General features: G+C 46.1%; 3 protein-coding genes and 1 long non-coding RNA gene across 4 annotated transcripts; 2 read left to right on the top strand and 2 right to left on the bottom strand.

The window, feature by feature from the left end:
* The first annotated feature begins 2,030 nt into the window (after positions 1-2,030).
* RTF2 (replication termination factor 2) lies at positions 2,031-45,165 on the top strand. The gene is made up of 9 exons (XM_058562435.1): positions 2,031-2,157; positions 5,721-5,815; positions 6,516-6,609; positions 8,384-8,523; positions 12,372-12,450; positions 39,010-39,123; positions 42,869-42,923; positions 43,032-43,127; positions 44,435-45,165. The coding sequence occupies exons 1-9, from the start codon at positions 2,089-2,091 to the stop codon at positions 44,611-44,613; spliced, it is 921 nt and encodes a 306-aa protein (XP_058418418.1). The 5' UTR covers positions 2,031-2,088; the 3' UTR covers positions 44,614-45,165.
* On the bottom strand, positions 21,105-27,081 carry LOC131418760 (beta-1,3-galactosyl-O-glycosyl-glycoprotein beta-1,6-N-acetylglucosaminyltransferase 7-like). Its single transcript, XM_058563395.1, has 3 exons — positions 26,118-27,081; positions 25,005-25,100; positions 21,105-21,331 (listed from the first exon to the last, which is right to left on the bottom strand). Exons 1-3 carry the CDS (start codon positions 27,079-27,081, stop codon positions 21,105-21,107), a joined length of 1,287 nt encoding a protein of 428 aa, XP_058419378.1.
* Positions 45,166-47,093: 1,928 nt separating the features above from the next.
* On the bottom strand, positions 47,094-51,914 carry LOC131418316 (uncharacterized). Its single transcript, XR_009222877.1, has 2 exons — positions 51,559-51,914; positions 47,094-47,415 (listed from the first exon to the last, which is right to left on the bottom strand). It is a non-coding gene; the product is annotated as an uncharacterized LOC131418316 (long non-coding RNA).
* On the top strand, positions 47,515-51,178 carry LOC131418315 (protein FAM209-like). The gene is made up of 2 exons (XM_058562432.1): positions 47,515-49,839; positions 50,760-51,178. Exons 1-2 carry the CDS (start codon positions 49,519-49,521, stop codon positions 51,021-51,023), a joined length of 585 nt encoding a protein of 194 aa, XP_058418415.1. The 5' UTR covers positions 47,515-49,518; the 3' UTR covers positions 51,024-51,178.
* Positions 51,915-61,686: the final 9,772 nt, after the last annotated feature.

The raw sequence follows: 61,686 nt of genomic DNA, 5'->3' as shown, positions 1-61,686 counted from the left end.
ACAGTGGAAAGAAGCAGCAGAGAATGACATCTGCTTCCCAGTGTGGGTGGGAGAACAAAATGGCTGAAATTAAGTAAAGCTCTGAGCACAGGGCCTGACACACAGCTAGCTCTCAACACAAATGAGCTGCTATTGATGATAATAATAAACCATACAAACGTTTTAGTGTGTATAGTCTGCAGCACAGAGTAGCCTAGAGACCAATATTCTAAAAGAGGAAACCAAGCAGGAAGAGAAAAAATAAATCCAGCTGCCAGAGCTTCAACGGCCACACAGCCAGCACCGCTGGGGGTCATCAGCAGCTTTTGGGGAGAGGTTCAAGAGCATGGCGTTTGTGGTTAGTTGGGCCTCACTTGAGAAAGACTCGCATCTTCTACTCCTTCTGCTCACCTACTGTGTGCCCCCGACCCCAAACACCTCGTATGAGTCTCAGGTTTGTCATGCCTCCAAATCTCCCAGTGTATAGTCATGGTTTAATAAAGAGCAGCTATTTTCATTTTTTCTTCCCCAGATGAACTTGGTGAGGAACAGGTTTACTTGTCAGAAAAGCGCACAGGTTTGAGAGGCTATCTAAAGATCTTTAGGTGTTTGCTATTCTGGATCTGATTTTTTGTAGAGAAAACTAATCTTGGAAACACTCCCAGCTCTCTCACTTACTAGCTGTGCGACCTCAGACGAGTCATTTGATCTTTCTGGCTTCTGTTTCCTCACCTGTAAATGGGATTCTTACCAGTTTTAGGGTCTGCCAAATGGGGCTCGTCACCCCTCTCCGAATGAGTCTGCACTTTTCTCTTGGTTTATTGAGGAAATAATTACTGAGTGTGCCAAAGACTCCTCTAGGCACTGAGGATGCCACGGGGAATAAAACGAAGTCCCCACCCCACGGACTTTACAATTCTTGTGACTGGCATAAAAATAGACCATAGGTCAATGAGAGACCAACTGATTAAAGGGTTTATTTTTCTTTTTAATTCCCATTAATTGCAGTAACAGATAACCCAATCTTACAGGCCATGAAGTTTTCATATCCATGTATTTTCTGTTCCCAAGTGGGTAATATTTTCAGCTTTTTATGTCTCCCTTTGGTCAACATGATAACATCCAATCATAAAGGGCCGCCTTACAGTAGATAGGCTTTCCCCTAATTTTTATAATAATTAAAGGAACAAACGGAGAGACGGTCAACAGCATGAAGGCAGACAGTCAAGGAATTTAGCAGGGCTTTTCTAAGAGATCTGCGTTCTCATTATAGATATAATACAGCCTGTCTGTCGGAAAAGGCATGGAAACGTCAGCGTATCTTTCATAATTATATCTGTCTGTTAATTACACCTGCTTTTTAATAAACAAAAAAAAATTTTTAGCCTGGGCTTCAGGAGGTTGTGAATGAAATACATACATGTACAAATTGTATGCACTATTTCAAATATATAAAATGTACATGGCAGTATCAGAACGTTTCAGGCCTTAGAGAATCTTACTCCTCCAGAATCTCCTATAACATCCTTCACAGGATTTGTTGTTGAGTGCTTAGGTCACAGACGGCGCTCAATAAAAAGATACGTTCTACTTTTAAACACATAAACATTAACTGAAATAACAGATCTCATTCATATGCATCATTAATTGCATTATAAAATGCAGCCCTTTCCCTCGAGGCGCTCCCAGGCTAGGGATGTGCCAGATCCACAGTCAGACAGGCTGGGGTGGGACGGGGCCCAGCGAGCTGGGCGCTCCTGAGTCACCCCCGCCCGCGTCGCCCCGGCCCCCCGCCCCCGAGCGAGCGATTAAGATCGCGCAGCAGAAATCCAGGGCCACCGGAAAGAGGAAGAGACCGGCCGCGGCCGGGGAGACGGCAGCAAGCCCCGCACCCTGCTTCGCACGCGAGGCCGAGCCCGCGCTGCGGGGCCACGCCCAGCCCCTAGCGACGCTTTCCATGGCAACGAGGCATGGCAACGGCCCCGCCCCGCTGCGTCGCGGCGGGCGTGCTGCGTCACCGCCGCGCGCCGGAAGTGACTGCAGCGGTCGCCAGGGACCCCGGAAGTGGCCGCTGCGGCAGGCTGTTGCTGACTGACTCTTGGCTTAGCGATGGGTTGCGACGGGGGAACAATCCCGAAGAGGCATGAACTGGTGAAGGGGCCGAAGAAGGTTGAGAAGGTCAGCCACGTGGGCCGGGTGGGGACCGGGGGTAGTGAGGCCCCGGGGAGCGAGGGGAGGTGGGGTGGGGGAGCCAGCGGGGCCCCAGACGCACTGCGCTCATTCCTCCCATTCTGAGGACTCAAAATTAACAGCAGTGTCAATAACGGACCCTTATTGGGTGCTTGCTGTTGCCATTCACCGGGCAGTACGCTTGATGTGAGGTATCCCGTGTAGTTCCCACAGCAGCCCTATGTGCACGCGCTGTCATTATCCTCACTTTTCAGACATGGGAACTGAGGGTCAAGAGGAGAGAGTTGCAGAGTTACTAAGTGGCAGAACCAGAATTTGAAGCCTGTCTGCTGTTAGTAACAGTGATCCAAAGGGCTGCTGTTTGTTGAGCTTTGCGTACACTAACTTCATTTTCTCAGGGAAGTCTTCCCCAACCGTTCCCTTACCCCGTGAGGTCAGGTCCTCCTCTTAAAAACTCTCTCACCGCCCTGTACACCGCGGTCGTGGTTGGTTAATGTCGGTCTCAGGGAACGGAAGCTCCTGATGGTAGAGGCTCCGCCTTTTCGCCCTCTACAACTGGCACAGTAAATATAGTGAATAAATGAGTGAGTGAATAATCCCTAATTCTCACAGGTGGTTGAGCAAATTATATGTAATAATTTCCAGGCTAATGACAAGGAAATAGAGTCAGTAACATGACCAAGATCACACAACTGGTAGGTAATGAAGCCAGGATTCCCATCCATTTATTCAGGATTTTAAATTTGGCACTGAATTGCTTTTTAATAATAGAAGGCACGCGAAGCACCTAATACAGTGCCTGGCACACGTGAGTGCTCCATGTATTCTCCATTCAGCAACCAGAGAGATCTTTTCAAAAGGTGCTCCCATATATCACTACTGTGTTTAAAACACTCCAGACGGGCCGGCCCCGTGGCTTAGCGGTTAAGTGCGCGCGGTCTGCTGCTGGCAGCCCGGATTCAGATCCCAGGCGCACACTGACGCACCGCTTCTCGGCCATGCCGAGGCCGCGTCCCACATACAGCAACTAGAAGGATGTGCAACTATGACATACAACTATCTACTGGGGCTTTGGGGTAAAAAAAATAAATAAATAAAATTAAAAAATAAATAAATAAAACACTCCAGAGGCTTTCCATCATATTCAGAATAAAATCCCATAAGGCCCTGTGTGATCCCATCCCCTGCCTCTCTTTCCACCTCATCTTCTGCCCCTCTCCAGCTCTTTCATTCTGTTCCAGTTACACAGGCCTTGTTCCTCCACCTGAAGTATAATTTCCTCGACCTGTTGTGTTCTTCACTGAAATATTCGCATTATTTGTTTCTTTACTCCTCCAGTTCTTAAATGTCATCTCAGTCCAGTGCAGCTGAAATACACCTCACTTCCAATCACTCTCCATCCTCTTCTGCTGCTTTACTTTTCTTTATAGTGCTTATCACTATATTATTTATTGTCTGTCTCTCTGCTATGTGGACAGGGACCTTGTATGTCTTACCTCTGTAATCCCTACAATGTGTCTGCCATACAATAGGTACCCAGTACATGTGTGTTGAATGCCGGAATGAATGAACACCCGCGTGGATGGAGTGTGCCCTCTAATCATACCTCCATCTGCGTAGACTAATGCTGGATAGTTAGCACTTATAAGAGCCTTTGTCAAAAAAATATTCAGCTCAGTTTTGTTAACTTGTGGCCAGGGCTGAAGAGAAGTAGCTTAATGAAAGGCTTGGCAAGAAACAGGTGTCAGAAGGGGCTAGAAAAGAAGAAAGGGTGATCCAAAACAACCAGAGTGCTCAGGCAGGATGGATTTTTGTTATCCTCATTTATTCAACAAATACTTATGAAGAGCTTAGCGTATGCACCATTCTAGGCCCTGGGGATACAGCAGTGAACAGAGTCCAGCCCCTGTAGAGCTTATGTTTCAAATAGATATATAATAATTTAATGTTTGTTGATCAGTCATATGTGTTTGGTCTGGCCCAGAATTGCTGTAATTTAAGACCTTGCCCTGAAAAGAAGTGAGACCTGGAAGAAAATGTTTTCAGAAGTTTTTTAGGGGGACCAATCTTTAAATCCATGGGTAAGAAGTAATTTATTGCTTTTCTCCTTGTCCCCAACTCTCCCAAGTGTTTTTTGAATCAGTAAAGGACTGTGGGGGAAGCACGTGGGGGATCCAGAAAGTAATCCCAGACTTGCTGAATGTGGCTTTTTGAATCTGCAAAAGATGTAGGAGGTCAGCTTCACTGGTGGCAGGTCTCTCTCAGGGCTCTACTACAGGGCCGGTTTTTTTTTTTTTTTTTAATTTTTATTTGTTTATTTTTTTCCCCCAAAGCCCCAGTAGATAGTTGTATGTCATAGCTGCACGTCCTTCTAGTTGCTGTATGTGGGACGTGGCCTCAGCATGGCTGGAGAAGCAGTACGGCGGCGTGTGCCCGGGATCCGAACCCGGGCTGCCAGCAGTGGAGCTCGTGCACTTAACCGCCAAGCCACGGGGCCGGCCCCTACAGGGTCAGTTTTGATAAAAGCTGTTTAAGCTGCCAAAGTGTTGCTCTTGGATGTGGGGAGTGCATAAAACAACAGTTGCGTAGTGTGGGTTCGGTTTTAGTTTTGTTTGACAAAATAGAGATTCGTGATTAAAAGCCTGGTCTCTAGAGCCAGCCTGCTGGGTTCTTATCCCACCTCCTTCATCTACTTGCTGTGTGACCTTGTACTTGTAACCTAACCTCTTGGTACCTCAATTTCCTCGACAACAAAGGTAAAAATACTAAGTCATGGAGTTTTTCCGAGGGCTAAAAGATTGTCACAGAAACTGCTTAGCACAGTACCTGGCACACAGTAAATAGTTAAGCAGTTGTTGCTACAAAAATTAAATTTAAGGGAATTTTTCCTGATTGTTTCTTTTTCTCTTCTTATTTTCTCCCAAATGTGCCATCCTGTGACATTATTCAGGTTTGGCATTTTAGGAGGGGAAAGCTTGGGACGTGGAATATTATAGAGGTGAAAATATCATTTGAGGGCTCTGGAAGCTCTTACGTCTGGATTTTCACAGTGTGGACAAGGGTTTGATATGCCCCCTAATGAACAGTTTGCAGAAAACACTTCTGTTAAATTGGTGATTTTTGTGAAGAATTATATAGTCTTTGTACTGAACTTTGAACAAAAAATGGCTGTCTCCTCAGTTCTTAGTCCTTAAATTCTACTAAATCTGTGGAGCTTTTGCCATGGTTAGAAGTTAACCTGTGCTGCTTGTTTTTTCTGTATGGCTTCCTAACTTACTGTTAAGACGTAAATATCAATACTTAAATGTAGCTTGCATAAGCAATTTAATGACTTGATGTAAACTGTTCCGTTGTAAGTTTAGAGGGGACTTGATTTGACAACGTGTTGATTACTTTGACTTTGGAAATCCCAGCTCCATGTGTCACTATCTTTGATTTAAAAAACAAAAATCATCACAGTGTGGTATTACTGAATAAGCCTTTATATGTAAGAACTGTGGACCATATGTTTTTCAGAGGTGAAAATTAATCAAAAGGATTTCTTTTCTTAGGTTGACAAAGATGCTGAATTAGTGGCCCAATGGAACTATTGTACTCTAAGTCAGGAAATATTAAGGCGACCAATAGTTGCTTGTGAACTTGGCAGGTATGGTTCCTTTGCTTAATCAAGATGACTTTTTATTAAATGATTTTAAGAAGGATTTTAATGTGCAAATGCATTTCTTGATTCATCGAATGTGAATTACCTCATACAAATTTGTGACGCCTAGGTTATCATTCCCTGTCTCTGAACATACTTGTACACTTTCCTATTCAGTTTGGTTTATTTAATCCATGGGTCAAAACCTCAGAGGCCAGTAGGAGCTAAGTTATAAACATAAATGCATGAAGGGGCCACGTGGGGCAGTAGGGAGGGGTGGGGACTGGGGGAAACGAGAGTTCATGTCCTGTCTAAAGGGGTAGCTGCTACTGAGTTCCATCCAGTTGTTGCAGTTCAGGAATGTGGGTTTAGTGATTCCAGAACTTCCGTGTGTGCGTAGGTTTTTTTCTCCCCCCAAGAAAAGTTGAAAATGTGTACTTTTATATTACATTTCCCAATTTTTAAAATCCTTGTTCAGGTCACATTCAGCCCTCAGACTACCAGTTTGCAACCCTTGATTTAAACTAGTTTCTTTCTTTGTGTGCTCTGGAAATACTTGAGACAGGATTAAATTTACTTTTTTAGTAATGCAGGGCATTTCTGTTATCAAAAGTAAATGACTTTGGGTTGTACTCAATTTAGTCTTCCTCCTTTGTGTGAAGGTTGATTGTTGCCAGAATGTTTTGACTAATCCTTATTGTTGCAGACTTTATAACAAGGATGCCGTCATTGAGTTTCTGTTGGACAAATCTTCCGAAAAGGCTCTTGGGAAGGCAGCATCTCACATTAAAAGCATTAAGGTAAGACAGGTGATTCTGAAGTGCTCCAAGGGTCTCAGTGGTTCAGGTTCATTTTATAGAATTTATGTACATTGTAGACTGAACTCAGAAATTTGGAATTCCACTCCCACCCGGCCGCCTGATGAAGGTGTGATTTTGGGCAGGTACTTAAAGCTCAAGCCAGAAGTTCCCACACCTGTACTTCCTGCATTATAAATCCATTTATTTAATATGTGTGAAAGAGCTTTGAAAACTCTGAGCGTGCTGTGTAAGTATCGGGAGGGATTATTTTTGTAGTTAAAACTCAGCTACTTGGATTTTTATTTGGAAAACACTTTTATAGGAGAATTTTGTAGGTAGATCATTATTAAATCATTGTGGTTATCTCCTGCTGATTAGAAGTTCTGCTTGGCAGCTACAGTTCTTTCATAAAAGTGTAAAAAGTTTTTTAGTGAAGGAAGTTAGCTGAGAGGACAAAATCTTTCAAATCTGGTCAATGGGAGAAAAATCAGAAAAGTAATGAAGAATTTGAGAACCATGAAGCTTATCAAACACTCCATTTCACAGGTGAGAACGCATTGCACTCATTGAGGCCACATGGCTAGTTCGTGAGGCACTTGAACCAGAGCCCCTGACTCAGTCGAAGGCTTTGGGTTTTTTCTTTCTTTTTTTTATTTTTTATTATTTGTATTACTTTATTTTTTATTTTTTATTGTTATATTAGGCTTTTTGTTTGAATTCTTGGGGTAATTACCGGAGACAGGATATGTTCATTTCAGGCAAATTAGTAATTCTGAAACATAGCTAATCGTAGTCCTGTAGAAATAACCATGCTGATTTTTGTCATCTTACCTTTGGAAGAGAATTGGTTCCTAAAAAACGCATGGTAGCATAATCATCTTACCTCAAAAATGTGATTATCATTGAAATTAATTTATATAATTCTATACTCAAAACACAATATTCAATGTATGTGGCTGAACTTTTAATTTTAATGCAAAAAAAAAAAAACTTCCAAGGAGTTGGAACTGTAAAGACAAAAGGATTCAAATAAAGTAATGAAAATATATGATTATCATTACTGTCGATTGATAGTCCACAAATACTAGAGCAGAGAACTGGATGAGACACATGCCAGCTGTCAGCCAGGAAGCTGGTTGCGTGCCTGCTGGCTTTCCTTTTGAGGCACTCAGCTGCTCTCCAGAGTGTTGAAATCAAAATGATGTGGTTAAATATGAAGAAATGCCTCAAATGCTCAGGTAGGGCTAAGTCAAACTCCTTGTGAAGTTGACTTTTTAAAAACCTGAGTGGCTGGATCTTGGAATATGATAGTATTCTCTGGCTAATAGTGTGCCTTGGACTTATTAAACTGTGGCCTCACAGATTTTACTGTCTGTTCAACTATTAGGTAAACGCAGATGGTCAGTAATACAGAGGATTCATCAGCAGGAAAAGAAAGCGTTCCCTTCTGGATGCAGCTAATACAAAGCTTTCTCTTAGTGGAGTCATTTTTCATGTCAGAAGTTACTTTTCCTTAAATAGTAAAATATTTGTAAAATAGAAATTAACTAATTTATTTACTCGTCAGTGTATTTTTAAAATCTTGTTTTCTATCACAACTTATGTTTAATTTTATATTCACGTTAATTGACGGCCAAAGGATAGTAGCTAGGAAGTAGAAGTTTGGATGGGAAGGTACTAGAATGACAATTTCTCTGTTGATTTTGGTGGTGGTTAAGGCTAAGGATTATCCATTTATCAGATGAATTCTTAAAATATTGATGATTTTTCACAGAATGTGACAGAACTAAGGCTTTCTGATAATCCCGCCTGGGAAGGGGATAAAGGAAACACAAAAGGTGACAAACACGATGACCTCCAGCGGGCACGATTCATCTGCCCCGTCGTGGGCTTGGAGATGAATGGCCGACACAGGTCAGTAGTGGATATGGGGCAGGTACTGTGGAATCTAGGTAAGTGATACTGGTGTTGTTGGGATTCATGCCGTAGCTTATCTCACATGGACGCCTGTAAGGTGTCCTTCAGTGTGGGTAGTGTCTTAGAGGCTGCTTCTCAGAAGACCACATTCATTCCCTATCGGCCATTTGTACCATGGCGTCCCAGTCCACTCAACTTTGTTATCTGTGGCCTTCTGCTCTTGAGAGTTCTTTAGGTTCTTGAGAACCTCAAGTAAAGAAGGATTTAAAAATTTTCTCATGTGACACTTCTGAGACTTGAGTTGGGTTATTTGATCTTTTCCTATGGGAAAGAAAGCAAAGGACAAATGTTTCCCTTCAAACAAATCCCATTTCCTTGTAATTGCCAGAAACTATGCAATGAAAACAGTGTTGCACAGTGTGTGGTTGATCAGTCAGCAAAAGGCCCAGCTGATAATGATAACTTGCTTTTGATTTGTACCTAACAAATTCTCTGGCTAGAGCACCAGAAATCTTAAGGTTGAAATTTATATAGCAAATGTAGGTGACCTGTATATTTCCCCTCTGAAAAAAATAGGAATGTTGAGTGGGTTAGTACTTACCTTTTTATAGGACATCTTACTATGCAAAAGCTTTAAACCCTTTTCCCACCATTTAGAAGTATCTTTAATAGACTGTAATTATCTGGAATCTTCCATCTAACACACCACATGTTGAAAGCTAGCATTGTTTTACTGTTTTCATTCAGGAAATGTGGGGGGAAGCATCTCAAGTAAGTAAAAAGTTTTATTGAGCTATAAACAACTACATTTAATCTGCGGCATTCTGGCACATTTGTGTACACTCATTTAATAGACGTGTGTGGCACACTATACCAGAGAGACTAACCACCAGGCTCTCCAGTGGAATAACCTGTGGCTTTATGGATTGGGAGAGAAGTAAAATTTAAGGCTCAAGGACTGTGTGCTTTTAAAGATTATGCTCTTCAAATAGTGTGAATTTAAATCATTGAGGCCTCTCTCTCAGATTTCACTGCACTATGTGCAGTGATGGGTGCGTTAATTGGCTTGATTGTGATGATCATTGCACGGTGTATATGTCAAATCATCAAGTTATACACCTTAAGTACATACCATTCCGATTTGTCAGTTATGCCTCAATAAAGCTGAGAAAAGAAAAATAAAAAACCAAAGTTCACCATTTGGGTCAAGCAGGAAAGATTCTGGGGAACCAGACTCATGTTCCTGACCTTGTCCTGTGTGTGTGTGTGTGTGTGTGTGTGTACATACATGTTATTTTGAGGTGAACGTCATAACAGAGTTAAGCATTTTAAAGTGTACATTTCAGTGGTGTTTAGTACTCACAGTGTTGTGCAGTCACCACCTCCATCTAGTTCCAAAACATTTTCATCACCCGGCAGGAAAACCCCCTGTCCCTCAAGCAGTCACTCCCCGTTCTCCTCTCCTCCCAGCCCATGGCGACCACCAGTCTGCTTTCTATCTCGATGGATTTACCTATTCTAGATATTTCCTATGAATAGACTCACACAGTGTGTGAGCTTTTGTGTCTGGCTTCCCACTTGTTTGTAAGAAAACCATGGTTTATCCCAAAAGAGGAACTTAGGAGAAACAGACTGAACTCTGGGGTCTTGAGCAGGGGTTACCTGTAGCCTGTTGCTCTAATGTGGCTTCCCCTGGTTTTTCCCTTTCATTTGCTGGTTAATCTCTTCCCAGTTAATTGAGTTTTGCCTGTTTTGGCTTTGCCTTCCTGCTATTAACAGGGCCTCTGCACAGAAAATTGATTTGGGGGTTAGTTTGTATATTTAGTAAAGTTTGTATGATACAGATTTAAATACATAGAAAAGTAGAAATAAATTACTAGTATAATAGAAACACTGGGCCTTTGTTTAAAGGAAAACATAATTTCCTAAATTACTAATAATTAGTAAACATCAGTAAAATACAAAACTGTTTTGGTCCTAAACTAATGAATTTAGGACAATGTTGTTAATTGGATTTTTGTTAGGACAATTTGTATCCATTATAATCCCTGGGAAACTGGAGAATATTTCTCTTGTGGCATTTTTACAAGAATATATCAAGTAAAGTGTTAAAGTGCTTTTTGCCTCTTTCCCCAATTGTGGCCTCCAGTGGCAGCATTATTAGTTGTTTGGTGTTTAATGCCCCCCCGACACCCCCACACATACACCACACACTCACCACGCTCCCCTCCACCTCTGCAAATAGAAATATAAATAAACGTGTGTCTTTCCACAGTCATGGGATCATATTATACATTTTTTTTTTAAGAGAAGTAACCCGTTATTTCCTTGTTTCACAAATAAAGCTGGCTGAGTTCGTTGCTGAAAACTTTTGATTACCCCTGTTAATGTTCCCTTCCATTAAAGTGGTAAACTGAAAATTGATTATAGATATATAGATTTATTTGCCCCTTCATTCAGAGGCGCTGGATTTATTTTTTTCCAATTATTGATGTAGACATAACCAAGATACTGAAATCTTTTGGAGTTTGTCTGCCTAAGGATCCATTTCTTACTGAAATAGCAAGATGTACTGTGTACTACCGAAAATACCAAATATTCAGGAAGTATATGAATCATGTTGATAACACAAATTTTAAAAAGGAATGCTACTTTCAAATTTTTTTATATTACATGTATTTTGAAACTCCTTTTTTTCCTACTTCTCTTTCTGATTTGAACATGTTTTCGTGACCTTACATACAGATTTACCTTATTCCTTTTACTAGCTGTACATGATTTATTTACCTGTCCCCTGTTGGTGAACATTTAGGTGGTTTCCTCTTTTTCCTTGTTATAGGCAGTGCTGTACTACACAACTTCATAAATATTTGTGCATTTGCACACTTGGGGGCATGTTTCTGTAGAGAAATTCTGAAAAATGATGCTGTACTTGATAACTGCCAAATTGTCCTCCCGTGTTGTACTCACCCACCAACAAACGTGCCTGTTTCCTTTGACAGTTTCCAACTGGACTCCTTTAATCTCTTTCATTATTGCCTGATAGGGAAAACATTATATGTCATTGTTTTGAAATGCATTTTTTCAATTATTAACAGTTGAGGTTACACATCTTTTATATGTTTTGGCCATTTATATTTCTTTTGTGAACTTTAATGTCCTTTGCCCATTTTTCTATTTATTGTTTATTTTTGGTTTTTAAGACTTCTTTGAATATTTGTAGACTCTGAATCTCATCTGTATTTAAAAAATATTTTCTCCCTGAGTTCCTAGTTTGTCTTTGGCTTTTTATGTTTGTGGTGTTTTTTTTTAAATGTATTTTTTTTTTTTTTCATAGGACAGACCTTATTCAAAAGGATTATTGCAAGGGGGCGGGAATGGGACTATGGCCTATGTTGGTGGTTTTAATTTCTATAAATATATATATATATATATTTATTTTGGATATACTGATTTTTTGTGTGTGTGTGTGTGAGGAAGATCAGCCTTGAGCTAACATCTGGCAATCCTCCTCTTTTTTTGCTGAGGAAGACTGGCCCTGGGCTAACATCCGTGCCCATCTTCCTCCACTTTATATGGGACGCCGCCACAGCATGGTTTGACAAGTGGTGCGTCGTTGCACACCCAGGATCTGACCTGGCAAACCCGGGGCCGCCGCAGTGGAGCGCACACACTTAACCGCCTGCACCACCGGGCTGGCCCCTGATTCTTTTTACTTAATAGCCTTTTCTCTTTGTGATTCTTGGCCTTTGTGTAAACTGAGCAAATTTCATTTGTTATTGATAATCTGGGTAACAATTTAAAAATTATTATTTGTCATGCCCCGTAATCAATTATTTCTCCAGGTTTTGCTTCCTGCGGTGCTGTGGTTGCGTGTTTTCTGAACGAGCCTTGAAAGAGGTAAAAGCAGAAGTTTGTCACACGGTGAGTTGTTTACACGTATACCATGCATTCCTTCTCAGTGACTGAGGAAGTCAGATGGTTTGGGGTCCTTCCTTCCATGTGTCGTTTCAACATTTTTCAATTCTTTCTGAAACACGGGTCTAATCAGTTGTTTCTCTGCTTAAAACCCTTCCACAGCTCATCATTGCTGGAAGTACGGTCTCAAACTGCCTCTTGTGACATGTCCCTGCCTGTCCACTCACACCTGGCTGGGGCTGCTCCCTGAAGGAGCCGAGTTCTCTCGTGTGCCTTTGTTCCCTGTACCCTGACCTGCCAGCCTAGAGGGGTCCTGCTCCCCATGAACCTTAGTTCCAGAGCGATTGCTTCCCTGTGAGCCTTTGCTGCCAACCCTCTTTTCCTGCTCCCTGGGCGCCTTGTGATCCCACGTATCTCAGCAGAATGTAATTGGTATTTGTATGTTGGTTTCCCCACTGCGGTGTGAGGGTTTTTTTTTCTTTTTTTTATAAGACTTTATTTTTTTAGAGCAGTTTTAGGTTCACAGCAAAGTTAAGAGGAAAGTACAGAGATTTCCCCTATACTCTCTGCCGCCACACATGCACAGCCTCCCCCATTATCAACATTCCTGCCAGAGTGGTACATTTGTTACATCTGATGAACCTACAGTGAGACCTCATCATCGTCCAAATCCCTGGTTTACTTTAGAGTTCATTCTTGGTGGTGTACATTCTTTGGGTTTGGACAGATGTATAATGACATGTATCCATCATTATAGTATCTTACAGAGTATTTTCACTGCCCTCAAAATCCTCTGTGCTCTGCCTGTAAGTTTGGTGGGTTTTTTTTTGTGAGGAAGATTAGCCCTGAGCTAACAACTGTTGCAAATCCTCCTGTTTTTGCTGAGGAAGACTGGCCCTGGGCTAACATCTATGCCCATCTTCCTCTACTTTATATGGGACGCTGCCACAGCATGGCTTGACAAGTGGTACGTAGGTCCGCACCCGGGATCCGAGCCTGCGACCGCTGGGCCGCCGAAGTGGAGCACATGAACTTAACTGCTATGCCACTGGGTTGGCCCCCTGCCTGTGAGTTTTTGAGCACGGGGAGCAAGGCTTGTCCATCTCATTACCTCCAGGACTTATTCTCTCCAGAGCATGTCACCTCTCCTCAGTAAATACTTGTACGAGTGAGCAGATACCTTGATGTAAGAGCTCACCTGCTCAGCTCAATGGAGGAAATACTGAGGACTTTGCTTTCACAGTGTTGTTGCTGCAGCCCAGAACATTTGTGCCTTTGGTGTACTGTTGCCCTGTGGAAAGCCTGGCATTTAGTTAAATGTCATGGATGCCAACAGCTCCTGTCCGTATTTTCACCCATATTAACTCTGCTTGGATTTCATTAGGCTTCCCTGTACTGTTCCTCCCTGTTGTGAATTATTCTTTCATTCACCAGCTTTCACTGAACACCTGTTATGAGCCAGCCCCTGTCCTAGGCATGTAGATGGGGTATCATGGTGGGTATGATTGACACCGCCCCTGCCTTCCTGGAACTCCCATTCCAGTGGGAGAGATAGACACTCAATAACTAGGCACTATCGATTGTGATAAATGCTAGGAAGGAAATGAGAGGGTGATGTCCCGGAGGGAGAGAGGCTGCCTTACTGGTAGTGAGTTAGGGCGCCTCTGGAGATTTGAGCCAAGACCTGAAGGGTGCAAAGGAGCCAGCTAAGCAAAGCTTGAGCAAAACCTCAGAAGTGGCAGAGGACTTTGCTAGTTTGAGGAACAGAAAGTGTGGTGGAGGATGGGGACAGGAGAGGAGAAGTAGATGAAATTGAAGAGTTAGGCAGAGGTCACTTCATGTAGGACCTGGGTGGCCACACTGGGGCTTGTAGATTTTATTCTAAGAGCAGTAGGAAGCTAGACGGCAGCTTTAAGCAGGACAGGATGTACTTTAGTTTCAAAATGATCCCTCTGGAAAAGAAACCAGGCATGCAGGAGGACGTGGGTTATTCCATTTATTTGAGACTCAAAGATTGGCAGAAGATCATTGGTGGTGGTGAAGTCAGTGAGGGTCATGGAGTTGTTTCCAGCTTGGGATTATGAATAAAGCCATCATAGAATTTGCCATCTGTCTCATTAAGCTTTTACAAAATTCAAAGAATGCGATCAGGAATTGGTTTATGTCCTTTATTCACCAGTATTTATTACATATCCTGTATTAAAGATGAGGTTATAAGTGTTCCAAGGGAAAATAGGGTGTAGATGACACAGTCCCTGCACTCGAGGAGACTGCAGTCCTGCCAGAATCCTAAATTATATGAAAAATCGTATTCCACTTTGCTTTTTGAGGCCTGGTCCTAGGTGGATAGTAAAGATGTTGTTGGAGTTCAGGGGCCAGAGAACTTGCTTTTGACTGTGCTGGTGAGCAGTGGCTTCATGAGGGGGCTTCGAAGGCAGAGCATGGTTCTCATCAGTGAGACTTTCCCAGAGATTGGGACACGACTGCTGGTGGTAGGGATGCTGGTGTGGGGTGGTCCACGGACAGGATGCCAGACGTCTCTGCGAGACACCATGTAGCAGGATACTCACTCCCATTTTGGCTCTCCTTCAGACCGGCGGCCTGCCTGGAGGAGAGAGTCTCCATTTGGCCCCAGTATGTTTTTAACACCTCTCTGACACTCGCTGAGCTCCTGAGAGAGTGGACCTTACGCTCAGAGCGTTGGCAGGCAGGATCTAGCGAGACTTTGTTTTGTGTTGTCTGCATTTTTATGGTTACTTTATAGCAAGGAGTACTTTATATTTATAGCAAGGGGTACTGTTTTTATATTTATGGTAGGAATATAAAGTTAATTTTTGGAGTAAATTTAAGTAGAAGCAATGTATAGATTTAAGGAAAAATATTAAGATACTGACAGTCCGGTTGGCAGGAGAATGCCTGAAGTTTGTGAGACAGTTGTACTAAGTGGTGGCAGGTATGTTGTGGGGGAGGGCATGCGTAGACGAGGTGGCGGGTGTTGAGGGAGGAGGAGGAGGAGCAGCGGCAGCATTGAGGGGGAGGAAGCGCCCAGGCAGTCTCTGGAGATGGGAGTGCAAGGTGAGTCAGACTGCATGGTGGAAACTTCAAGTACCAGGCCATGGAGCAGGTCCCGGTGGGAATGCAGTGGGAGCCATTGATGCCTTTGCAACCGCAAAGTGCTTTGGGAGCATCAATGTGTAGACCTGTGCGAGATGGACAGAGAGAGAGAAGACTGAACAAGAGCAGGAATTTGACAGCAGGTGTGGAAAAGGAGCCTATGCGACAAGCATTGGGAGGGAGAGGGAACTCAGCTGGCATGGGATTCCTGCGAGCAAGAAAGGAGCTTTGCCAAGTGCTCTGTGTTCAGATGTGTGCATGTTTTAACATATAGTATGTAAGATCTTGTTTAAGTGTCAGACACATTTGCAAGTACACTCAGAAAGTCTACTTGAAAGAATATAAATATGAGATGGAGGGAAATAAAGCTGAAATTTATTACAGAAGCCAGATGACTTAAATCAGTGGTTCCCAGGCCGGGCTACACTTCAGAGCCACCACAGTAGCTTAATTTGCCACTCCCCATCTCGGACCCTCTAAATCAAATCTTCAGGGTTGGTGTAGAGCCCTGCGGATTTCTATTAAGAGTTCCCGGAATAATTCTGATGGGCAGCCAGATTTGGGGGACCCACTGATCTGAAGCAATGAAGGGTTTTCTCTTCTGCCCGTAATGGTGACCATCTCGTAGATTGGTGTGCAGTTATCCTTTGCATTGGCTGACCTCAGACATCCATGTTAGTGACCATGTTGACACACTTGCAGCAAAACAGGACTGTCTGCACAGAGCTTTACAGAGAAGTTGATTTTATTTCATGGAAATGCAACATTGCAAGGGAACTCTGAAATGATTTTGTTGGTGCTTGGGAAATGTTACTGAGCGCTAGTAAACTTTGGAAAGTCTGTACCTTGAGCACTTCAAGGGAAGGGGAACTGTCTGCATCGGGTTGCGCAAGGAGAAGCAGAGACCAGGCGGGGACCAGAAGCGCTGGCTCGTCCTGTCTCCTGATGGGGGGTGCCGTGGCTCTCGAGACCTGCAGTCAAGACAGGACACTGGCTGTAATTCAGGAATACCTCAGGGAGAAAATTTTTTTAAGATAAATCTGTTGCGAGAAGAGCAGGATACTGAGCACTTTTCACGACTATGATTTACTTAAAAATTGCCTTTGCATAGCTAGGTTGAATACTCTGCATATTAGTTTAGTTTGCTAGGGCTGCCCTAACAAGGTACCACAAACTGGGTGACATAACAGAAATTTATTGTCTCACAATTCTGGAGGCAAGAAGTTTGAAATCACAGTATCGGCAGGGTTGGTTCCTTCTAAGGGCTGTGAGAGAAGGATCTGTTCCAGACCTCTTCCCTGACTTGGAGATGGCCTTCTTTTCCGTGTGTCTTTTCACACCATCCTCCCTGTATGGAGTCTGTCTCTGTATCCAAATTTCTCCTTTTCGTGAGGACACCTGTCATACTGGATTAGGGCTCACCCTAGGGACCACATCTTAACTAATTATATCTGCAGAGACCTGATTTCCAAAGGTCACAATCTGACATACTGGGAACTAGGATTTCAGCATATGAATTGAAGGAAGGAGGGGACATAATTCACCTGATAACACTATACAGCTTAGAAAATCGTGGAATGTGGGGCAGTCAGTGGCACACTTGAGTGGGAGTCATTTATTCATTCATTCATGCAACCAATATTGAGAGCCTGATGTCTATCAGTTTTGGTTCTCATACCAGCACTGGTTTGGTAATATAACTTCGCCTCTCTGGGCGTCAGATTCTAATGTGTAAGAGAAAGGAATTATAGTAAATTCTCAGACGCTTTCCTTTTAGATCCAAGATTCCAGAAAGTAACATTTTTAAATGAGGAAGTAAACGACAAATTTGTATACTGTTATCAGGAATCAAACTCATACTACTAGTTTAAAGTCTCTAAAGTCTAGTAACACTAAGTATACTAACTGCTGTAACAAACAGCCCCCAAATTCCAGAGGCTAATACAGTGCAAGTTCCTGGTTGGGCAGCTTTCTTCCAAGGGAACCTCAAGGACTCAGGCTCCTGTTCTCTCATAGCTCTGACCTCTGGTTTTTGGAGTATTCTCCGTTCAGTTGACTGATGGGGGCAGAAGAGGGAGCGTCTAGCCTAGGAGGTGTTTATGGGCAGGTCTGGACATGCTGCTCAGCACTCTGCTCACGTTCCATTGGCCAGAACTCAGAATCTGGCCACACCTAACTGCAAGGGAGCCTGGGAAATGTAGTCAAGCTTGATGCCCAGGAAGAAGAGGTAAACACCAGCCATTTCTGCCAAACTACCAAAAGGAAGAATGATGGTGCAGTTTCAGGAACAGTAGTGCATCATGAAATGTGAATGAAGTGAGATGAAGACACAGTGTCAAAGTCTAAAACAAACATTTTCATTTTTCAGATAATGTCTGAAATTTAGAGAAACCAATATCATGAGAACGATGTCAGGAAACTCAGCGATGCTTAGGGTGTGCGTTTTCTCTCCTTTGCACTCTCTAGTTCCATCTGCATTTGCCTTTTCAGGTCGGTAGAAGAGACTCAAGGGTTTGAAATACCTCTGGTTCTGTGCTCTGACACGTGGTGGGCACCCTGGATTTCAGTAAACAGGGTCCAAAGAGATGTAGTTGCTAGGTTTTTTTGTTTTCATTATAAACAAATCACTAGCCACAAACTAATTGTATTCCCTACTGTGTTCCTTCCTTCTTGTAATAAGAAGAAGCACATTGGAGTAATTACAGGTTGCAGAATAAACAGTGTGCTTGTTACTCAAAGTGTGACCCAGGGTCCTGCAATATTGGCGTCACCTGGCAGGTTTTTCTTTTTTCTCTCTTTTTAAGAAATGCAGACTCCCAGGCCCCTCCCCAGACCCAGGAATCAGAATCTGTATTTTAACAAGATCCCCAGGGGATTTGTACCGCACAATAGAGTTTGAGAGGCGCTGATCTAGATGTTAGAGGTGTGATGGGTGGCATGTGACTTGCTGGCTTTCTGGCTTCATTTATTTAGGCTTCGTGATCGGTGAGTGGGTGTGTGGATGTTTTAAAGTCAGAAGTAAAACAAAAATTTACACTCATGGTCGGTTTTGGTTTTTTGATTTTGTTTTTTTTTTTAAGTCTTTTCGTGGAGGGGGTGGAGTGGAGAGAAGAAAACAAGTTAGGGAAGGGAAGAGGGTATCTTGAGAAGTGGTCGGCGAATTCTGATTTTCAGGCTCTGGCCTCCTTCAGGTTGTTTTAGCTTTCTGCCATCTTTATGGTCTTTGTGAATATTAAGCCTTGGGAAATCATGTAACATACAGCACAGGCAGCCTTAAATTTTTACATGTAAGAAAATCTAATAGAAAAATTGAATGATAGACTCTACATGTTAGCAAGAAGGTTCTCTTGCCAGAAGATTAGAGAAATTATCTGAAGGTCCCTATTAATATGTGGCCTTTAAGATGCAGTCTGCAGCAATATATTTTAGACATTTTTTACATGTGATTTAATTTTGTTCTTTGACTTTACAAATGAGCACAGTGAGAGTGACTCAGAGGAGAGTGAGCAGCGGCTGCTTGCTGGTTCTGATGCCACCTGAGGCTGCTGCTCTATCTTGGCCTCCCTGGTCTGTCTCGTTCATGGCGGCTGCCTGCCTCTCAGCCTCCCCCCACCGCCTCCCCCGACACTCCACCCGCCCGGTCTGTGCTTCCCCCAGTCTCATGCTGCTTCACTCCGCCGTGCCTTTCAGTTCCATCTGTTATTTTTATTTTATCTCTGTTACTGAAATGGTTTGTTGAGGTAGCTTCTTCCATTATGATGTTTGAGGCTTTTGAGGGCAGGTGTGCGTTTGAGTTCGTACTTCTTTGTACGAGGTAAGGTGGTGTAGTAAAGGCTTGGACTCGGGGGCCACACTGCCTGCCTGGGTCCAAGTCCCAGCCCTACCTTCTTAGCCATGTGGTCCTAGGAGAGTCCCATTCTCGCCCTGTGCCTCAATTTTCTCATTTGTGAAAAGTGTCAGACATTATTCTAAGTGTTCATCCTCACAGCAAATCTGTTAAGCAGACGCTCTTATTAGGCCCCTTTTCATAGTATATGACTACTATGAATTGACATTGAAATGAAATGAAGGAAGCCTTGTGTTTCAAGTAACTTGAAAAGATTTAAGCTTCTTCCTTTTTTTTTTAAACTGGGTTTGCACTTACTGGCTAGTGAGTTGTTATAAAATACAGGGGACAGAGTTACAGTGAATTTGAGCTTTCTGAAGAGCCAGTCAGAATGTAGCCAGTTAGCCCCACCCATGAGCACTGTTTGCGTATAAAAATGTGTGCTGTGCTGTCATGGGGCTCGTGCCTCCTTCTCTTTAGCGTCTTAACATTTTCAGTGTGTGCTTTCTTCGGAATTAAACGTCTATGAGGAAGAAATGTTTAAACAAAGATTTTAATATTCTGTGGTTAGCTTAAGTTTGATTTGTGCTTTCAAAGCCTCTCTTCCTTCTGTTTAGCTTCGTGCTTCTCAAGGGCTATTTTCATTGACGCAAAGTGGATTTGATTCCATTTCTGTGCTTGGAAAGCTTCGAGGTGTTATATTTTCCCTTTGAATTACACACTTATTTCTTTAGTGTCCTCTCCTGTGGTTCCTGCTTTTCTTTTATTGTAGTTATTTTATGTTGTGCTGTTTAATAGTTGTACATTTTCAGTCTTGTGTGATGCCATGAGCTCTTTTAGAGAAAGAGAGTATATTGAAACAACAAAAAAGTCAGACTTTTTACAGACCTGAGTCTGTGAGTAGAGAGAAGTAAGACCATTCATGCCTTTGACCTATGCTGTTCAGTATGGTAACTACCAGCCACATGTGACTATTTAAATTTCAATTAATTAAAAATTTTTTAATTAACTAAAAATTAAGATTCACTTAATCAGTTGCACTAGCCACATTTCAGATGCCCCAGAGTCACCTGTGGTTGTGGTTGGTATTGGATAGCTCAGATGTGGAACATTTCCTTCATCTCTGAAAGTGCTATTAGACAGCGCTGCAAGACTACAGAAACTTATGGCTGCCTTTTAAGAAGTTATGTTTCACCTACAGATTAATTTCCCATTACCCAAGGAAATAGACTCTTTCGTATTTTTCTAGGATTACCAGAACAAAGTTACCTTGTTCCCAGGCAAAGAGGACTGTTTGAGATGAGCATATTTTCATTTTCAGTGGGAGTTTGTTCTTTACTAGAAATTTCATACACAATAGTATCTTCAAAACAAGACATGTTCTTATTCGAACTTGAGGCTGCATCTACGTGTTTGGACAACTTTGATGTTCAGCAACTTCTTACTAAAGCGGGCAGCCTACTGGGTGGCTTCTCTATATGTCGCCAGCGGCACCTTGAGTTATTTTTTCTCGCATAATTTCTTTCTCAAAGCTATAAAAGCAACCTATGATGAATAGCAAAATCTTGTCAATAGCGTGTTTCTAAATTCAGTTTAGGACTAATTTGTATCAAGGAATCATTTTCCCATTCTTTCTTCTTTGGTCAAATGTTCTCTCATTTCAAGTCAAGGAAGCAGAACGATACCAATAGGAAAGCAAGCACTCTTCATAACTTCCAGCTCAGTAGTTCGGCTCCGCATTGAAGTGGCTTTCCTGTTGAAAGTGCCAGTGCGGCTCCACAGGAACCTCTGCCTGCCGTAGGACTTTACGTCTGTGCCTCCTCTCCAAGCGCATAACCACAAGAGGGCCTGTCTCAGAGTCAAATGTGTTGGCAAACAAAGAAGGCGATTGAATGATCCATGGCAAGTCTCCTGGGCCATATACACAGCTGTCCTGGACATAGCGGCCTGCACAGAGAAATGCAGAGACTTAGCTGCCTCTGCTTCCTTGTCAATTTACATTCACACACAGACTCGGTGCCCATCTTCTAAGCGTGTCTGTGAGGCCTCTTTGCTTCCCAGGAGTTCACAGTAAACATGCCTCCCATGATTGCTTTGACAGGGACTTTTATGTTGAATTTTGAATTTATGATGGAAGGGAAGTTTTCTTTCTTTTTGTTAGTGATCTTTAAAATGTTTAATGGCTACTTTAGGCGAATACTGTGGAATTTTAGCTAGTCTAAAAGTGGAATTTTAGCTCCCTCGTGAGCACGAGGGAGATGCAGCAGCACTCATTTGCCTGGTAAAGTCTAAATTCTGATAGCTTCTGTTTTAAGTTCTTTGAACTTCTAAGTGTTTCCCTTGGTTGTGGGTAGTTCATAAGAATTGTGTTGGTTTTAATAAGTCATTGCTTCTATCTTTCTTTGGTTTTGCAGATGAGTGTTTTTATTTATTTATTTATTTACTTATTTATTGAGAGGAAGATTGGCCCTGAGCTAACATCCAATGCCAATCCTCCTCTTTTTTTTTGCTGAGGAAGACTGGCCCTGGACTAACATCTGTGCCCATCTTCCTCTACTTTATATGGCACGCTGCCGCAGCATGGCTTGACAAGTGGTGCGTCAGTGTGTGCCCAGGATCCAATCCTGCGAACCCCGGGCTACCGCAGTGGAGTGCACGCACTTAACCACTACACCACCGGGCTGGCCCCTGCAGATGAGTGTTTGATATAAAGAGAATTAAAATTGGACGGGCCGGCCCCGTGGTTTAGCGGTTAAGTGCGCGCGCTCCGCTGCTGGCAGCCCAGGTTCGGATCCCGGGTGCGGACTGATGCACCGCTTCTCCGGCTATGCTGAGGCCACGTCCCACGTACAGCAACTAGAAGGATGTGCAGCTATGACAGACAACTATCTACTGGGGTTTTGGGGAAAAAAATAAATAAAATCTTTAAAAAAAAAAATTGGAATTATGGTTAGAACCCAGTGCTGATTGGATTCCCTCGAGATGACCTCAGCGCCTTCTGTGTGCCGGCTCTGTGCTCGGCTCTTCCAGCTCTCTCCGTTAATCCTCCCACCAACGCTGTGAGTGGTTTCTGTCGTCTCCTTCAGTTTGCAGAGAACCAGCTCTCGGCATGTGTGAGACCTTGCTCTTTCTTCTGCTCAGCCCTGCCCTGCCCTCTCCCCAGGCCAACCCAGTACTCCTACTTCTAAAAGCCTGTCCTAAGGAAATATTATGGCAAAGGGGTGGAACTGTGTGCACGGGAACGTCCAGTGTTGTTGGTAAGGCTGAAAGAAGTCAGAAGGACCTTCCCCCTACCGAGCGGGCACTCTCGAGTGAGGGGCTGTTACCATGACTGAAATCTGTCAACTGACACATTCTTGGTACCGTGTCATAGAATCTCAATAGAATTATGTTTAACCGGTTGAAAAGCATAAATATGAAGAGAAGCAGTGTGGAAAGCTTAGGACATAGTGGAAAAGCATCCGCTGCGCCGTGATGATAGCTGGGTAGCTCTATCATTTATGTGCTTGTGGATTTGAACTGGAAGGGAACACAAACAAGGGAACATTTTCAGAGTTGTGTTAAGGGTGTTTTGGTGATTAAAAATAAACGAACCCTGTGTTGCTGATAGTAACAGGATGACTGTCACTGCGTGCAGAGCTGTGCCGTAAGCTCGCCCGGTGGAGTGGCACCAGGCAGCTGCACCTGCTTTGAGGCCCAGCTCTGCCACTTCCTGTGCGACTTCCTATGACTTTGGGAGTGACCTCACTTCTCTGAGGCTGGGGTTCCCCATCTGTAAAGTGTGAATAATAATAGTTTCCACCTGAGAACCGCTGTGGTGAGTGACTGCAGGCCCAGAGCCAGCCTCTGGTGTGCCAGTGCTTGGCCTAGGTCGGGGGCCGGTTCTAAATGCTGGCCATCAATGGCTGTGTTACTGCTTTGCTAGTAGAACAGTTTGCGCACTGAAGCTAGTGATGGCAAGAACTTTCTGAAGTTTTTACTTTTAGGGAAAGATGATTTTTAAGATTGACAGTAACTAATTTGCAAGCATTATTGAAATATTCAGGTTGCCACTATAATAATTCCGAATCATTATTATTGATCGCAACAAACCTTTGTGACTTCCTATACTGTTTGTGCACCTAACAGAATCATGTTTTCGGGAAGAATCTGAGTCCCCTCCTATTAGCATTTATTTCCTAGTCCTGTCAACCCTGGTGTGTAAGGACGATGCATGCTTGCTTTCCAAAGAAAAGCCAAAGTTGTTTATTAGCCTGTTGTTTAACTGTCACCTTCTTACTATGTGAGTATGTCCCTAATTGAATCATATCTACTTTTTTTAAAATACTAGAAAATTATTCTAGCCCTTCTGACCCAGTACCTGTCAGGAGGATGGCTGAGCACATGAACTATTTTGAACTGTTCTGGTATTAGATTTTACATTCTTTATTTGTCTACAACCTGTTTCTTTTAGGTCAGTCTTTTAAACAGCTCAAAAACTGGATGAACCTAGTTTATTTTGCATTTCTGATCTACTGTGTTCCAACACGAGGACCATACCTAAATGCACTGTCAAGATAGGTTATTGTATCTCCGTGCAGTAGCTCCTGCGGTGGTTGGGAAGCTGCTTGTAGACAGAAAGGGCAGGGCCTGGATATCCTTGGAGAGAGAATGTTCTGCCGGAGCCACTTTCACACAGCATTTGCTCTAGTCTTCCCTCATTCTTTGTCCACCACAATTTGTGGCCGCATAAAGGACAGGTACCCTCTGTTTCCCTGTCCGTGAATCCTAGAGCATTTGCACATCTCTCTACTGAACTCGTGTGCTGTGAATTGTTTGTCATGCATCTTTTTCTTCCCAATACTGTCTGATCCTCTCAAGCAGCCGTCTTCAAACTAGGGGTTCGGGTGGATGGGGAGAACCAGCCCCGGGAAAGAAGGCATGAATAGCTCCACAGGAGCCAAATTCTAGCTCTTCGACCCCGTAAGTGTTTTCCCCAAAACTGATGTGCCTGAGCAACTCCTCTGCAGTCAGCCAGTTCTCTTCCAGACTTTTCACAAAAGTGGGACACTGCTTGCGCCCCACCTGAAATCTTGCTTTTGTATATTGTCCTGGTAACTAAAACCTCTGGGACATCAGACAAAGGGGCAAAAGAATTCACAGTTCTTCAGGGAGAATCTCTTGAGGGCAAAGCAAAAAGCCCTTCCTTCAGCAAGAACTCCTTAGGAACTGGGGGGCAGTTGGCTGGCCCAGCTCAGGAGCATCTGTCTGTGTTATTCAGTTGTCTCTTCTGATAGAGAGACCCAAGGAGACACAGCTCATTAGTGACAAATGTTTGAGTTCTAGGAGCGGGTGGAAAAAGCCAGATAGCTCTTGAATGTTTACCTTAAAACTGTAAAAGTTACAGCCCTGTTTTTGCGTTCACTTTGTGAAAATTTATCAACTCAAATACTTAAGATTTGTGCTCTTTTCTGTCTGGATATTATAATTAAATTAAAACTTTTTAAAAATCGGCGCCATGCTAATTGGATCACTAATTCCAGCTTGCTTTAAACATGATCATCAGTCTTCCTGCTGTTACCCAGGCAGCAGTTGTATAGTTTTTCTAAAATTTAAGGGCTTTTTTTGGTTTTGTTTTTACCTTTACATCCATCGTGAACATTTCCCTCCCCGTTTCTCCATTTAATGGCTCGAACATGTCCTTTCCAGCCGGTGTTTGGTGTGGCACCCGGGGCGTCTGAGGGGGAAAACAAAACAAGCATACAGTGTGGAATCGAGCTTCTCAGTTGGTTTAGTGCGAGTTCTGCACCGTCAGTTCCTCTTCGTCTAGACACGGTGATCACTGAGAAAGATGGAGGGCAAGCGTGACCTTGTTTAAAGTGTTTAGGTATCATCTGATGAAGGCCTCACCCTTCTGGGGATGGGGCGCTGTGCTACACTGGCAATAGCATTGGGGTTGAGTGAGGTCTTACGTTCCATCTTTGTGCTTAGAGTTCATTTTCCACCCCTCTCCAGCTGTAGTAACTCATTGTTTACCAGGTGCTCTTCAAGATTGTGCTGGGTTTCTCTGGATTGTGTTTTCTCCATTAACAACCCTCTGAGGTGACTTGAAAATAGGATTTTCAATGGATATGAGCTATTATTAAAAGGTCTTAATTGATTTCTGCTAGATTCATCGTTTGTACTGTCTTCTGGACTGACTAGCTTGGGTATTCAAGCTTGAAGCCACCTTCCCTGTAGGAGCCAGTCAGCTTTATACAAAGAGAAAGTAAGTCCACTTAAAGGAGGGCATCAGATTTCCCTCTACCTCTCAGGGAACCTATATGAAGTATCATATTTGCCACACAAAAAGTGACTGGGTTTAATACTTTCCGTTCTTAAAGAGCCCCTAGCACAATGCCTGGCACTAGTGGATCCAATAGTATTTAATAAGTGAATGAAGAAATGAAGAACTGTCCAAAGATTGGTGCTCAGAATTTTCAGAAGGCTCTGGTTGAGGAGATTCGAGATGCTGGTACTTCTTTCTGGAAAGGGAACAAAAGCAGCCAGGCTGGTTTTGGAACATAGCCCTCTCAGCAAACTTCAGACCCCTAGAATCAAAGACCCTCCTGTACCCCTCAAGTGGAAGGTCTTGCAAAATGTACAGCTAATTACCAAGCCGCAGTAAAATAGCTGAAAGAGAGTTTTCAGTTAAGAATAAACTTCTCTTGTTGCTCTGATCTGAACAGACACCATATTGCCTGATCCTTCTTACCTTTCAGTCGGTTCAGAGTCACCCAGTAGTGTCTCTCTGGGCTGTGGATGTCTTTGGACCACCGAAGCATGTCTTTTGCACGGCTGTCAGTCAGTACAAACTCTACAAATTTCCTCGTTAGTACATAGTAAGCACTTCCAAAATAAATTGTTAAGTTACAGGGTGGTTCGTCTTTGAATCTTTTATTTGGAGATACATAGACACTTCCTCCAGGGGTGAGTTCAGGCTGACTTGTCTTGGATTTAGTGTTTGGTGGTTGGAGTACTCCAGGAGTGATATTTTTATCCTTCCATTTGCTCCTGATGTAGTGTATGATTTCTTTGTTGGTTTTGATTGGAAAATCTTGTCCACCGAGATTAATGACGTAGTTCCACTGAAATTTGGAACGGACTAGATCTTTCATACAATTAATATCTGCCTGTAGTCTGGGAAAGCCAGTGTAAGCCCCTTTCTCTCTCTTTGATGAAATAAAAATATTTTCAAAACAATTAACCAGGGTTTGCACAGCAGTCTTATACTTCCTCGGGGCCTTTTTATCAATGTGAATACAATAAACATTTTGAGGTACATAAATAGCTCTGAGAAGCTGCACAAACGTAGCCAGCTCCTTATGAAGAGTTATAATGTACGCCAAAGAGAAATTGCCCTCTTCTGCAGACAAGGGTCTGGTTATGAAATGCAACTCCTGGGAAATCCTGGAGCAATTTCCTGGTGAGTGTAAATGAGCAAGTATTTCAACTCTATAAGGGTTTTTACAAAATTTTGCAACTTGGGGGGCTGCCCTTTTCCCTTCAAATAAAGCTGAACACAATTCATCTGGATAAAAACCACACTCTACTACTGCTGGATAGGTGGGCTCCTCCTCTGGTTCCTTAGGAGTTAGATTCCTTAAATAGAGAAAAATGAAGATGCAGAGGCCTGTACACACAAGAAGTCCAGGCTTTGTTGCTCGCAGCTGGCTCATGTTTTGAGCTCCAGGTGTCTTCTTATTACCATGGTTTGAAATGTTTTCTTTTAAGCTTCCTAAAAGAACAACAGACAGACGTTAGGGTATTGTAGCTCTTCCCCCCACCCGCCCCAACTTTATTGAAGGACACATATTTAAAGTGTATAATTTGGTCAGTTTTTATATACGTACACACCCGTGAAACCATCACCACAGTCACGATAACGAGCATTTCCCTACCCCTAGAAGTCTTCCTGTGCCCCTTTTACTCCCTCCTCCTTCCACCCTTCTCTCTGGGCAATCACTGATATGCTCTCTGTCACTGAAGATTAGATGGCATGTTCTATAATTTTATATAAATGGAGTCATACACTATGTACTTTTTTACCTGGCTTTTTTCACTTAGGATGATTTTGAGATTTCATCCACATCATTACATTTATCATCATTTTTTCCTTTTTATTGCTGAGCAGTATTCCATCATATTGTTACCAATTTACCTTCCCTCTGGACTTGAACCCACAATCCGAAGGGCTCCGAGGAAGAGCCCAGGGGCAAGTGGGCCTCAAACCCACAGTTAGTCCTTTTCTTCCTCGGAGGGTCCCCTGATTGTGGGTTCAAGTCCCGCCGGAGGGAAGCTAAATTGGTAACAGAATTTGGCAACCACAAAGAGGACGGGTGGGTAACAATGTGGACATGCCACAATTTGTTCATCTGTTCACTGTTGATGGACAGTGGAGTTGTTTCCAATTTGGGGATATCCCAAGATGCTGTAAGCGTTCATGCACAAATCTTTGTACGGACCTGTGTTTTTGTTTCTCTGGGAGTAAATACCCAGGAGTGAACTGGCTGGCTCACATGTAGGTGTATGTTTAACTTCTTAAGAAACTGCCAAACTGTTTTTCCAAAGTGGATGTACCATTTACATTCCCACCAGCAACGTATGAGAGTTCCATTTACTCTGTATCCTCACCACTTGGTGTGGTCAAATTTTTAAATTTTAACCATTCTTTTATTTATTTATTCATTTATTTTTTGGTGAGGAAGATTGGCCCTGAGCTAACATCTGTTGCCAATCTGTCTCTTTTGCTTGAGGAAGATTGTCCCTGAGCTAACATCTGTGGCAGTCTTTCCTTTATTTTGTACGTGGGACGCCGCCACAGCATGGCTTGGTGAGCAGTGCATAGGTTGGAGCCTGAGATCCGAACCCGAGAACACTGGGCCCCCGAAGTGGAGTGCATGAGCTTAACCACCACGCAACCAGGCCAGCCCCAGAATTTTAACCATTCTAATAGGTGTGTAGTCGTAATTCATTGTGGTTTTACTTTGCAGTTCCCTGCTGACTAATGATGTTGAGCGTATTTTCATGTGTAATTGCCCCTATCTTATCAGATAAAAAAATCTCAAATATTTATGTTGGACATAGATACTGTCCTATTCTGCATTATTCAGAGTTCATTTTATGCCATTGTAACTGTATCATGTTATGAGAATAAATCTTTCCAATAAAGGAAGCAACATATCAAGAGAAATTTTGTGATCACATAAGTGAACTTGTTGAAATGAGCATATGAATTGTTTTTGGAGAAGGCTCCAGTGATTAAAAACAAGTTATCTTTTTTTTTTTTTTAAGATTTTATTTATTTATTTTTCCCCCCAAAGCCCCAGTAGATAGTGTCATAGCTGCACATCCATCTGGTAGCTGTATGTGGGACACGGCCTCAGCATGGCCAGAGAAGCGGTGCATCGGTGTGCTCCCGGGATCTGAACCCGGGCCGCCAGCGGCAGAGCGCAGGCAGTTAACCACTAAGCCACGGGGCCGGCCCAAGTTATCTTTATCTAATAAAATTATTTGATAATAATTTAGTTGCCTCTCGAGCTCTACAGAGAGGCATGAACAGGTGTAGCAGAAGCAAAAGGTGACCAAAGGTGTTTTAATTAATTATCATTGCATGCAAGGATGACCCTTTGAAATTTAGGGAAGAAAATTGATCAGGTAAAAGATCTATATTGTTAGTAATTATTTTTTTCCTGCTTATGAATCCTGACTCTTGGTTTTCATAAAAGGTCATATCATTGCCTGTTCCTAACTCCTGTTTTTAAAAAGCCCATTTTCTTCTGACCAGGGTTCTGTCTCAGATTTGACATTAGTCCCTTGCCTTTCCATGTCATTATCACAAATGCTGTGTGGATAAAGCTTTGAGTTTGGACCATAAAGGCAGTTTTGACCAAAAGGCAGCATTTTGAGTTATCCCCATGTTCTTAAACTTTGAGCCAATAACAACTATAAGTGGTGATTGTGGAGTGTGGATTTTTACAGTGTATTAATTTTCATTGTATAGTTTTTTCTTTTTTGTGTGTGTGTGAGGAGATCAGCCCTGAGCTAACATCTGCCAATCCTCCCCCTTTTTTGCTGAGGAAGACTGGCCCTGGGCTAACATCCGTGCCCATCTTCCTCTACCTTATATGGGACGCTGCCACAGCATGGCTTGCCAAGCAGTGAGTCGCTGAGCGCCCGGGATCTGAACCTGCAAACCCTGGGCCGCCGCAGCGCAGCGCGCGCACTTAACCGCTTGCACCACCGGGCCGGACCCATTGTATAGTTTCTTTTTACCCATCATGCTTCAAAAATAAAAAGCAGCCACTGCCCAAATATGCCAGGTTACAGTGTTTTATGCTGATTGCCCCAAACGTAAAACATCATTTCATATCTGGTCTCTAAAATAAACAAACATACCATAAAAATAGAAATTCAGTAGGAAGGAAATACCTTCTTGAAATGAAATGAAAATAAAGCTTTTAACTACGTCTTAGAATTTTGGTTAAAAGGTAAACCATGTGCCGTAGTTGGTTACATTTTCCTCTGTATTCTAGCTGTAGTATGAGAAGGAGCTCTTGGAGGTTTTTGGTTTGTCGTCTTGGTTTTTGTTTTTAAGCTTATGGTCAGAGTAAAACGTTCTGGTCTCACCACAGAAATGTTAGCCCCGCTTCACTGACAAATTACACCCCATGTAAACTTTCCCCTGTGGCAAGCCCAGCGGATCGCACATTATCAGTGGTTTATAATAATCAAAGAAGACAAGTCCCGTGTGTAACCCACTGTCCTTCAGGGTAATACGTGGGCTGAGTGTGTTTCCCTCCCTCGTGTGGAGGCGGGCACGTGAGCTTGGGTGGGTGTTCCTCTGCTGCCGTTCCCCCTCTCGTCCTGTTAGTGCAGTGTTCTCAGCTGCCCAGTTACATCTCCCAGCTCAGGTTCCCTTGGACTTTAGAGCTGGGTGCGCGTTAGAATGCCATGCTGAGTGGGAACTAGGGGCACCAGCAGTTTCGCTTTATGGTCACTCTTTCAGCACAAGCTTTTCACGGTAGTCGGGCCAGCCTTGTGCATGAAGCCTTTGGAGATTCCACTACTGTTGAATATAAACAGTTCTTGCTGTTGCTTTAACATCACATCTAGTGGATCATGTGAAAATTCCCACAGGAATCAAGGGCCTGGCAGTTTTTCCTTTTTAAATAGTGAACAGCACTATTTTCAGTTTTGCAAACATTTCCTAGCCTCGATTCTTGGTGATTTATTGTTGTTGTTTTGTTTCTATAATGTGAAGTCAACTTTTGTAGTCATAGTGAAAGTGTAATTATTAAACCTGTGACTTTCTGTCACTAAATTAATTTCCAAGAAATGTAAGCAGTATTTTCCAGCTGTGGGGAATATGCAGCTCATAAAAATGTGCAGCCTGTCTTTCCTGGGCCTTGGGTGCTTGAGTAATCTTTCAGTCCTCCGTCTCTGCTGCCCTTGGTCGGCAGCATCCTTAAAATGTATGTAGAGGACAGTAGGATTCAGGAGCTTCCCAAGAGTGAATAATGTTATGAGGATGATACATTCAGTTGACTGAAGGCACCAGACGTCCAAGAGATATTGCAGAATATCTTTCAGTAGAAATAATTACTAAAGTTATGGGTAAAGGTGGTGTTTGAATTTTTTCCGGGGCCGGTCCCGTGGCTTAGCGGTTAAGTGCGTGCGCTCCGCTACTGGCGGCCCGGGTTCGGATCCTGGGCGCGCACTGATGCACCGCTTCTCCGGCCATGCTGAGGCCGCGTCCCACGTACAGCAACTATAAGGGTGTACAACTATGACATACAACTATCTACTGGGGCTTTGGGGGGAGAAAAATAGGGAGGAGGATTGGCAATAGATGTTAGCTCAGAGCCGGTCTTCCTCACAAAAAAAAAAAAGAATTTTTTCCGTTTTTATAGTGCTAGAATCTGTACAATAACAAATGATTGATTCCCAATTATAGTTCTCAGAATGGAATTGTTTTACATTTTATGTTTTTGTGCAAGCATAAAATACTTCCAAGGCATTGTTTCAAAACACGTTACTGTCCTAATTATTAGAGCCAGTGAGTATATTTTTCCTCCTTTTTGCTTTTTTCTTTGTTTTTCTGCAGTCCCCCTCTCCCTGGTCCCCTAACAAGCTTTAACAGCCAAAACCAGAAGGCAGCAATTTGGGTCTGGTACCCTGTATCCCCAGCAGAACTCTTCGTTTAGGGCAGTCATTTTGAACTGGTTGTGATGGGACTGAATTTGTCATAAAGACTTTTCAGGGGGAGTTGACAGCATCCCATATAAACTAACTCTTTTTGCAGAATCTTTTTTTTTTTTTTGTGAGGAAGATCAGCCCCGAGCTAACATCTGCCTATCCTCCTCTTTTTTTGCTGAGGAAGACTGGTCCTGGGCTAACTTCCGTGCCCATCTTCCTCCACTTTATATGGGACGCTGCGACAGCATGGCTTGACAAGCGGTGCGTTGGTGCGCACCCGGGAACCCGGGCCGCCAGCAGCAGAGCACGCGCACTTAACCGGTACGCCGCGGGGCCGGCCCCCCCTTGCAGAATCTTTTATACTTTGTTTTTTTTACAAAAGGTAATTCCTGTGAGTAAACAGACAATTAACAGGCATCTTTAAAGATCAGCTTAAAGTATTTTGCCATATATTCTAGAATGTTACTGTTTTAGAGCATTAACATTAGCTTAACCAGATTAAACAGTTTATTCTCCCTTTTCTGGACTGCAGGTGGGGCGTAGTGCCTGCCTCACGGGGACACTGGGGTGGGGGTACGGGAGCTGATAGATGTGAAGTTCCCGCTGAGCCTGGCCGGGGGAGGTGCTCAGTGCTTGGTGGGTTTGGGGTGCTTGGTGCTTACCAGCCCCCTGGAGTAGCACACCTCCCAGACCGTCAGTGTCGGTGCTCTCTCCGTGTACTGTATGTTTGTCCTAAAAAAGTCACTGTAGCTATACACAACAATGAAAATTTCCTGTCTGTTATTTTTATTGTCTCTGGGCTCAGAATGATGTCCAAAGCCCCCTACAGGTTAACACAGTTTTTTCTTGAACTATTTGCGCTTATAATATTAGTTAGACGGGGCCGACCCTGTGGCTTAGCGGTTAAGTGTGTGTGCTCCGCTGCTGGCGGCCCGGGTTCGGATCCCGGACGTGCACCGACGCACCGCTTCTCTGGCCATGCTGAGGCCGCGTCCCACATACAGCAACTAGAAGGATGTGCAGCTATGACATACAACTATCTACTGGGGCTTTGGGGAAAAAAAGGAGGATTGGCAATAGATGTTAGCTCAGAGCCTGTCTTCCTCAGCAAAAACAAGAGGAGGATTAGCATGGATGTTAGCTCAGGGCTGATCTTCCTCACAAAACAACAACAACAACAACAAAAAATATTAGTTAGACTAATTTTGAATTCAAAGACTGCCCAACATCCAGTGAAGTAGATGTCTTAATCACAGCATGTGTATTCCTAAGATGTGCATACATGTTTTCAGCCACTTTGATATGATAGAGGAAAACTTAGGATATCTACTCAAAACAACCACAACAAAAATAACATTTTTGTTATTGGCACAAAATGAGAACTGAGGATTTGAACATGACCCTGAGGTGGCTTAGGTCTCATCTCCCGTGTGAAGAATGAACAAATGGTGACATTTAAGTTTAAAACTCTAATTGATCTCATACTTGAAAATATTCCACGTTTATTTTCTTTGGCTTAAATGAAAAATGAGGACTATTTTTGAGAGAAAAAGATGCCTGCTACATCTGCATTTTACAATATTACTGATATTCCAATATTTCTATTTTAAAACCATAAAGGAGGCAAAAAAGAACATGTTTTGTTTTAATAATACCTGCTCAGCCTGTACCATTCCTGACTCCTGCATAGTTAATGAAGCACTTACCAAAGGGTGCTCCTTGTGCTGCGCGGGTGGAAGCCCGGCTGCGCCCGTGCCCGCTGGTTTCCCTCTTCCACCAGCTGCGCCTCGTGCGGCGGCTCCAGCTGAAACCACGTGAACGGAGTTGCTTGGCAGGTTTTGTTGCCCTTTCATCCCTGGAGGATTTTATTCTTGTTGATTCTGACAAGTAGATTGAAAAATACTTGCCGCTTTTGCTTCTCAGAGTATTTCTTCGGGACTGGATCACTCTTTACAAAACAAAACGAGACGAGAAAACACTTGGCCCAGATGACAGGCGGGCAACACAGTTATTCTTGTATTCGTTCTGGAAACTGGGTGAAATCCTGGCAGTCATGGGTCAGATTCTTTAAGTGCTTTTAAAAATAGGAGGCCAGATTGGGTTTTCTGACCCTTTTTCATTAGAGGGATAAATAAAAGTTATTTAAAAATCTTGTTTGCTTCCTAAATAGCATTTCAAACAATTCGAGTGTTTGGCATGGCTCTCCCGAGGACCTGATTTCAGAGCCGCAGCCCGTGCCCTGCCTCTGCCCTCTGTCGCCGTCGGGGGCAAGTCTGTGCCATAGCACGTTGCGGAGTTAGAGTCCCTGCCCCACAGTCAGCGGGTTTCCCCCTTTCCTAATTCTCCACCTCTGGGTGCTTGTACTCTTAACCTCCTTCCCTCTTCTGGTTTCAGAGGTCCTCTCACTTGCTGGTCCTCTCCTTAGGATTACCACAGACAGGTCTAGAAAGAAGAGTGAAGCCAGGAGCCATGAATCACACGCATAGAGACTCACCATCCTCACGTGTATGTCCAGACACCTGAGCTGGGTGTTTAGTCACATGAGGATAGATTTTCTTCACCTGCTTGTGGGTGACTGAAGGTACCTATTGCTTTTTTGTGGAACAGATGTTGCTGTTGCCATAGAAAGAGTTCTTACTTGGCAGATAGAATCTAGTCTCTTTCCACTTAAGGGGCATGTATGCTTTGTATTTAAAAATAGATTCATGCAGCCTTCCAGTGGTGAGACCCTGAATATGTTTGTATGGAAATGTTCAGATAACACGAGTTGAGGGACTAATTTTAGCTAGCGAGAACTAGGAAAGGAAAGGTCCTTTTATATGTGGAAAGGCCACCCTGCAGCTTCTGGAGTCCCCTGAGCGCTTGCTTTAAAGACCGTCCTCTGGGTGCTGTGGACCTGGACCAGCAGGTCCGTGCGTAATGGCCTGTCCCTGAGGGATAAGGACTGGTGCTGGATTTCACCTGTTACCTCACAGCCTTAACCTGGAAGGAGGAAGATTCTCTAAGCCAAGAAGCAGTGGAAGAAACAACTGAGGAAATATGGGGAGAGATGCCTACATACAGTTTTACACTTCCATAGCTCTAAGGAAAATACAGAATAACAACCAGACATACTGGAGGAACCATTGTAATAGATGCACAAAGGGTTAATAAGCTTAATATATCAACTTCTTATACAGATTGATTAAAATTTTTTAAAATGAAAACCCTAATAAATAAAATGGACATATAGCATATATGTGTAACTTAGAAAAGAGGCACTATGAGTGCAGTGGGGTTTTTTATGTTTCTTAAAGCCAAAAAGGAGCTATCTTCTTTTGCCTTTCAGATTAGCATATGTTTTTTTCCTCTCAAATAATATGGTATGATGGGCACTCTCACATGTTAGAGGGAGTGTAAAGTTCATGCGACCTTTTAGGGGAACTATTTGGCTTTAAAATTTCATTCCCCCTCATCCTGGTTTGAAGTATTTCTTTAGGTCATGTTTTCATTCATGCAGCAGTTGTTTACTGAGCGTCCACTGTGTGCAGGACCCTGGCTTAACACTGGGCTCCAGCCACAAAAGACAAAGCAGAACCTCCTGCTGGAGCTTACACTGTGACAGAGGGGCAGTCAGTATAGACATACAGGCTTACGTTCATTCCTTATAGGTGCAGGGAACGGACAAGTTTCCATGACAGGGAATAACCGAGTGTCAGAAGTGAGATTTTGGGGTCAGAGATGGCGTGTAGTCACTTGTTCATTGCAAATGTTATTTGTAAGAACAAAGATTGAGAAACCACTATTCCATTTGTTTGTGATAGAAATATACACACACTAGCATATTCCTCCTAATTCTACCACTGTTCCCTCGGCCCTTCCCTACTGGCCTTTTTTTAAAAAAAATTAACACCCAGAGGTCATATAAATATAAAATTGCTAGTCTCCTTTGTCTTTTAACATGTGGTAAGCATTTTCTGTGTTGTCTAAGACTAAAATAACTATATAGTCTTCCTTTTTGGGAACGTGTTATGATCTATTCAACCATTTCCCCCATTTTTTGGACATCTAAGTTACAAGTGATAAAAGGAAGCAAAATTTAAAATAAATATATGATTTCAATGGTGCGATAACAGTTTACATAGAAAGTGCATTCGTAGGAAAATATGGGTGGTTTCTACTTTGTGTGTTACTTTTATAATCAGAGAGAGAAAGAGAGAGGGTGAGGGTCAGTCTCTTTGGGCGAGCTGTGCCTTTGCAGCACCCTGTCCTCTCTAAAGTGACCGTCTACCCTTCTCCTTCCACGGAGAAGAGCCCCACCCTGGCAGCTGGCGTTGGGACAGAAGCCTGCTTCCTGCCCTGGTTTCGCTTACCCTCCAGGGATGGGCCACTCCTCCCATGCTCCTGGGATCAGGCAGAAGCCTGCCAAGGTCAGGCGTGTACCAAGGACGAGTGACGGGGCTGTAACCAGCAGGAGGGTCATATCCCCAATCTCCAGGGGGCAGCCCAGCTCAGGTCCAAGCAGTTGAGGCCTTGAGGGTGTGGGTTTGGCACTAATGGATCTTTTGAATTCTAGAGGGACAGGCCGGCACCGTGGCTTAGCAGTTAAGTGCTCGCGCTCCGCTGCTGGCGGCCGGGGTTCGGATCCCGGGCGCGCACTGACGCACCGCTTCTCCGGCCATGCTGAGGCCGCGTCCCACATACAGCAACTAGAAGGATGTGCAGCTATGACATACAACTATCTACTGGGGCTTTGGGGGAAAAATAAATAAATAAATAAAAATTATGAATTCTAGAGGGAAAGAGCAAGATATCACAAGGTTTTCTTTGTTTTTTGCAGGGGAAGATTCACCCTAAGCTAACATCTGTTGCCAATCTTCCTCCTTTTTTTTTCTTTCCTTCCCCCTTCCCCCTGCAAGCCCCAGTACGTAGCTCTGGACAGTTGTAAGTTCTTCTGGTTGTTCGGTGTGAGCCGCCGCCACAGCATGGCTGCTGACAAACGGGTGGTGTGGTTCTGCGCCCGGGAACCGAACCCGGGCCTCCAAAGTGGAGTGCACAGAACTTTAACTGCTAGGCCATCAGGGCTGGCTCAAGATATCTCAAGTGTTAATGTAAAAGATTCCCAACTTTTTATTGTTAGTGGCTAATTCAACTTTAAAAATAGAACTCTGGGCACACCACACCACAGGTAGAGACAGAACGGGTCCACAGTCATATTTAGACAACTAAGCAATCATTTGTAGGGAAGGAGACTGTTGACCACGACAGGAAAGGGGGGCAGCAAGGAGTGGTGGAAGGGGGCCGCAGAAAGCCTGAGTGGTGAGGGAGGAGTGCGAGGGGCTATGGGACGAATGTGTGACTCCTCTACCTCTCGGTTGTGTACTCAGGGTTATTGACGCCATAGCCCCAGCCCCAAGCCCACTGGGCCTTATCTGCCACCTGATTCTCTTCCTGCACATCCCTCTTCATTCCCTTTCCACGGAGGAGACCCCTCAGAGGAGGGCTCTGCCCAGATCTCTCGCAGTGTGGGACTTCCCCGAGGACCGCCTCCTGCAGAGCAGGCTCTTCCTCCTCCCATTGGCCTCCCTGCAGTGATGGTTAAAAACCAGCTGCTTTCTTCAGAGGCGGTCCTGGCTAGACGCCGTTTCCAGCACACTCTCTCGTTCATGTAACGTCTCTATGGACCGACCTCAGGATCCGTCAAAGAAGGGTCCCTTCAGTCATGAAAATTGACCAGCCCCACCCTGGAGAAGGAGCTGACTTGGACCTGAAGCAGTGGGTTTTGGAGACAGAACCACAGTAAATAAGCCAGCTAAGGCAGCAGCTGAGGGGAGTCAGCAGACAGTGACTGGCTTTCCTTTGTGTCTGGAGGTGCTGGGAAAGCTTTGGCAACTTTTAAGAAAAAGAGCACTTCCGTGTCTTTTCTTGCGCTGAGAATGTCTTCTCTAAAAGAGATTCTGGGCACAGTAGGCTAGAAGGACTCACTGAACTCGGTATATAATTATACTCACAGCTCAGGTTTATCCCAGTGATCTACTAAGGATACACAGCCAGATGGTAAGGGGGAAAGACCCAGGCAGAATCTAGAGGAATCCATGTGAGGCTGCCTTATGCTCTCTCCTGTTCACGAGGGGCACAGAGCGCACGCTCCCCCAGCAAGGAAAATGCAGCCACACGTATGTCATGTTTCCACCCAGGGAAACCAGTTAGAGACACGGTGCTGGGAGATAAGTCTTGGACATCCTTCTGTGTGGACACAGGTAGCTCTCCTACAGGAAGATGCAAACCGCAGCATAGCTGACAGTGACCCACTATTCAGTGCCCAGCCCTGTGCTGCATTCCCCGCCGTGTTACCCTTCATTCTTGCCTCAACCCAACCATGTAGGGAGTTCAGTTTACTCCTCCTTTAACAGGTGCGGTAACTGAGGCCAAGGAGAATCCGCTGGTATATCTAGGCAGTGGGACTCTGGAGAACCCACAGTAAGAGGAAAAAGCCAAGACAGATGCTGGCCCAAATCCTGTCCTCAGCAGGGCTGGCTCCCCAGGTGGGCGAGTGAAAATGCTGATCCCTGTGGGAATCACAGTGGGCAGCATCAGCCCAGGAAAGAGCTGGAATGCAGGCTCTGCCTCCAAAACGGTCCTTCCTCTTCCTGCTGAGATTTAGACCATTCACCCTAATTGGCCATCTTCCTAAAGTCTAGAACAGTGGTTCTCAAAGCATGGTTCCCCCACAGGCAGCATCTGCATGACCCGAGGGAGCGTTAGAAATGCAAATTATCAGGTCCCACCCTAGAACTCCTGAGTTGGAAACTGGCGGTGGTGGCCCGTGATCCTCGTGATCCTCGGAGAGTCTGACGCAAGGTCAAGCTCGCAGACCTCTGCTCTGTCTGGAATGTGAGACCTGCGGCTTCTCCCCTTGTAGCCCGTGCTCAGCAGCAGGTAGCGTTATCACAGGCTCTTTTCACGTTAGTCATCAGATGAACCAGCAGTAGGTGCTCAATAAATACTGCTAATAATTCCTCAAACATTTCCTACATGCCACCGTGTGCCAGGGTCTTTGCATGGGGCCCCTGCTCCTGCACACTAGAGGTCAGGCCCGATGGGGAGACCGGTAAGGAAAGAAGCCCCACATAGTTAGGAAATGGTGGGAATCCTCCCAAAATCCAAGTTCCCAGACACCAGCCGGGGGCAGTCTTGCAGACAAGCCCTTTCAGAGATAGCACTCTCGGGCCTGCCATGCAAACTGTATTTACAGCAACTTCCCCAAGCAGGGCTCAGACTCCAAAGCTAGCTACGCCAGGATGGAGGCGGGAAAACAACAGGAGTTTCCCAAGAGGTTGAGGAGCAGTGGTAGGGCTTTGAGTGAGGGTCTGAGGTGTAGCTCCCTCTGCGTGGTGACGGAATCTGTCTTCTCTTTTTGCCCTCTCCAGTGTGGGGCTGCCTTCCAGGAGGATGACGTCATCGTGCTCAATGGCGCCAAGGAGGATGTGGAAGTGCTAAAGAGCAGGATGGAGGGGAGACGGCTGAAAGCGAAGCTGGGGAAGGTAACGGCTGTCCTTGTGTCTGTCCCCGACCTTCCCGGAGTCTGGAGGGAAAGGAAGCTCTCCAGGTCCTGCCCAGCCTCTTCCTCGGCCCCAGAGCCAGTTGCAAACCAGCAGGCTGCGTTGCTGGTGGCTGCTTCGGGGTTTGCAGCGGTTGAGGTGGTTTTTACAACCTGGAAGCGTCTGGGCTCTGGAAAGATTCCCATCGCAGCCTGGCCGCATCCTCACTCTAATGGGCATGGTGTTTCTGCTCTTTGGTGCTCAGCCCCTTCACCAGTGAAGTGGGGGTAGTGACAGCAGCTGTGCAGCCTGGGGGTTGTCAGGAAGGTTAAAAAGATCATGCCCGTGAGGGCTGCACAGAGCCCAGCCCGAGTGAGTCCGCTGGAAAGGCAGCCACCACAATTGCTGCGTGTTCCTGATTTTATTTATTTACTTAATTTTTTTCTAGTGAGGAAGATTAGCCCTGAGCTAACATCCGATGCCAATCCTCCTCTTTTTGCTGAGGAAGACTGGCCCTGGGCTAACATCTGTGCCCATCTTCCTCCACTTTATATGGGACGCCGCCACAGCGTGGCTTGACAAGCGGTGCGTCCGTGCGCGCCCGGGATCCAAACCTGTGAACCCCGGGCCGCCACAGCGGAGCGCCTGCACTTAACTGCTACGCCACCGGACCAGCCCCTACATGTCCCTGATTTTAAAAGAGTACATATGCGGTGTTCATAACTTGAAAACAAAGGAAAAGTGGAAAGTCACCGTCACCCCAGCACATCTGAAGAGCCCAGGCTGCCCAGATGAGTGTCCCAGGAGTCACCTGGAGGTCTGGGTGGGCCCAGGAGCCTGCCTTTGGCATCCACTCCTGGGGAATGCGGAGGCAGCCCCTCCAAGCACTTCGAGTAGCAAGGAACCAAGCAGCCTTCCCACAAACGGGAGCTGCCTCCCCGGCCTTCCTGAGCCCTCCCACGGAGCAGTCTGGTTATGAGTGGTGCCTTGGCTTCCCAAAGGGAGGCCAGTGAGACATGCTGATGCCTAGGCAGATGTCAGATGTGAAGACTTTGTTCTGTGGCCCTAGGTTTATAATCACATTCCGTAAGCAGTTGAATCGTTGCTAAATGATCTGACCTAACAAGCAAGCTCAAAACAGTTTATCAGCTAAGAAATCATTCAGTGTGCCATCGATTCAGATCCAGCAGTAAATTATTATTTCTTAAGTATTTACAGGTGATAGCTGTGTAATGCAGATCTTTTGTGAATGGCAAATTTTTCATTCTTTAAAAAAAAATTTAGGTTCAGGGTAAAAGTGGGAGAAACTTTATGTGATCAGAACTAAGGCAAAAGAATGCTTGAAGTAGGGCCAGCCCGTGGCTTAGCGGTTAAGTGCGCGCACTCCACTACTGGCGTCCCGGGTTCGGATCCCAGGCGCACACCGACGCACCGCTTCTCCGGCCACGCTGAGGCCACGTCCCACATACAGGAACTGGAAGGATGTGCAGCTATGACATACAACTATCTACTGGGGCTTTGGGGGAATAAATAAATAAATAAAATTATAAAAAAGAATGCTTGAAGTGTTAGAAAATGAGCTTCATTATCTTGATGACATAAAATTGTGAAAAAAATAGCCTGCCTCTATGTGGCATACATTTGCCAGTGATGTGATAATTAAAGATTCTTCAGAGTTTCTTTAATCATAATCGAGGAAAGGGCGGGATCATATCCCCCTGGAATCACGCGTAGTTCACAGTCGTGAGGCTTAAAAAGCTGATGGTTGAGGCTGTGGTAGCAGCGTTGTTATTGTGTATGGACCCAGGATCCTCAGAGAGAGCCAAATCCACGTGCACTTCCTCCTCCTGTCATTTTATTTAGGTAGAAAATAATGTGTGGGGCCGGCCCCGTGGCTTAGTGGTTAGCTGCGTGCGCTCCACTGCTGGCAGCCCGGGTTCAGATCCCGGGCGCACACCGACGCACTGCTTGTCCGGCCACGCTGAGGCCGCGTCCCACATACAGCAACTAGAAGGATGTGCAGCTATGACATACAACTATCTACTGGGGCTTTGGGGGAAAAAAAGGGGGAGGATTGGCAATAGATGTTAGCTCAGGGCCGGTCTTCCTCAGCAAAAAAAAAAAACAGAAAGAAAGAAAATAATGTATGTAAATGGTTCTGTAGTACAAGAAATTGTGCCCAAACTTTGTAATCAAATGCCAATAGAAGTGTTCTGTGAAGCAGTGTTATAAGATGTTAATACAGCGTGCTTGAGAACTATTTAAAGAGCCACTTGGTCATTTAAGGGGCAAGTTCAGGTTTAAAAGGGAATATATATAAATGCATTTATTCTAGGTCAGTTTTCTATATTACTATGATTTCATTACAATACGAGCAAAAAAGAGAAAGTAAAAAGCTTGAGATAATTTTGACAAAGAACAGTGACCGGAAAGGACCTGCTTGTTCTTCATGCTACCATTGATCCAGCTCAGTTTTTAAAAAGCACAAAAATATTTTAAAGGAAGCTCCTGGAGATGTTCATACGGTCGTTAGCCGTTTACTTCAGTGGGTTGTCTCCTCTGTCCCAGGCTTCCTGCCCGGTTGTGCAAAGCCCAGTGGAACTAACATTCCCCTCTCCGAAGAATGCTCCCCGGAGCTCCTGGGAATGCCTCTTAGATACTGCTACCAGGGTACCAAAATATTTCCCAAATATCCCCGCAGCTGGGAACAGGACAGAGCATTTCCCCCCTCGCTCCTTACTGCCCCTGCTTTTCACATAACCTCAGCTGTGAACACAGGGCTTCGAAGTCAACAGTTGTCTCTGTTTTTAAAGGACTAGGTATTACCCTTTCAGATTTGAATGCATGCCTTGCATGCACGAAATGAACGGAAGTTTTTATGTTTTATACAAGCGTTATAATCACATTGCATGTATCTATTACAAGTTCAAGGCCACTGCTGGAGAAATTTTTTTCCCTGTTTTCTAGAGATGGGAGCCTTCTGAAATAATTAGGCTGGTATCTTCAGTGCCACCTTTTGGAGACTTAGGAAAATGGCATTTTTAAAGTAAATTGAATGAACGTACTGTAGTCCTATTTGTCTGTTCTGTGATTGAATCACTTCTAACACAGCTGTGTGATTTTAGAATGGTTAGTTTTATTTCTTAAATTTTTGCTGACCGATGTAACTGTTATGAGTGACATAATTCTAGTTCCTAAAAATCTAACAGGAATAATCCAGAGTTTAGGAGCATTGGCTGAAGTGTCCTTTAGTATAGGCCTCAAAGCCTTACAGTTAAATAAACAAATATCAAAGCAGTTTGACAACTTTGAAAAAATCTTACTGGAATGGGTAAGATTCAGAACATGTATATGCTGGCTGGACTCTGTGTACCCATTATACTTTATTATTTGTTTAACTGCTCCTTTGTGTACAGGAGTCACCACGAACATTGATGTTATCACTGTAATCTGTCATCTTTATTTAAAATTTTTGAGAACGTGATTTTTTGGAATATGAATATAAAACTACACTGATCTCTACAGATATATTCTTGTGTGAGGCAAAGTGCATAACTGGAAACATGCAGAGGATCAAGGTTTAGGGTTGATGGAGTGTCAGCATCGTCGTCAGAATGAGTCCCTGCCTGATGTGAACCACATCGGCCTGTCAGTGGGGCTCCCGGGATGGCGGTCCGGGGGGCAGCCACACTGACACTGAAATAGAGCGAGTCCAGGCACGTCTCCAGCTTCCTCTTTCTTTTTACAGAAGGCAAAGAAACCCAAGGCGGCAGAGTCTGTCTCAAAACTAGATGTCAGTGAAGGTAAGACGCTAAAAGAGGTCCTTATTTTAGCAAAATAAGGCCATAGGGCTGTTACCTAAATAAGTTCATGCTTTTGTTTTTGTTTTGCTTACTTTGTTGTTTTTACAGAATCTCCAGGGCCATCAATGATTAATACGGGGAAGCCTGAAGAAACGAGCTGTGATTCTAGAGAGAAGAAAACCAACTCTGCTCCCAAAAGTGCAGGTGAATCCTGTTGAGATGATAGTGAGCTGTTTAGAAAACTGGAACCCAGGTGGTTACGTCACAGTTTTATTGGCGTGAATGAGGAAACTCAGGCTCGTCTTGAGTCTTGTCTCTAAATTGTTCGTTTAGTTCTCTGGGGTGGGGGGCGACTAAGAAACAGTTAATACGCCCAGAGCAGGAGCCCAGTCAGGACTGGAGGAGTCTGGGCACAGACGCTAATTGTTCGGTTTTCCCGTTGAGTCTGCACTTGGTGCCAGGCCGGCGAGGCTGCACTGAGAACTGAACTCGGACAGACCGCTGAGACCGGTTAGTGGACTAGGGCTCAGGTTTTTTTTGTTTTTTTGTTTTTTTTTTTTTGTGAGGAAGATCAGCCCTGAGCTAACATCCATGCTAATCCTCCTCTTTTTGCTGAGGAGGACCAGCTCTGAGCTAACATCTATTGCCAATCCTCCTCCTTTTTTTTTTTTTTCCCCCCCAAAGCCCCAGTAGATAGTTGTATGTCTTAGCTGCACATCCTTCTAGTTGCTGCATGTGGGACGCGGCCTCAGCATGGCCAGAGAAGCGGTGCGTCGGTGTGTGCCCGGGATCCGACCCCAGGCCGCCAGTAGCGGAGCGCGCGCACTTAACCGCTAGGCCACGGGGCCGGCCCTGAGGCTCAGGGTGTTGAGCAGGAATGTCCCTGATCCCTTTAGGCTGGGGTTTTCTGTATACCACACGTGGCACTCAGAGCCAGCCTTCTCACCACCTGCCTCTTGGCCAAGTGTCAAAGAGCCATTTGGCATACAGTCCAGAATTCAGTGCATTTCTCTTGAAACTCACTGCCCTTAACTCAAAGAAAGTTGTATTTGTTTCACAAAAAGAAAACACAGAGTCATTAGTAAAAGAATGTGTGATCTTGTGTTGTAAATAGCATCCACAGTGATTAATGGGTTCCAGTCCCCGCTCTACACAGTAGCTGCCTGGCCTGGGGTAGGTCCCTGGGCTTCCTGGTGCCTCCATTTCCGTCCCTGTAAAACAGGCTGATGGCACCTCCCTTGGGAGAGTGATCTCATTTACCTCATCCACAGAGCTGGGACCCGTGCCAAGCACATCTCAAGGAGTTAGTGTGATTTTAAATGATAGATTTAAGTGTAGCTTCGTCTGTTTTTAGGAGTTGGTGATTGAGATGCTGTATTTCAACATTGATCCCTGGAAAGTATGAGGAAAATTCTTGGATTAACAGACTTGCTTTTTTGTCTTTTGAGAATGTGGTATTTGGAATGATCTTTAGCCCCAGGCTTAAAGTTGTTGGCTTTTCGTTTTTCCAGCGACAAATGGAAGCTCTTCTGGAAAGGTCGGGAAGGCTCCGTGTGGAGCCGTGAAGAGGTCCATCGCCGACAGCGAAGAATCTGAAGCTTACAAGTCTCTCTTCACGACTCACAGCTCCGCCAAGCGCTCCAAGGAGAAGTCGGCCCACTGGGTCACCCACACGTCCTACTGCTTCTGAAACCCACGCAGGCTCGGCTCGGTTTCCGTGTAGACAGGCGGTGTGGGCCCTGCTAGATCTCTGTTTGCACGGTGTCATCAAGTCGTCCTCCCAGACCTCGGCGCCAGCCTGCGCTCTGCCTGGGAGGGGTGGTGGGGGACTCGCAGAGGGGCCGTGCTGGGCCCCTCCCCCACAGGCGCACGCTCATTTCCACCTGCATTTGCTCTTCTTGCCACGGCCCAGAGGCTGTGTTGGCTGCACTTTTTATGTTTGAAATAATTCAAGACTCCAGATTCCTCTTGGGTGTGTGGTCGGCTCATTTTGACTAAAATTCTAATGGTTTTGCCACCAACAGGAAATTAAATAGGCCAAGTGAAACTGAACTTCAGAGAGGAGGAGTTGCAAATGCTTTCTGCCTGCAGGGCTGTTGAGGGAGCGTCTCCAGCAGCAGGCAGCCGGGCCTGTGGGTCCAGTGCTATGGGAGGTTTTCTTGTTTTATCGTTTTGAAGGTAGAGGAGATTTAGTTGGGCACCTTATGATTTGGTGAAAAAAATAAAGCAAGTCTGAAGTCTGCCTTTTCTCTCATCTGTTTTTTTTCTTTCTTCTATCTTCTACTAATGTTTTGGTAAAAAAATTGCAGCCATTGCATTGATAACAGTAGGAGTAATCCCATGTCATATGAATTCCACTTTTCTCTCAGCAGAAGATAGAAAGGGGACTTGTACATAACATTGATGTGTTTTATTTATCCGTAAAGTGTGAAGTCAATAATTAATGAAACTGGCCTGTGAGACCGATAATTAAGAACCAGTGATGTCCAGGTCTCAACACTGCATCCTGGAGGCGGTTATATTGCTGAGATGATTGGCTGGTTATTTCTCCCAGATCCAGGACACTGGTTTCCATCCAAAAGCAGGGAAAGAACCTGGGGGAGGAAGGTCAGATGGTGGGAAGCAGCAGGTAGGGTCACGTCAGAAGCTTGGGAGGGAGGATTCTGGGGAGGGGGCTAGAGTTGAAACCAGCCTGCCCTGTCCCTGTGTTCTCAGCCTCAGCATGCTGGGAGGATGGGCGCTGAGGTTGTTTTGACATTGTGAATGTAGAAGCAATTTAATCAGAAGTATATTAATGTCAATGAATTTTTGTTGTGGACTTTTCCAGAACAAACCTGAATTAGCCATTTTCTTTCCCTGGTCAATTTTCTATATAGCCCAGTTAAACCATTTTCTTTTCTTCCTTCCTTCCTTCCTTCCTTCCTTCCTTCCTTCCTTCCTTCCTTCCTTCCTTCCTTCCCTCCCTCCCTCCCTCCCTCCCTCCCTCCCTTCCTTCCCTCCTTTCCTCCCTCCCTCCCTTCCTTCCCTCCTTTCCTCCCTCCTCCCCTTCCCTTCCTTTCCTTTCTTTTTTGAGGAAGATTGGCCTTGAGCTAACGTCTGTTGCCAGTCCTCCTCCTTTTTTCCTTCTTTTCTCCCCAAAGCCCCAGTAGATAGCAGTATGTCACAGTTGCACACTGTTCTAGTTGCTCTATGTGGGACGCCCCCTCAGCATGGCTTGACGAGCAGTGCGTAGGTCCATGTCTAGGATCCGAACTGGTGAGCCGCAGGCCTCCGAAGCAGAGTGTGCAAACTTAACCGCTACACTACCAGGCCACTCCCTAAACCATTTTCTAGTTGTTGCTTTTTTCCTTTTGTTAAAATATTTTCATAACAATTAGTACCTTTTTTATCCAGTTAAAATTATTTATTTCAATGAGTTTCCTTTTTTAATTTTACAAAGAAAACTTGATTCATCAATCCTTTTAGTCAAATGTTACTAATTACACCTTCAGCCATCCTGAGGCGTTTTTTGTTATTTTAATAGCCGTTATTTCTACCAACTTCAATTCTTCTAATTTTGGCCTTAGTCAGTGTCATTTTACATTGATTATTTTGACCATGTCGAGTTTTTTCCTGTGACCCAGTCACAATGTCCTCAGCATCTCAACAGCCCTGCTTCCCGTCAAGGTCACATCCATACTCCCACCCCACCCCGCCCTCTTCCTGCTCCTGCGTGTCAGGCTGATGCCCCACCCTGTCTCTATCACCACCTGCCTCCGGTCTCTGAAATACTCAGCAGCCTCCCTCTCGAGCCTTTTCCCACTGAGAGAAGCCTTCATCCCTGGAGAGAAGGGCTGGCTTTGGAGAGTCCTTCCAGCCTTTAACATTTAGCAAGGCGTAGTGTCCTCAGAGGCCCGAGGGGCAACACTCTGCTTGAGGGGAGAACAGTGTCTGCTCTGGGTGCCCCCGGGCCTGGCGTGACGCCTGATACACAGAGGGCAGGAGAGCAAGGTGGTCATGGCTAACAGCATTGTTGAGAGTGCTCCCCTGAAGAGGGAAGCACTGATGGGCTTCTTCCCATGGGACTCAGCAGCCCAAGGAAAGGAGCTGGTGACCACTGTCCTATTACTGAGCACAAACACAAGTCTGTTACCTGATGCACAGGAGTGCTAATTAACTGAAACATCAGGCTTGTGGCAAGGTAAGAGGTTTATTATTGAAAGGCAACCAGATGAGGAGATGGGAGTTGAAACTCAACTCCACCTCCCTGAAAGGAAAAAGGGAGGGGTTTTTAACTGGGTTCGGGGGAGGGGAGGGGAGCATGTGGCCTTGCTGGCTGGTGTCTTCAGCTTCTGCTTGGTCTTGAAGACTGAATCTCTTTTTTTTCCCTTGGCCATCTGGACTTTTCTCATTAGTTTTCATCTTCAGCCCGCGTTGGGCCTTGTGAAGCTGAATCACCTTTCTTCTTAATGTCTGGACCTTGACTTCCTGGGAAAGACAGCTCACTCATGCACTAGGGAGGGATAGAAAGACCTGGTTAGATTTAAACAACAGTTGATTATGCTGAGTATGCACAGCTGCAGTTAGCAAAAAAAAAAAAAAAAATTCTCCTAGCCCAGGGAAGATGTAACCCACTTGTTCTTGGTTTCAGTCCTGTCTTACAGGCGAGATGGCGAGGCTAGAGCAGTTAGGCGACTTGCACATGCGCTCACAGCTCACGCATCAGGTCCGTCTCTCCCGTGAATACCTGCCGAGTGAATAAATCAGTGGCAGCTGTGGAAGCCATCCACAGGAGCACTGTTTGGGGTGGTTGACTTAAAACGCAGGGTACGTACAGACCTGAGGGCACCTCAGAATACTCTGCAGTTGTCACTCAGAGCAACAGGAACGCCTTTCCCACAAGAGCTCTGGGAGGCTGATCAGGAAACACTGGGACAGAGTCGAGATTTCAAGGATGAGCCCCTTGAAGGCCACAGGGCACGCCCCCTAGCCCTCAGCCGTGGGTGTCAGGTATCAACTCAGGATGAATGGATTGATTTAACTGCCCAATTTTAAAAATTTTTTGTTAAGCTATGATTGATATGTAACACTGTATTCATTTCAGGTGGACGACATCATGATTCGGTACTTGTATGTGTTGTGAAATGATCACCACAGTAAGCCTAGTTACAACAGCCCTATTTTCTCATCAACCCTTTGGCCTTGCCTCTCCGCCAGCCCTGCCCCGACGGTCTCCTACAGGACCCTCCCAGCCCACCGTGAGCTGTGCACGTGCGGGAGCAATCTGCACGCACAGCCCCATGCTCCGCCTTCCCCTTGTGCTGTCGAAGTCTTACAAAACTTCCTTGTCGCTGCCCAGAGCTCAGCGCAGTTGGTGGCACAGTGAAGGTCCCAGGGGACCCTTGATCATATTCAGCAGAATGTTTTCGTTCTGGGGAGTAAGTCTGTGAATCAGGGGACCCAGGGGAACAAGTACGAGCCTTGTGTTCTGTTAACTGGGATTTCTTTGTTTCATGTCATTTATAGAAATGGATGGTTTCAAATACACAGGCGAGTGAGCCCTGGTTGTATTCCCGCATCGGCCTCAGCTGTCATACAGGCTTCTCACCTCGGGGTCTTCACCCACCTGGACATCAGCCCCCTCCCCATTTTACCAGCCAACTCCTGATCATCCCTCAGACTCTCCCCAAATGTCTTTCAAGAAAGCCTTCCACATAAACTAACCTAGACCAGTCCCCTGTTCTATTCCCTTAAAACTCTGTTCTTATTACAATTTTAATTAAATAAATTATCCTCTTAATTAACACAGGATGTCACACTCAGGTAAGGTCACTCAGTGTGTGAGGTGATAGGGAGTGGTGGGGACTGTGGAGAGAATGTGACCACCTAGAGGGGCAGTTCCTACTCAGCTCCAGCAGAGAGTGGCTCAGTGTTATCAGATCTTCCATACTTTCAAAGAAAGCCGGAAATCTGGGCTTTTTAAGTGAAGTCCCCCCCAACATTTAAATATGGGTGCAGACATAATTATTTTTAGAAACAATGTAGGCCATAAAACATCAATCAATGGCTCCTACTTTGTAGCCTCTGGTTTGTTTTTTTTTGTGAGAAGATCAGCCCTGAGCTATCATCCATGCCAATCCTCCTCTTTTTGCTGAGGAAGATTGGCCCTGAGCTAACATCCATGCCCATCTTCCTCCACTTTATGTGGGACACTGCCACAGCATGGCCGGACAAGCGGTGCATTGGTGCACGCCCGGGATCCGAACCCAGGCCACCAGCAGCCCAGCGCACACGCGCTTAACTGCTAAGCCACGGGGCCAGCCGTAGCCTATGGTTTAATCTTTCTTTCCCACTCAGCTCTCAGCTCCACAGGAGCACATGCTGTGTCTGCTCTGCATTCAGCAAACGAAAAACAGAAATAGACTCTGGCCTCTCCCAATGGAGCACCAGGGGCAGAAAGTCTCTTTAATTGCTCACTGACAGTTTCTCTATCTCCCTTTAAGTGCTACTCCCCTGCGACCGCTTCGAGCCTCATCATCCTCTACCCTGAAGTCATCACAATGGCCAGAGCTGCTTCTGGCTCGGGCCTCTGTGACATCACCAGCAGCCCAGCCCTATGTACCCAGTCTCCAGGTGCGAGAGCAAACAAACCCACCATGAGCGACTCCCTCCCACATCTCTGCTCACTATGTGGATGCTGAAATGGTTCCTGTTCTTGCCTCTGTGCCTCTCCTGCGGCTATGCCTTTATGTTTTCTTCTTTGAGAGATAAAGTCAGAGAACCCCAGGGGAAGGTGCCTTGCGGAGGGCACTTCCGGATAAGGCAGAATCTGCCAGAGCATGCCCAAGGCTGGCTTGGGAGCAAATGGCTCTGGCTTTTTTTTGTTATTGTGATGTATATGATCCTGAAGCTTCGAGGAGACAGCGAGAAGAGTAAGGTAAGGAGGGCTCTGTGTTTTACAGCACCCTGATTCCATCTCAGAAATCTCAGACTCGGACAAACGGGTGTTCTGCTCATTGTAGGCACGACCATTAAGTATAACGAATTAGGGTGCAAGATACCCACCTCGTGGTCCTGGGAAACACTGGCAAATTCATTTCCTGACATATCCTTAGGGAAGACAGTCGTCCCCACAGAGGTTGGTACTTGCAGTTGAAAACCACCTTGTGTTTATTGGGTGAATAAAACTTTGGCTCAATAGTTATCCTGTTAAATGAGTTTTCTTTCAAATTGAGAATAGATTCAAGAACTTGGTGTGTTCAGCTCAAAATTATTCACAGAGCCAGATTCACTGACCCTGATTTTGATTTTCCCTAGCATTTGACTTATTATAAGTTGCTGAACTGAATGGAAATGGTATCATTATCCAAAGTAAGGGAAAAGATCTGTCATAAAGGGATAGCGGTATAAAGTGAGAGCTCTTCCCTAAGTGGCTCAACAACTCTCAGAGGGGAAAAGGAGAGAAATATGGCAGCGTCTTCTCTCCTGACAGACCCACTACGTCATGATACTGTGTCCAAACTGACTAGAGCAGGGCTTGGCAAATCTCTGCTGTGAAGGGCCAGACAGTAGATATTTTCAGCTTTGCAGCCCATACGGTCTCTGTTGCAACTACTCAACTGTGCCGTTGTAGTACGGCAGCAGCCACAGACAACATGCAAACGAATGAGCATGGGTGTGTTCCAATAAAACTTTATTTACAAAAACAGATGGGGGGCCAGATTTGGCCAGAGTTTGCCAATCCCTGGAGTAGAGCAATGCTAGAACCATCTTCTCTTAGATGAGCCCAAATGTCTTGGAACTGTGTCAAAATCAGCAAAGTCAACTGTTATTCACCCTTAATATCTTTCTTGGCAGGAGCAGAATCCTCCTGGCCTTCGAGGCTGTCCATTTCGCTCTCCACTAAAGAAAAATCAAAATGCTCCCCCCTACAAAGACTATGCGTTCAATACCTTAACCCAGCTCGAGATGGACCTTGTGAAATTTATGTCCAAGGTGCGGAATCTGAAAATCGTCATGGCAACGAGCAGTAACCTCAAGATTCAGAACTCAGAGGCGCTTGCAGACCCACAGAATCATGTTACAATATATGAAGTATGGGGCGAAGGAGAGTCCGAATGAACGGATTTGTGCGTCAAAATAGGAGAGAAAAAGTCGAGTGTTGACAAGCCATGTGCAAACTAATAAAACTAGTCTGAAGAAAAGAATTCTCAAATTTGAGACATTTTGCCTTTCTTTCTCTTTTTTTAAACTTGAAAAAATAAATGTGAGACCAGTGGCCACAGCAGTTGTTGTTTTGTTTTTATCTTTCTCAGTTCCTCTTGAGCTATGTGTGGTGAGAAGGGTATCGGCAGTGACACAGTAGCGTAGGGTGACATTCTTGGCCATGGTGTCATGGCCCTTGTAGGATAAGGCTTAGTAAATTTGGGGTAAGATGCTGATATCCTTGTCATCGTAGCTATCTTTATAGTAGCTATTTGTACAAACGATGGAACCAATTGTTATCTTTATGATTTATTATGTGACAAAGGACAACTTTTGTTATAGGTTTAAAATGAGAAAATGATTGAATTAGAAGGAGTGTGTGTGTGTGTGTGTGTGTGTGTGTGTGTGTGTCAGGGGGATGGTGGATTCTAGAATCATTTGATTTTCTTACCACCAGAAAAGTCGTCTTCTTCATGCTGTCTCATAGATTCCACGTATTGACTTTTTCTTCTACCAGATTAGCAGTTACATATGTCTAATTGGATTAAGAAAAATGGAGAATCAGTTCATATTTTCAATGTAATTTGGATACAGATGAGCTAACCAGGGGTTCCCAAATTAGTTGATAAGAATGTTCTTTATAATACTTACTAAAAGTATGGATATTTTGGCATGTTAGTGTGGTTAATGGAAACTACACTGACCCAAGGCTTACTGACCCAAAGTAAGGCTTACACTTACCCAAATTAGTTTACTGACCCCTAATCTAGGCCAGCGTGACAATTTTATAGACGTGCAAGTACAGGTCTGGAAAGAGAAGTTAGCTGTGGGGGACCGTGGAAATTCCCTTATTTCCACTTCAGTCCAAGTTAATGTGTGCCTGCGTCTCCATCGCCTTCCTGCCCAGCCCCAAAAGTTAATTCCCACCATTTGAGCAAAATCTTCAGAATCGGTCCCACATGTGTGTAGGATTAGACCTCAGATGCCCATCTCTTCTCCTCTTGTCACTCTCTTTTTGAAATGTGGTCCCTGAACGCTTTTTGTCGTAACTACAACTTTCAGGACAGGAAAAAATTGAAGGAGCCAAGATTAGTCCTTTGTGCCTCCTGTGCTCTGACTGAGTCTGTTCCAGCACAGGGGACTGTGTGAGTTATTCTCACAGCACACTCTGAAGAAATACAGATAAGGAAAAGATATTTTGGCTTTAACCTGTGGTCTCGGTACGGGGCGGATTTTAGATTACAATGGAAATAATCTAAAAGGCCAGGGGTCACCAAACCCGGGCTCACGGGCCACGTCCAGCTGCTGCCTGTTCTTGTGCCGTCCGTGAGCTAAGGACAGTTTCTATAGTCTCACTTTCATTTATTTATTTCTTTTGTGAGGAAGATCAGCCCTGAGCTGACATCCGATGCCAATCCTCCTCTTTTTGCTGAGGAAGACTGGCCCTGGGCTAACATCCATGCCCATCTTCCTCCACTTTATATGGGATGCCGCCGCAGCATGGCTCGACAAGCGGTGCGTCGGTGCACGCCCGGGATCCGAACCGGCGAACCCCCGGCCGCCGCAGCGGAGCGTGCGCACTTAGCCGCTTGCGCCACCGGGCCGGCCCCAGTTTTTATATTTTTAAATGGTTGAAAAAATCAAAAGATGAATAATATTTTATGACATGAAATGACATGAAATTCAAATTCTAGTTCCATAAATTTTATTGGAACACAGCCACACCCATTCATTTATATACTGTCTGTGGCTGCTTTTGTACCCAAGGGCGGAGCTGAATTATTGCACAGAAACCATATGGCCCACAAAACTGAAAATATTTACTAACCAGCCCTTTACAGGAAAAGTTTGCTAACCCCTAGTTCATGCTAATCTTATTTATATGTTACTAACCAAGAAAAGTATTCATTAGGAGCAGATGTATTCAGCTGTAATCTTCACAAACATCCCATATTTGTCCGATAGGCAAAAATGAAACTTTATAAATCGTATTTTTTTGTAGTTCTGTCCAGGTCACTATTAACCGAGGATGGGGATCCAAAGAAAGAGCAAAACATCAGAATTACTTATGGCAAGTTGACGGAGGACATGAATTAGAACAAAATCTACTGTGTGTTTGGATTTAGCAATTCCCATAAAATAGTGTCCCCCAGCGTTGGCCCAGCCTAACACAGAGCTTTGCAAACCACAGTTTTGCCTAGAAAATAGTATTTCTTCTATCCAGTCCATTTCATGCAATAATTTCACGCAAAATTGCATTAGATGTACATTTAGGAGGCAGAGCTTAAAAAAGCTACTCAATTCTGCTGTTACAGCATAAACTCAAACTGTATTGTTACCACGCTCCGTTGTTTAAAAAGAGCAGTTGTCAGGCAAGTTGTAACTACTGGATCGCTGTGGGTCTCCCTACCTGATGTATTCATCAGAGGAGCTTCACTCAGGTGGTTAGAATTCACTTCCTTGAGGCTGTAAGACTCATGACCATTTGCTTCTTCACAGCCAGCAAGGAGATTGAGACACTGGAACGAGTCTGCTCCCAGAGTCTCATGTCGTGTAAGGACATCAGAGTGACGTTCCATCACTTCTGCCAGGTTCCACTGGGTAGAAACAAGTCACTTGGGGGGGATTACACCGGGATGTGAACAGCAGGAACGAAACCCAAGGCAGACGCAGCTGCAAAGACAGAGGCTGTCCCAGCATGTGAGGTTTTGGGGGACTTCATGGTGATGCTAATGAAGGCGCTTGAGGACAGTTGACTCTGCAAGGCCTTTTTCGTATACCTGGGCGTGGCTGGTGGGCACAATTCTAGGATGACCCCCAGTGGCACACAGCCGTGTCCAATCTCTCCCTTGAGTATGGACGAGAGCTATGACTATGATGGAATAGCCGCTCTGGTGATCACATTGTGTGTTATGAAGCTCCCTCATAGCGGAGAGACACTCCACGTGGCAAGGACGTGAGGCAGCCTCTAGGACCGGAGAGTGGTCCCCGGCCAACAGCTAGGAAAAACCAGGGACCTCAGTCATCTGACTGCAAGGAGATGGGTTCCACCAGCAAGCCTGGACCCCAGCCCCAGCAGACACCTTGGTTTCAGCCTGGGGAGACCCTGAGCAGAGGAACCTGCCCGCCCATCCGCGTGCTCCAGACCCACGGAAACTGTGAGGTAATAGACGCGTGTTGTTTTAAACCACCGAGTTTGTGGTAATTTATTACACAGCAATAGAAAATGAATACAGCGTGCATACACACACCAGCACACAAAATCTTCCCCTGTGCTCTTTGTGATGCCTCGGATGACATGTCCCCCTTCTCTCTGACCTAGTCACCTGGCCTCTGAGCCAGGGAAATAGGACAAGGGGACGTCAGCAGAGGGTCAAGAATAGGAAGGTCCTGTTTCTCGAAACTAGAGCGCACAAACTGTCAGCTCAGGGACCATACCTCCCCCGACTCGGCCATCTTTGTTTGGCCCACAGTCATTTTTTTTAACTTTTTACTTTGAACTAATTATAGACTCACAGGAAGTTGCGAAGGTCGTACAGAGAATCTCCCTGCACCCTTGGCCCGGTTTCCCCCAGTGGTTACATCTTCGTAACTGTAACGCAATAGCAAACCCGGGAAACTGATGTTGGAGCAGCGTGTGTGTGAAGAGCCCCCGTGTGGGTTCGTGTAACCACCCCCGCAGCCAAGACACAGGACCATCCACCACAGGAGAGCCCCCTCACGCTGCCCCTCACCACACAGACACCGCCTCCCCGACCCATCCCCTGCAACCACCAACGGCTTCCATCTCGGTGATTTTGTCGTGTTGAGAACGTCGTATGAACGGAAGCACACGTGTGTGACTTGGGGCTTCGCTGTCTTCACTCAGCATGACGTTAACCCTTGGGATCCACCCAAGTGGTTTCATGAGCCAACACCTTGTGCTGCCTTTGCTGAGTTCGTTTAATCATCCACGTGTGGAGGGACGTGTGGTCGTTTTCGGGTTTGGGCCGTTACTAACAGAGCTGCTTCGGAGAGTCCTGTGCAGGTTTTGGGTGGACATACATTGTCATCTCTCGGGGATAAACACCCAGGAGTATGATTGCTGGGTCACATGGGAAGTGCAGGTTTTGGTCCCCCGTAATTTTTTTAAACTTTAAATCAGTGGCTGACATTTTACAATGAGATTCCATGTTTTATTCTAGTGAGGGAGACACCGTAAACCGAGAAGTCCCTGTAATATACCAATAAACGTAATTCGAGATGCATCGCTCCTCCGCTCACAGCCCCTGTGCGTTCCCCCATCCCTACAGCAGCACCCAGGAGGCCACCTCGCTGGCTCACACGCCCTGGGGGTTCCCATCCCCCCCAGCCCTTTGACCTTCTCCTTCCAGCTGTACCAGGCCAAGTCCATTTCTGCCTCAGGGCCTTTGCACGTGGCCTCTCTCCCTGGGGTAAGTGTTTCCTCCAGATGTCACACTGCTGGCTGCTATGCTTGTCATTCTGGTCTTTGCTTAGAGGTCACCTCCTCGGAGAGGCCTTCCCTGACCACCAGCTAAAGGAGCCCCTCCCCTGCCACTCCCACCACATCGCCCCGCTTTATTTAACTTTCTTCCTAGCTCCATCCCTGGGTGACATGATGCTTTTTGTTGACCTGTTTCCCGTTTGTCCCTTCTCCCCTGGAGTGTAAGCTCCATGAGGATGGGGACGGTGTCTGCTCTGGTTACTGCAATGTCCTCAGCGTCTGGAACAGAGCCTGGCACATGGTGGGGACTTGACAGAGATTTTTAAAAACCTTCTATTTGGAACTCATTTCAGACTTACAGAGAAGCTGCAACAATCGCACAGGGTTCCCAAGTACACCGCAGCCGGCTTCCCCCAACGCTGGCCTCTTACGCAACCGTAGAAGAATCGTGAAAACGAAAGAACGTAACGTTGGTACAATACTGTGAAATGGCTAACTCGAATTCCATTTCATTAATGAAATTCATTCCATCAACATCCTCTTTCCATTCTAGGATCCAAGCCAGTGTCCCACGTTGCATTTAGTCACCTGTCCTTACCTCCTCCAATGTGGATGTTCCACAGGCTGTCCTGTCCTGTCCTGGCTTTCAGGACCTTGACACTTTGGAAGAATCGTGATCAACTGTTTTGTAGAACGTCCCTCCGTGTGGGTTGAATGACGTTTTCTCGTGATGAGAATGAGGTTATGCATTCCTGGCAAGAAGGCCAGAGAAGTGATGTCGTGTCCTTCTCGGGGCACCACATTGAGGGGTCCGTGTTGTGCATACGCCGCACCACTGTTGATGTTGACCTTCACCACTTGATCAGGGTGGAGTCTGGGCTCCTGCACTGGCAGGTCGACACATCTTAGAGGGCACTCTGAGACCATCCAAGTCCTGCCCCTTCTCAAACCTTCACCCACTCATTTAAGCGTCCATCAGCGGGTCTTGTCTGCAACAGTTATTTCGGTGGTGTTGGCGTTTTGGCTGATGGTGGTTTTGATTTTCCTCTTTCCTTCTACATTTATTAATTGGAGTTCTACTCTAAGGAAGAGCTGTCCTTTCTCTCCCATTCATTTGATTATGTATCTATATCAGTATGGACTCATAAATATTTATTTTATTGTATTAAAATCCAATACTTTTGTTATTTATTTTCTTGCTCAGATTATTCCAGCTCCTTCAAGTTGGCTCCTGTGTACTTTGCACAAGACCACGGCCCCTTTTGAACAATTTTTTTCTTTCTGGCAACCCAAGGTGTTCCAGGATCATCTTGTTTATTCCCTGCCTCAGCCCCGGAATCAACCACTTCTCCAAAGAGCCTGGTTTCTATATTGGAGAATGGGGCTTAGCATTGGAGATGTGCTCGTCTGTACCGTCTGCCATTGCTCCCAGGCCCTCTCAGCAGAAAGACCTAGGAAATATGTGTGTGTGTATTACACTCCCCCACCACGTCCATAATTCCACATCTGTATCAATATGGCAAATACCGTGCCTTAATCTGGTCCCTCTGATCCCAGCCCAACACCTCAGGTTTACTCTAGCCATCCTTCTGCCGCTGATTATTAGCTTTTCTGCAACAGTGAGAAACCTAGCTTTCATGATCTATGTTTACTGATTGGTCCAATTGTAGTACACACAGAAAGTAGGTTAGAGTTTCTAACCCAGACCCCACGACGAGCACATTTACTAACCAGGTTACAGCGTTCGCGACAGTTCCTTCATCTTCAGGCTGCAGCATCCAGTGCAGACGTGTCTCCCCAAGTTCCTTGAGTGAGCCCTTCTCCTCTCAGTGTGGGGGTGTCTGTCTTCCATTTCAGGTTCCCCGCATACTGGTTGGTTTTAATTGTCGGTTTCCTTTTCGAGTATGTGAAGCTGTGTGACATGTCACGATGGCTCTGCGAGTCAAAGACTTACCCGCAGAACTGCCGCTCTTTCCTCTTCCCTGCTACCCGGATCCCCTTCCCTCCACCTCTTCCCTTCGAGGCCCTGGACGTAAGCAGCCTCTCTGTTTCTGCTTTATCCTTCCTGTCGTTCTTTTGCACAAATGAACAGAAGTGTATTTCCTATACCCCTCTTTCTCATGTGAAGGATGGTAGGCTATCGCTATTCCTCGGGGCTTTGCTGTTTCCCACTTAACAGAACGTTCTGGAAATCACTGCACATCGGCTGGTGGAGGTCTTCCTCATTCTTTCCTCCGGCTGCAGAGCACTCTGCTGTGTGGAGGTACCACAGTCTGTTCAACCGCTCTCTTATGTGTGGACATTCACGTGCTTTCAAAGTTTGAAATGACAAATAATAGTGTAATGAATAACCCCGTGCGTAAGTATTTTTGTCTTGTTGGAGACGCACCTTCAGGGTAGATTCCTAGAAGTGTGATTGCTGGGTGGAAAGTAAGCACACATGTAGTTTTGTTAGTTTTGCCGAATTTCCCTCCTGAAGGGATGTCCAGTTTGCATTCTCAGCAGTAATGCCAATACAGATTTTAAAACGGATGTGCGCCTATCTGGCTGGACGTCTCTGCCTGAAACCTCTCTCTCAGACCGTGGTGTGTGGCTTGCAGTTACTGGAGACTGCCACTAGGTGGCAGACAAGCCCCATCACAGAGAATCCCGAGATTCTGTCCTCCAGGGCCCTAGGCAACAATACTGTGTAAGTTGAAGTAATAATAATCATAATGCTTTCATTACTGATAGCAACTAGCATTCATAGTATTAGTAGCAATAGCAGCATCATTTTTATTAATAATTAACATCCGTCACTTGACTGTTTACTCATTCATTCGAGGGTTTATTGTTCTATGTGCTGTTCTAGGCTCTGGGAGAGGAGATGGGAAAAAACCAGACAAACATCTTGCAGCACAGAGCTGGCTTTCTACTGGGGGAGAGAGGCAGTAAACTAACACACAAGTCCAATACATAGTCTGTCGGGTGGGCACGTGTACCACGGAGAGAGACAGAGTTAGGAAGGGGAGGGGGGAGTGTGTGGGGTCGGGAGTGGGTTGGTTGGTTTATAACCTTAAACAGTGTGGTCAGGGAAGGGCTCACTGGGAAGTAGTCACTGAGGGACTAAGTCATGAGGACAACCTAGGAGAAGAGTGTGGAAGACAGAAGGAATGGGAGGTGCAAAGGCCCTGAGGCAGAAGTGTGCCTGTGGTGATGGGGGAAGAGCCAGGGGCCAGTACACTTGGGGCTGGGTGAGTGAGAAGATGAGGTAAGAGATACAGATGCTGGTGCAGGTCATGGAAGACATACAGGCCACTGACAGGACTTGGGACTTGTCCTCCGTGAGAGATGAGAGCCATGGGAGAGAATATCAAATCCTCAGAAGCCCAGAAAGAGGGTGCCCCTCTGCCTCCATTCTCCAAACCCGCAAATCACCCCTTCACCATGTATCTGGAGACGGCCTACCATGGGTCAGACCCCACCACTGGACCGACTGCGAGAAGAACTTGGTCTCTTTTCCTGGGGCTCTCACAGTCTGGGGGGGGGAGGGACAACAGATGAGGTGGCGTTAGGCCTTCGAAGGGGGTACGATCGTGCTGCCAGGAGAACCTGGGGGCAAGTGTCCTGTGGGAAACTGGACCTGGGCCAGGGCGCCCTGCTGGGTGACCTCTGCCTTCCGCTGTCTGCGCTGCTCAACGACTCTGCAAACTGTGGAAACTGAGGACACGCAGAGCGTTCTTGTTCATGGACACCCAGAGGAGCTGCGCGGAGGGGACGCCGCTGTGCAGCCCGCATCCGTCTGTCACCCCGTCAGCATCCCCAACGCCCGGCGCGGCCCGTGAAGTCTCCCCGGGAGCGGCTGTGACGTCCCCCAGGCCCCCTCCACATCTAAGGCGTTGAATAAAATCTCAGACACTTGATCGTTTTGTATCACACGAGCGCGTGATTCTGCCCTTTTGCAAACTCCCCTCGCGGCGCCTGGAGCCTCCTCAGGCCGAGAACAGCGCGGAAACGGACACTTTCCGCGCGCCTCTCCGGGATGAAGAAATTAGAGCCACTTCCATTCTGAAAACCCGTAAAAAGACAGTCGGGGGGGGGGCGGCCCTTGTGTCCTGTGCTGGGGGGGGGGGGGCAGGCCCAGGCGCAGCCCTGCCCCGGGGGCGGAGAGGCGGGGAGACGGGAGATGCGGGAGACGGGAGATGCAGGGATCGGGAGACGGGAGATGCAGGGATGCGGGGAGACGGGGGATGCGGGAGACGGGAGATGCGGGGATGCGGGAGACGGGAGATGCGGGAGACAGGAGATGCGGGAGACGGGAGATGCGGGAGATGGGAGATGCAGGGATCGGGAGACGGGAGATGCAGGGATGCGGGGAGACGGGAGATGCGGGAGACGGGAGATGCGGGAGACGGGAGATGCAGGGATGCGGGGAGACGGGAGATGTGGGAGACGGGAGATGCGGGGATGCGGGAGACGGGAGATGCGGGGAGACGGGAGATGCGGCAGGCGGGAGATGCAGGGATCGGGAGACGGGAGATGCGGGAGACGGGAGATGCAGGGATGCGGGGAGACGGGGGATGCGGGAGACGGGAGATGCGGGGATGCGGGAGACGGGAGATGCGGGAGACAGGAGATGCGGGAGACGGGAGATGCGGGGATGCGGGAGACGGGAGATGCGGGAGATGGGAGATGCAGGGATCAGGAGACGGGAGATGCAGGGATGCGGGGAGACGGGAGATGCGGGAGACGGGAGATGCGGGAGACGGGAGATGCAGGGATGCGGGGAGACGGGAGATGTGGGAGACGGGAGATGCGGGGATGCGGGAGACGGGAGATGCGGGGAGACGGGAGATGCGGGAGACGGGAGATGCGGAGATGCGGGAGACGGGAGAAGCGGGAGACGCGAGATGCGGGAGACAGGAGAAGCGGGAGACGGGAGATGCGGGGAGACGGGAGATGCGGGGATGCGGGAGACGGGAGATGCGGGGATGCGGGAGACGGGAGATGCGGGGAGACGGGAGATGCGGGAGACGGGAGAAGCGGGAGACGCGAGATGCGGGAGACAGGAGAAGCGGGAGACGGGAGATGCGGGGAGACGGGAGATGCGGGGATGCGGGAGACGGGAGATGCGGGGATGCGGGAGACGGGAGATGCGGGGAGACGGGAGATGCGGGGATGCGGGGAGACGGGAGATGCGGGAGACGCGAGATGCGGGGAGACGGGAGATGCGGGGATGCGGGGAGACGGGAGATGCGGGGAGACGGGAGATGCGGGGAGACGGGAGATGCAGGGATGCGGGGAGACGGGAGATGCGGGGAGACGGGAGATGCGGGAGACGGGAGATGCAGGGATGCGGGGAGACGGGATATGCGGGAGACGGGAGATGCAGAGATGCGGGGAGACGGGAGATGCGGGGAGGCGGGAGATGCGGGGATTCGGGGAGACGGGAGATGCAGGGATGCGGGGAGACGGGAGATGTGGCAGGCGGGAGATGCGGGGAGACGGGAGATGCAGGGATGCGGGGAGACGGGAGATGCAGAGATGCGGGGAGACGGGAGAGGCGGGAGGCGGGAGATGCAGGGATGCGGGGAGACGGGAGATGCGGCAGGCGGGAGATGCAGGGATCGGGAGACGGGAGATGCGGGAGACGGGAGATGCAGGGATGCGGGGAGACGGGGGATGCGGGAGACGGGAGATGCGGGGATGCGGGAGACGGGAGATGCGGGAGACAGGAGATGCGGGAGACGGGAGATGCGGGGATGCGGGAGACGGGAGATGCGGGAGATGGGAGATGCAGGGATCAGGAGACGGGAGATGCAGGGATGCGGGGAGACGGGAGATGCGGGAGACGGGAGATGCGGGAGACGGGAGATGCAGGGATGCGGGGAGACGGGAGATGTGGGAGACGGGAGATGCGGGGATGCGGGAGACGGGAGATGCGGGGAGACGGGAGATGCGGGAGACGGGAGATGCGGAGATGCGGGAGACGGGAGAAGCGGGAGACGCGAGATGCGGGAGACAGGAGAAGCGGGAGACGGGAGATGCGGGGAGACGGGAGATGCGGGGATGCGGGAGACGGGAGATGCGGGGATGCGGGAGACGGGAGATGCGGGGAGACGGGAGATGCGGGAGACGGGAGAAGCGGGAGACGCG

Source organism: Diceros bicornis, chromosome 19 (assembly GCF_020826845.1).
Source record: "Diceros bicornis minor isolate mBicDic1 chromosome 19, mDicBic1.mat.cur, whole genome shotgun sequence".
Taxonomy (NCBI): Eukaryota; Metazoa; Chordata; class Mammalia; order Perissodactyla; family Rhinocerotidae; genus Diceros; species Diceros bicornis.
Note: the sequence above shows the minus strand (reverse complement) of the source record. Positions and strands in the feature narration are given on the sequence as shown.

Excerpts from the sequence above, each read along its gene's own strand:
- RTF2 (XM_058562435.1), top strand. The coding sequence starts at position 2,089 with ATGGGTTGCGACGGGGGAACAATCCCGAAGAGGCATGAACTGGTGAAG. Across the intron at positions 5,816-6,515 it reads GTTGCTTGTGAACTTGGCAG|ACTTTATAACAAGGATGCCG; the intron begins GTATGGTTCCTT and ends TTATTGTTGCAG. Across the intron at positions 6,610-8,383 it reads CTCACATTAAAAGCATTAAG|AATGTGACAGAACTAAGGCT; the intron begins GTAAGACAGGTG and ends GATTTTTCACAG.
- LOC131418760 (XM_058563395.1), bottom strand. The coding sequence starts at position 27,081 with ATGAGCCAGCTGCGAGCAACAAAGCCTGGACTTCTTGTGTGTACAGGC. Across the intron at positions 25,101-26,117 it reads GACTCTGAACCGACTGAAAG|ACGCCCCGGGTGCCACACCA; the intron begins GTAAGAAGGATC and ends TTTCCCCCTCAG. Across the intron at positions 21,332-25,004 it reads TGTTCACGATGGATGTAAAG|GCCGCTATGTCCAGGACAGC; the intron begins GTAAAAACAAAA and ends TTCTCTGTGCAG.
- LOC131418315 (XM_058562432.1), top strand. The coding sequence starts at position 49,519 with ATGTACCCAGTCTCCAGGTGCGAGAGCAAACAAACCCACCATGAGCGA. Across the intron at positions 49,840-50,759 it reads GAGACAGCGAGAAGAGTAAG|GAGCAGAATCCTCCTGGCCT; the intron begins GTAAGGAGGGCT and ends CTTTCTTGGCAG.